This window comes from Nicotiana tomentosiformis, chromosome 4, assembly GCF_000390325.3.
Source record: "Nicotiana tomentosiformis chromosome 4, ASM39032v3, whole genome shotgun sequence".
In the NCBI taxonomy this organism is placed as follows: domain Eukaryota; kingdom Viridiplantae; phylum Streptophyta; class Magnoliopsida; order Solanales; family Solanaceae; genus Nicotiana; species Nicotiana tomentosiformis.
Window position 1 is genome coordinate 88949127 of NC_090815.1, and position 72089 is coordinate 89021215.

Consider the following 72089-nt stretch of genomic DNA (forward strand, 5'->3'; position numbering starts at 1 on the left):
ACCAAACACAATTAAAATGTGGATGAATGATTAAAGGAAGAACAATGACCATTCAAATCATCAAGTCCAAACATGGAATATACAATGAAAATCACAATCGAGGTATCGCCTCGTATTCACATTTTAAAACTTCAATGTCAATCTTTCCTTATACTGCCGCGTGAGCCTTACATTTGAAAATAATTTTTTCGAAATAACTACACGTACTTTAACCCACCTTATGACGTTGTGTGGCTTCACGTAGTTCCCCTATAAATAACAGGCACATAAGTCTCACCTTATACCTCCGCATGCACATTTACCCCAAGCCTTATACCACCAAATGCGCATTAACATCAGATCACAATAACAACTCGCACCACAAGTGACCATATATCAAAATTTGCCAACAATCAACAATATCATTATTTCCAAAACAATAGCCCATGGATCCACCACAACGGGTACAAGAATATCAACAGCAACAATGAATATAAAATGCATAACAAGGAAGATATTTCAACAATAACAATTTTTCCTCAACATGATAATAGCCTTCACAACATCAACACAAACAACTCAACAATGGGATAATGTATAACCATGATATTAAATAAGAATGACTCACAATGGAACAGCTAACGTATAACAATGACTTCAAATAGTGCAAATCAACAAGGAAAGAGATAACATAAATAATAATTTCAAGTAATGATAATCAAGAATGAACGGGATAACACGATCAATAACATCAACTAATGATAATTAACAATGAAGATATCGCATGTAACAATAAAAAAGGCATCAGGTTCAACTAAGGCATGAGAGAAATTTATCAAGTAGGATGTAGAACAAGTTTTAAACATGTCAATTAAGGCATGTATGGATAGACTAACACAAACAAGAATATATTAACTAAGAGAATTTAGAACATGATATGGCCTTTCAACTAAAGAATGGAAAATAGTTTAAGTAGCCTGAACCGACCAAATACCACATACAACCCATATGCCCACTAGTTACCTTGCGTACACGGCTTTCACATAGCACAAATGAATCAATCAATACCAATCATAAGGGGTAGTTCTCTCACACAAAGTTAGGCAAGACACTTACCTCAACTAGGCCAACTCAACACTCTGAAATAGCTTTTCCGCTAAATTCTGCCTTCACACGACTCAAATCTAACAAAAATAACTTAATAACATCAAACAATACAAGAGAAACCAATTACAATAAATAAAGCTATGATATTTATATTTTCTCCAAAAAGTAAACAAAAGTCAACGCTGGGCTTGCCATAGATTCTGAATCCAAACTTACTCGAGCAATGCCCGAACTAATACAAGGTCACACGAATGAAAGCCGATCAATCGGAGTCCGATAGCTCAACCAATTCACCAAAACATCGCTCTTGGATGTTCATAACCCAAGAATCCAACACACAGAAGTTGGGTCCCATATCGCCCGAAATACTCCTCCAAAACTCGTCAAATTCGAGTATGTTGTTCTCCTAATATGGGAGAATGAAACCCCAAAAGGAATTGGGAAATAAATGCCTCTAACTCATTTTCGATTTTTAAAATTTAGGACATAACCCTAGGTCTTGATTTAAAGAATTAAATGGGTTTTCAATTAAAATCAAGTATTAAAGCTTAAACCAAGGGAATGAATCAAAGGTAAATACTTAGGTTATGGTTTAGAACTTACCCCATGAAAGAAACTTGTAGAATATCCTTGAATTATCCCAATTCCAAACTTTCAAGATGCGAATATATTCAACAACATTAATAGCCAAAAAGGTCCAATTGTTCTGTCTCGTTTCTTCTTCCAAACGATACTTCAACTCACTTTTGATGCCTCAAATGGATTCTTCGTGAAATCCTAGTCAAGTTAGGCTTTTGAATTACTCTATTTGACCTTATAATGAAGGAGATATATTGGTTTCAATATTTGTAAATAGTGCAGATTTTTGAATATGAATTCAATGGCGATTTTGTAATTAATCTGAAAATTTGACAACTCAATTCTTAGTAATATGACCATAAATTCCTCATACAATGTCGAAACTTGATGATTTCAGTTTCTATGGTTCCAAAATAATGATACGGATATAATAATTTGGTCGAAACATGAATCAAAAGTTGTTTGCTCAATATTATAACCTTTATGCTCAAATCGACGTCGAAACCGAAAAGAATCACCATACAACTCAAACTTATCCAAAACTCAATGGAATTTAACCAAACTTTGTGGACATCCAAAATCATCATAAAAACTTATTAAAATAATTAAAACCCAATTCCGAGTCCGTTTACCCAAAAGTCAAGCCTTGGTCAACTCTTCCAACTTAAAGCTTCTAAAACGAGAATCATTCTTCCAAATCAATTCTGAACCGCTTGAAAACCTAAACCAGCCATACGCGCAAGTCATAATACATAATATGAAGCTAATAAAAATCTCAAACCACTTAATGAGATGCTAAAGCTCAAAATGACTGATCGGGTCGTGACATTCTCCCACACTTAAATATACGTTTATCCTTGAACGTGCCAGTGTCATTCCAAGGCCATCAAATCTCCATATTCACTCAACATACCCATAACTATGGGTGATCCCACATCACCCCAATCCATATAAGCCCGACAACACCACCTAACAAAGAATCCTTACTTTAACCTTAGCCCATAAACCTTAAAACCCAAATTCCCAACATCTAGAACTCATTATATGACCGGATTCTTGCATCTATACACCATATAACTCTTAACAAGTTGTATCAATCAATTAACATATCTCAAGACATAATCACATGATATACCACATAACTCAAATACTCATAGCAATAATTTCTGAGCCGCAATAACTGCTCAATAATAGACCCGACATCGGTAACAAACCTCATATCAACTAAAACCTTGTTCTGAACCTTCGTACACTACCAATGATGAAAGAAACATACATAAACTCATAACCACCTATCAGATTAACAAGTCATGGAGCTCTCTTGCGTGATAAGAACAATAGCCAAAATCTAAGCTGACTATTGACACAATTCTTGCAAACATACATTAATCAAAACCGATGGCACTCATTTCATCCAGTACAAGCTACTCGACCGACCTATCACACACGTCCTAATTAGATCCATATACCATGCAATCTGCGCACCAACGAACAATAACTCAAATATACCCAATGATGGAAAGAGAATGGAAATGAAGAAACCATCCCATCAGCTCAACATATACCACCACGAAGCGCGATGCTATCAATCCACCACATAAGGGGAAGCATAACACACAAAATAAGATCATATCCTAGCATAACGCCACTGGGATGCATGACCCAATCCAACACCGGTCCACCTGGAATATGTCGAGCCATGATACTCACAATCAACAACCATAAGCATATCAACATCAAACTCATGAAGCGCGTGACAATAACTATGGAGATATGGACATCACTATATACCAGAAACAGGAAGATCATAACCAAGGCACAATCAACCTTTCAACACCCCAATAGCAATCTCGCTTGAATTTCGCTACGATCCCAAACATAACTATATCGGTGTGCAGATAACCAACAGATCACAACCCGTTGCAGCATAAGAGAGTAACACATGAGACATATCAAAACACTAATGTGATCCACCGTAACTGATAACATACCCCTCTACAATAACTATGCTGAATAGATAAATCTAACCGGGTGTAGAACACATATCTGTATTAGACCTACTAGTAGCCTCCAAATCAATTTTGATCCTTCTGAAGTAGATAGATAGTCTCCGAAAAGCGAACAATAACATATCTATACTACATACCATCAGTTGCCAACCTCTTAACATGTCTTCACCGTTCACAACCATGGAAAAATCTACTTCGAGAACCCTCTTAGTCTTCAAATCCCTAGAATACTAGAATCTCCATATCCGATCATAACTACACTACTCAAATAATGACACATTCCTCACATATGGTCAGCTCACGAGAAGTACTTCTATAATTCTTTCATGCCACAAAGCAAAATCTAGACATCAACAGTCGATTAACCGGGCGATTACCGTAATACCAGTCAAGCATCCGCAAGTCAAAACATAGTGCGCCTTCTGGAGTACGCACCCTTCTTAAGTGGTATCAAATAATGCTAAAATTCTTCTAAACATCTAAAATAGTCTATGTTGTCTAGAACTCGTGACCCCATCCAGGAAAAAATTATAACACGCAACATGTTCCTTATGGCGGTAGTAGACATCTAGCTCAAGTTGTGGTCGACACTATCAAGAACTTTTTGAGACCAGTCCGCACATCACCAAGACATCATAACTGAACTTCCCCAACTTAACCAAGTCACGCAAGCCGTTAAACCCAAAAGTATTGCTACAAAACGCTGGTGAAGCATTACCACACCAAAAGACCAGTTACTTTTGGTGTTATGCTGACCCAACACCACCGAGCTGACCCATTTTTTCTAATCCTCCTCCACTTGTTTTCATGTAAACACTTTCACTTATCGTTACACAATGACCATGTCGTCTGAAAACCCATAAATGGTTGTATTTCCCCTAGAGTACCCAACAATGTTGCTATCGAGATACCTACTCTAATGAGACCTTTTGTGAATCTAAAGATGTTTCTCTAACCTTTATGATACTGGGATGTACATTGAACAATGATACTGATATACTGCATGTTCCATCACCATCCCATGAAAATCTCAGATCTTACTCATGTACAACTCCTGGGACATCCTCAACACTACATATATACCTAAGATCCAAGACTGATATGACACTTGCCCATGCAATCTGATCGTCGGTAGTAAACTCTCCTACTTGGAGCGGAGTCATAGGGCACAACATCCGATGATCCATATTACCAACCTTCATAAGCTCGCACATCACCAATCAGATACACGAACGAGTTGAATCCCATACTTGAACAACTCAAGATCCACCAACACGTCCCCGTCCTAAGTTTTGACAATACCACGAGACAATGATCGAGCATTTATGGCCCTGTCGTAGCCCATCCGCTTCATTACAGACTGTTAGAGCATAGCTGATACCAAGAATAAAACATCATATACGAGTGGATGTAAATGAATATAAGATATATGCTTCAAGCTGAATCAATGGCGCATGATAAGAAATGAAAGGAGTGGTTCCTATTAGTTCTGTAGCATCTTAAAGATAAGTCTAGATGTCTCTGTAACGATCCACAAGACTCTACAAACCTTGCTTTTGACTCGTAGCACCTATGAACTTAGAACTCTGATACCAAGTTATCACTACCTCAATTTCCCACCTTAGGATGTCGTGATGGCACCTAGTCTCGAAGACTAGGTAAGCCTAACACATGCTAATTTAATAACATAATTGAACTATTTAATCATTTATCATAAACCATTAAATTACATACATAGCCGCAAGCGGCCAACAGTTATACATCTCCCAAAGCTGGTTGTACGGAGTCATAGGCACAACTATGAAATACTAGAATTTCAAAACACAATACTGTTTTGGATTGCACTTTAACAATAGCATTATGAAGCAAGATGGTGACTTTGAGGCCTGCAATCTTCAAGTAGATATGCCTTGAAGTTTTCTGCCGCGCAGACGTAACTCTCAACAACACAATCAGAATACCTGGATTTGCACAAACATGTGTAGAAGCGTAGCATGAGTACACTACAATGGTACCCAGTAAGTATCAAGTCTAACCTCGGTAGAGTAGTGACAAGGCCAAGTCAAGACACCTACTAAACATATAAACATGTTCAAGATATACATAAGCTAACAATGGAAAGAACATCAATGTAAGAACAACAGCCGAAAAATTATTGATTTACAACCAACAATGAAGTAATTGAAATATAAATGGCAGCAAGTAGTAAACAAGTAATAAAGAAATAACATAATCAGAACACCGATGAGATGTAAATGAACTTAAATAGGGAAAAACGGATGATAACTCAAATAATCAAACTGCTCCCAACGCATGGACTTACAACAAGAATTACCCCGAGGAATCTCACCTCATAAATCACAAGTCATGAACCACAATTTTCAAATCTTACACGTATGGCACCTCGTGCCCACAATAACAATCACCTTCGCACGGCAAAGCCCACGTGCTACCATGTACTTTGTAATCGTGATAAAATATTAATTTAGATGAATTAAAGATATATTTAGACATCATAAAACATAATAACAATCTTTAATAAGTTAAGGTTTAAAATGAAATAATGAGTTTATTTTAGAAATCAATTAAAGTAAAATAATTTACAATTTGTACGAAACAGAGTATACGATGGGTTTAGTTTAGAATACAATAAAATTGAGTAAGTGTCATTTTTAAACATAGCAAAACATATGTCAATTGAACGAATTAAATATAGAATTTGTTAAAGAAAAATATAATAACAATTTTAAGTAAGGTAAATATCTAATAGGGGGATGAGTATAATTTGAAAACCCATTTATAGTGAAAGTGCGATAACCATTTAGAATAATAAGGCATTGAGTGAGATAACAAGTTCTATCTTAAGAGGCACATAGAATAAAGCATGTTAATAATTCTTTTATTTAAATAATTATGTTACCAACAACTCAATAGAATATGATATAGTGACTCCACGCAATTAAATTCACATTGGCAATCAATTCACCAAGTTATAACGGAGGGATAGATTAGTATGTTAAAGAAACACAACAAATCACGTAGAATACATGACTCACACAAGAAACCACAATCGTTCCAACACCAAGATAACAACGAATAACCAAACACAATCGAAATGCGGATGAATGATTGAAGGAAGAACAATGACCATTCAAATCATCAAGTTGTCCCAACATGGAATGTACAATGAAAATCACAACCGAGGTATCGCCTCATATTCACATTTCACAATTTCAATCACAATCTTTCCTTATACTGCCGCGTGCGCCATGCATTTGAAATAGGTTTTGAAAATAATTCTCCTAAAATAGCTATACAGACTTTAGCCCACCTTATGAAGTCGTATGGCTTCACGTGGTTCCCCTACAAATAACACGCACATAAGTCCCACCTTATACCTCCGCATGCACATTAACCCCAAGCCTTATACCACCACATGCGCATTAATATCAGATCATAATAACAACTCACACCACAAGTGCCCATATATCAAAATTTTCCAACAATCAACAATATCATTATTTCCAAATAAATAGCCCATGGATCCACCACAACGGGTACAAGAATGTCAACAACAACAATGAGTGGAAAATGCCCAACAAGGAAGATTTTTCAACAATAACAATTTCCCCTCGACATGATAACGGCCTTCACAACCTCAACACTAACAACTCAAAATAAGATAATGTATAACAACGATATTAAATAATACTGATACACAATGGATGAGATAACGTATAACAATGACTTCAAATAGTGGAAATCAAAAAAGAAAGAGATAACATGAATAATAATTTCAAGTAATGATAATCAAGAATGAATGGGATAACATGAACAATAATTTCAGATAATGATAATTAATAATGAAGAGATAGCACGTAACAATAAAAGAGGCATCAAGATCAACTTAGGCATTAGAAAGTTTATCAAGTAGGATATTTTTAAACAAGTCAATTAAGGCATGTACGGATAGACTAACACAAACATGAATAAAATAACTAAGAGAATTTAGAACATGTTATAGCATGTCAACTAAAGCATGGGAAATAATCTAAGTAGCCTAAACCGGCCAAATACCATGTACCACCCGTCTACTCACTTGTCACCTTGCGTTCACGGCTTTTACAAAGCACAAATGAATCAATCAATAAAAATCCTAAGGGGTAATTCCCTCCCCCCCCCCACACAATGTTAGGCAAGACACTTACCTCAACTAGGCCAACTCAACCCTCTGAAATAGCGTTTACCTAAAACTCGCCTCCATACGGCTCAAATCTAACTAAAAATGACTTAATAACATCACACAATGCAAGAGAAATCACTTACAATAAATAAATCTATGATCTTTACATTTTCTCCAAAACGTCAACAAAAGTCAATGATGGGCTTGCCTTAGATTCCGAATACATAAATTACTCGAGCAAAGACCGAACCAATACAAGCTCACACGAGCGAAATCCGACTCAATCGGAGTCCTATAGCTCAACCAATTCGCCAAACATTGCTCTTGAATGTTCATAACCCAAGAATCTAACACACACTAGTTGGTCCCATATCTTCCGAAATACTCCTCCAAAACTCGTCAAATTCGAGTATGTTGTTCTCCTAATATGGTATATCGAAACCCCAAAAGTAATTGGGAAATAAACGCCTCTAACTCACTTTTGATTTTTAAAATTTAGGATATAACCCTAGGTCTTGATTTAAAGAATTAAATGGGTTTTCAATTAAAATCACATTAAAGCTTAAACCAAGGGAATGAATCAAAGGGAAATACTTAGGTTATGGTTTAGAATTTATCCCATTAAATAAACTTGAAGAACATCCTTGAATTCTCCCAATCCCAAACTTTCAAGATGCGAAAAACTCCAACAACATTAATAGCCAAAAATGCCCAGCTGTTCTATTTCGTTTCTTATGCCAAACAATCCTTAAACTCGCCTTTGATGCCTCAAATGGATTCTTCGTGAAATCCTAGTCAAGTTAGGCTTTTGAATCACTCCATTTGACCTTATAATGAAGGAGATATGTTGGTTTCAATATTTGGAAATAGTGCAAATATTTAGATACGAATTCAATGGCTATTGTGTAATTAATCTAAACAATTTGACAACCCAATTCGTAGTAAAATGACCATAAATTCCCCATACGATATTGAAACGTGATGATTTTAGTTGGTATGGTTCCAAAATTATGATACTGATATAATGATTTGGTCGAAATACGAATCAAAAGTTGTTTGCTCAATATGATAACCTTTATGCTAAAATCGATGTCGAAATCGAAAACAATCCCCATACAACCCAAACTTATCCAATACTCATAGGAATTTAACCAAAATGTGTGGACATGTCCAAAATCATCATACAAACCTATTGGAATAATTAAACCCCGATTCCGAGTTTGTTTACCCAAAAATCAAACTTTGGTCAACTCTTCCAACTTAAACCTTCTAAAACGAGAATTATTCTTCTAAATCAATCCAGAACCACTCAAAAATCTAAACCAACCATGCACGCAAGTCATAATACATAATATAAAGTTACTCAAAGTCTCAAACCATTTAATGGGATGCTAAAGACGACCGGTTGGGTCGTTATAGTAAGTATCAAGACTAACCTTGGTGGAGTAGTGACGAGGAACAATCAAGACACCTACTAGAGTAAAAAATCTATACAAGTATGAGTGTGAAACTAACAGGGAACAATATCAACATAAAGCTAATCATGGTAAAAATAACAAAATAATTCATGCAATAGAAAGCTAGAAGTAACAATTGGTAACAAGGAACAAACAGGTAATAACCTCATATAGTAAGTTGAACACAATTTAAGTCTGGTGAAACCAAGTAAAGGGAAATAAGTAACAACTCAATTCGAAGAACCGCTTTCAAACAAGATTTATTCAAGAATTTCCCCGAGGTACCACACCTCATAATAATAAATCACAGGTCCGAAATCACTTGGCATCTTGTGTCCGCATTATAAATCACAAGCGGACAACTCACGTGCTCTACGGACAACTCACGTTCCAATACCATTAATACCTCATATCTGTACGGACAACTCACCTTCTTAGGGAGTGATAATATCTCATATCCGCGCGGACAATTCGCGTGCTAACAATAACAATAACTCATGACCGCATGGACAATTCATGTGCCAATAGTACAACTCTCACGTAGAAGGAAAGTAAATTAGACTACATGTAAATGATCAATAAACATCAGGATTCATCTTAAACCGATATGAGTGATTAATTACGTGTATGCTTGTGCAAGTGTTCTATCACAACTCGAGTCAACAAGTAAGAGTAGAGACAACAAATGACACATAGGAGACAACACAATAAAACATAAAATGCATAACTCACATAAAGTAGGCGTACCACTGCATAATTATCATCAATAAGAATGCCCCTAGGACATCATAAGTCATCACAAATCATCCCTGACATTGTCTCGCCACGTGCGCAACAACAAAGTAAATGCATGCCTTGTCTCGCTGCACGCCATAATAATATTCCCGCCTTGTCTTGCCACATGTGCAACCCCACATATATATAGTCCTCATTTTCATGCCGCATGTACAAATATCAATAATAACAATAGCACAGTCAACTCACGTGCGAACACCCCGACAATCCTTTCAACAGTATCACGTGTGCCAAAAACATAACAACACAATATAACAACCCGCACTAGATGTTCCCATATGCCGCAATATCTCCTCAAAATAATTTCAATACCACAACCACACATAGTACTCAGATCAACAACACTGAGTGCAACAACAACAACAATAACACGACAGTACAACAAGTACATCAACACAAGAATTACAACACACAAAGAAATGGAAGAACGAGCTCACAATGAAAGACATGACAAGTAACAATGGTTTCAACAAGAATAACTCGACTATGAGAAAGATAGTGCGTAACAACAATTTCAGATAAGAGTAACTCAATAATAAGAGAGATAACATGTAACAATGATTCCCAATAATAATGACTCAACGATAAGATAGACAGCATGTAATAATGATTCCCAATAAGAATGACTCAACGATAAGAGAGATAACATGTAACAATGATTCCAATTAAGAACAACTCAAAAATAAGAGAGAAAACATGTAGCAATGTCTTCAAATAAGGATAAGTCAACAATGGAAGAGATAACAATAACTTCAATTAAGGATAATTAACTACGGAAGAGCTACATGGCAATAAAAGAGGTAACAACTTCAATTAAGGTAAATAAGAGAATATTTTGAAATAAAGGGGTAGAATGAACTAATAAACTTCAAATAAAACATTTTAGGGTAAATTTAGCAATGGAGGATTTAAGATGATAAGGCAACTTCATTTTAATGTACATAAGAACGTAAGAGTCTAAACAGGTCAAATTTCCACATATAAGCCGTGTTCACACTCGTCATCTCGTGTACACGTCTTTCACATAGCTCAAATAGTACAAACAACCAACCCCTACGGGGTAGTTCCCTCACACAACGTTAGGCAAGATACTTACCTCAAAAGCCCCCAGTCAATACTAAAAATAGATTTTCCTTTATAATTAACCCCCGCTCGATACAAATCTAAACCAAAATTGACTTAATAACATCAAATAATGAAAGAGAAATAAATTCCAATGAATAAAGCTACGATCATTACAAAATCTCTCAAAAGTCAACTCGGGGCTCGCACGATCAAAACCCGGGTCCAATAGTAGATTCCGACTACCCATGACCCCACGAGTTCTTGTATGTGATTAGTTTCAAAATCTGAGTACAAATTGACTCTCAAAACTCATAATCTTATTTTTCAAAAACTTGATAAAGTTTCACAAATTTTCTCTTTGATTCACATGATTTTGATGTTAAAATCTAAGATATAGTGATGGAATATGATTAGAAATAAATTAGAATCACTTACCCAAAGTTTGTAAACGAAAATCGATCTTCAAAATTGCCTCATACCGAGTCTAGGGTTCCAAATTTTGAAAATGAGACTAAATATCCAGTCCCTCAACTTTTGTCCAATCGCATGCGTCGCAAATATGACTTAGGGTTTGCAAATGCGAGAAATCAATCGCAAAAAGTGAAGAACCTCACATCCCTGCTTCAATCGAAAATGCGAAAAAAAGCTTGCCCAGCCCCACCTTCGCAAATGCGAACTCAGGGTTCGCGAATGCGAACCTAGCAGACTAAGCCAAAAATCGCAAATTCAATCTCCCACCTTGCATTTGCGAGGCCTGGAACACCTGTTCACACCAGCAACATTAAAACACTCTGAAACGCATTCGAAACTCATCCGAGCCCTCAGGGTTCCAAACCAAATATCAACACAAGTCTAAAAGTATAACATGAACTTTCTCACGTGATCAGAGCATCAAGATAACATGCGAAATCATGAATCGGACCTCAAAATACCCGAATTCAACATGAAACTCAAGAACTTCTAAAAATACACAACCGCTTATCTGATGCCTATCAAATCAACTCGGACTAACGCCAAACTTTGCTGGCAAGTTCCAAATGACCAAACAGACTTATTCAAAGTCTTGAAACAGAAATCCAAATACTATAGCTATGAAGTAAACCTACGGTCAAACTTGTAAAAATTCTAAGCCTTAAAATTGCCAACTTTTGGCAAAATAAGATAAATCAACCTACGGACCTCCGAGGCCGGTTTCGGGAATATGACCAAGTCCAAAATAACGATACAAACCTATTGGGGCCATCAAAACACCACTACGGGGTCATTTTTACAAAAGTTAAACCTTGGACAATATTTTCCACTTAAACTTCTATAGTAAGAATCACTCATTAAAATTTATTCCGAACCATCTGAAAATCAAATCCGACCATGCACGCAAGTCATAATATACAATATATAGCCACTCAAGACCTCAAACTTCGGAATGGAACCTTAAAGCTCAAAACAACCGATCGGGTCATTATATTTTCTTATCCGTTTTACAAGTTTTTATTTCCAGGTTTTTGCACTTTTCTTTCATCGTTGTCCTCAACAGAACCCTCATCTGAGCTATCTTCCCAATAAGCGACCATTTCGTTGGTTGATCCTTTATTATTGCTCTTCTTGGGATGAACTTATTCCTTTTTCTTGTTCCTCTGTTAACCTCTTTCCACTCGATTTCCCACAATGAACAATCCTTGATCATGTGGTCAATCTTTCCACTGGTTACATTTCACTTTGCTCAAAGAGTTCTCAACAACTTGAGTGTCACAACCCAAAATCCAACTAGTCGTGATGGCATCTAACCCAACCCGCTATGTAAGCCAATTTAACAATAATCCAATTTCAAATGAGATTTACTGAGAAAATAATGATGAAATAACTGAACTTTTATACAACAACCCAAGGACTCGTAGTACAAATCATGTTCTTCAAAGATTTAGAGTTTACAAAGATGAAATGAAATAAATACATCATTTATTCTAAATATACATAAACAGATTTATATATCTAAAGCTACCAAGAATAAGAGGCAGTTATAACCGGAATGCAAGTACATCTTCAATGCCAGCTCCCGCCATTGTCACGCCCCAAAATCGAGGAGCGCGACCGACGCTCAACCGAGTGAACACGACCGAGCAAGCCTGTTAGATTCCTTCTACCAAAACTCATTCATGAATAAAGAGAATATATGTTTTCCTTAATTAAACAATAAAGTGGTCATGTCTGCAATTACCAATTTCTTACCATAAGTTTCACCATTTTTAAAGTCTCAAATGGACAAGTAATACAACCACAACATAACATAATTGGTCTTTCCCAACACCAATACACAACCCACACTATGTCTACGGAGCTTCTATAGATAAAGAAGAGTACAATGATAATGCCGGCAATAAGGCCCCAGCTATACCTCAAACAAAATACATAAAGTACAAAAGATTCATGACCCCGGAATGAAGTGGGGCTCACCAAGTCAGCTGGGAAGAAGGTGCAGTGCTATCACTGGCCAATATCTCCTGCTGTGGAACCACCTGCATCTATTGAAAGATGCAGCGCCCCCAGCAAAAGGGACGTTAGAACTGTCGAATAGCACTAGTATGTATAACTAAACACCCTCTCAATAGAATGACAAATAATACAAATAAGATTATCATAATATCAATGAAAGCCTTAATTAACATCAAACCTCAATTTAGGATCAAGACAGTATTCAAATTAATTTCCATATCTCACATTGGGATATTTTTAGTATCGATATACCATTGTCCACAATACCAGTACCATTATTCACCATACCAATACAACTATTCACAATACCATTATTCACAAAACCAGTACCACCGCACTCTTAGCACGGAGTTCGATCACGACCCGATCGGCTAGGCTATCTCAGTAGAGACATCAACCACAATTTCTCTCAATATCAATACCACCATCTTTAACACGGAGTCCGATAATGACCCGATCGGCTAGGCTATCCATTAGGGACATCGACCACAATCACAATTTCAATTATAATTTCCAGCACAATCACCACCATGTGTGCGGCATGGTGTCCGATCACGACCCGACCGGCTAGGCTATCTTATTTGAGACATCAACCTTTTTATATCAATCATCGCATTTCATAATATTCTCACATCTTTTCATTTCATTAGCACTAGTGGCCATAATTATAAGATCATTCTTGGCACGTTGGCCATATTCAGTATTTCATGCTCTCATTATCAATTTCAAATATCATCCTCATCATCAACAACAAACACAATTCAAATCAAAGTGTGTAGTACATATGTGAGAAATTGAGAGTCTAATGCACATAGAGATATTTCACAAAATTTGGCATAGAAGCTTCATTTGAACTTGACTTAAAGTCGAAACATTATTAATGCACAACCCATATTTTAACACATCCTCAATTGGTAACATAACATGAATAGAGGCTTTGGGATGCTTGTTGAACATATATCTTTCAACCCAATCTTACTCGGAATAGCCAATTTCATAATGAATCACTCGGGACTTACATAGTTTACATGAATATCGTGGGATTCAATTCTAAGATAAGAGTTTAGCCAATATACCTCACTTGAGCTTCCTTACACTCTAAATGTTCCGAAATTCTTAACAACTTCAATCTATTGTAGAAATATAACAAATTTAATCAAAATTAGGAAGGTGATCATGGTTCGAGCTCATTTGAGCATTTTATCAAACACCAAGTGTGCATTAAGGTTCCAAGGTCCCTTTTATGGAGAATTCCATCATCCCACAACCCAATCTTTACCATTTTTAGCTCAACAATCTTCCTACACCTTTTGATAACACAGGCATGTAAAATAAACAACTCTCATGCCCAAATATTATCTTTCTAGTTACCCATTATCAGAAAATTTCAAAATTAGGGTTTAGGGTGTAGAATCTTACCTCTAGGATGAAGACCTAGTGAGCTTCCCTTTTTAATCTTCCAAAACTTGAGCAAGAATTGAAGAAAAATTATTGAAGAACGCCTTCTCACTCTAGGGTACACTCTCTCACTCTAAAATATTAGATTATGTCTCAAAAATGGCCCAAAGAGTGTATTTAACAAAATATGGTCGGATTTTAAAAATCCAAAAATGAGCTCCGGAACAAGGTATGCGATCGCATAACCGATATGCGGACCGCATATCGGTCGCATAATTGGTTACAAAATAGCCAAAAGAACTATCTGTGTATGCGGTCACTATGCGGTCCACATAATTGCTATGCGGTCACATAATGCACCGCATAATAGTTATGCGGTCGCAAAGTCGACCGCATAGTTTCTTCCAACTAATCCAATTAACTGCCTCACTCTGCGGCCATTATGTAGTCCGTAGAGTGGTTCTGCGGTCGCATAATGGATCGCATAAATGCACTTTTCCTCAAAACATTTTCCTTTATTTTCCGGTGCATTGTTCAACCCTTAAGTACTTTGAATTTTTTCGGGGTGTTACATTCTCCCCCGCTTAGGATCATTCGTCCTTGAATGAGGGTAAAAATCCGTCATTAGCATCTTATGCAACTCAATTTGTTTCATTCCACATTTGAGCAGCCCAATATTTGACTAACTCCCAAAATATCCAAAATTTTCGCCAAAGTTTCCTTGTATACATATTCCAACGACATAATATAATATAAAACAACACCAAATGTGGCCTCATAAGCAATATATATACAGAAAGGAACACCTTAATGCCAATTGTTTACGTGATATAAAATTCATAAAAAGTAAGTCTTATAAATTCTTTTTCTAGATCATAATTTTAAATACATGGTCATTCAAATAAATAAGGATACTTTTTCTTCATTTCTTCCTCGGCCTCCCAAGTAGCCTCTTCAACCTATTGGTTTCGCCACAACACTTTTACGGAGGCAATTTCATTATTTCTCAATTTTCGGACTTGCCGATCAATAATAGAAACCAGAAACTCTTCGTAAGTCAATTTCTCATTTACCTAAATGGTCTCAACCGGAACAATGAGTGTCAGATCTCCAACTACTTTATTCAACATAGACACATGAAACACCGGGTGTACTAATGAAATCTCAGGTGGTAGCTCAACCTGGTACGCCACCTCCACCGATCCTCTGAATGATTTTGTATGGTCCGACATACCTCAGACTCAATTTCCCTTTCTTACCAAATCGCATTACCCCTTTCATGGGGGAAACTTTCAAGAATACCCAATCATCTTCTTTGAACTCCAAATACCTACGGCGAATATCCGATTAGGATTTCTGACGACTCTGAGCAGTCTTCAACCGCACCTTAATGATTTTAAATTTTCCATGGCCTGATGCACCAGGTCTGGCCCTATCAACTCTGCTTCCACAATTTTGAACCACCCAATGAGAGATCTACATCTCCTACCATATAAAGCCTCGAACGGTGCCATTTGAATGCTAGCGTGATAGCTATTGTTGTAGGCAAATTCTATGAGTGGTAAATGATCATCCCAACTAACTTTGAAGTCTAGAATGCAAGCACGCAACATATCCTCAAGAGTTTGAATAGTCCGCTCTGCCTGCCCGTCAGTCTGCGGTTGAAAGGCTGTAATAAGATTCACCTGAGTACCCAAACCTTGCTGAAATTTCTTCCAAAAATTAGCAGTGGCACATGCCCCCCGATCAGAAATGATGGAAACCGGGGTGCCATGCAACCTGACTATTTCTTTGATATACAGCTAAGCATACTGCTCCATTGTGTCGGTAGACTTAACCGGCAAAAAGTGTGATGACTTCGTGAGCCGATACACAATCACCCAAATTGAGTCAAACTTGCGCGAAGTGCGCGGTAATCCTACCACAAAGTCCAAATTAATCATTTTCCACTTCTACATTGGAATTTCTATGTCTTGTGCCAACCCACCAGGCCTTTGGTGTTCGGCTTTCACTTGCTGAAAATTCGTACATCTTGCCATAAAGTCCGCCACATTCCTCTTCATATCATTCCACCAATAGACTTCCTTAAGATCATGATACATTTTTGTAGAACCTGGATGCACGGAATACCTAGAAGTGTGAGGTTCAGTCATAATTCTTCCCCGAAGACCATCCACATTTGGAACACAGAGTCGACCTTGGTACCTTAGTGTACCATCATTCATGCTACGAAAAAAGGCCATGGTCTTATGTTTATGAATCCCCTCTTTCAATTTCACCAACAATGGATTGTTATATTGCTTCGCTTTCACTTCCACAACAAGCGATGATTCAGCCTTATTTTTCATAATTACACCTCCTTCAATAGAGTCCGCAAGACGAACTCTCAAACTAGCCAATAGGTGAACTTATTTGGCCAATGGCCTTTGATATGCCTCCAAGTTTGCTAAACTACCCATAGATATTCGGCGAAAAGCATCTGCCACAACATTAGCTTTCCCCGGATGGTATAAAATATTAATGTCATAATCCTTATGTAATTCAAGCCATCTTCTCTGCCTCAGATTCAATTCCTTATGTTTGAAAATATATTGAAAGCTCTTATGGTTCGTGAATATATCCACATGGACCCCATATAAATAATGACGCTAAATTTTCAATGCAAATACCACCGCCGCAAGTTCTAAATTATGTGTTGGATAGTTCTTTTCATGATTCTTTAGTTTCCTAGAACCATAAGCTATCACCTTCCCATGTTGCATTAATACACATCCAAGCTCGATTCTTGAAGCATCACAATATACCACAAATCCATCTATACCCTCTGGTAGAGTCAACACCGGTGCCATAGTCAATCGTGCTTTCAGTTCCTGGAAACTCTTTTCACAAGCATCTGACCATTGGAACTTAATTGCCTTCTATGTCAATTTAGTCAATGGAGAGGCAAGAGTAGAAAACATTCTGTAATATCCAGCTAAGCCTAAGAAACTGTGAATCTCTGTTGGAGTTGTAGGCCTCGGCCAATTCTTCACAGCTGAAATTTTCTGAGGATCAACCTTAATTCCCTCACTAGAAACTACATGACCCAATAATATGACTGATTCAAGCAAATACTCACACTTTGAAAACTTTGCATATAACTGGTGCTGATGTAGGGTTTGTAGAACTACCATGAGATGGTCAGCATGGTCCTCCTGACTTCGTGAATATACAAGAATATCGTCAATGAACACTGTCACAAAGGAGTCAAGGAATGGCTTAAAAACGCGATTCATAAGATACATGAAGGCTGCTGGAGCATTTGTTAGCCCAAAAGACATTACTAGAAACTCAAAATGCCCATACCGGGTTCTAAAACTTGTTTTCGGAATATCCCGCTCCCTAATCTTCAATTGGTGATACTCGGATCATAAATCGATTTTGGAGAAGTACCTTGCACCATGCAATTGATCAAACAAGTCATCTATCCTTGGCAGTGGGTACTTATTTTTTATTTCTACCTTATTAAGCTACCGATAGTCAATATACACTCTCAGTGACCCATCTTTCTTTCTTACAAAAAAGACCGGTGCACCCCAAGGCGACACACTTGGCTGGATAAAACCCTTTTCTAACAAATCTCTCAATTGTTCCTTTAGCTCCTTCAGTTCTGTCGGTGCCATTCTGTAGGGTGGAATAGATATAAGATGCGTGTCTGGCATCACATCAATCCCAAAATCAATCTCCCTATCTGGTGGGATCCCAGGGAGTTCATCCGGAAAGACTCCCAGAAATTCATTCACAACAGACACATACTCAAGTGTAGGTTCCTCAATATCTGTGTCCTTAACCCGGACCAAATGGTAAATACATCCCTTGTTGATCATTTTCGTGGCTTTTAGGTAAGAAATAAACCGACCCTTCGGCACTACATCATCACCCTTCCACTTAATAATTGGCTCATTTGGAAATTTCAACCTAACAGTTCTGGTTCGGCAATCAAGCTTGGCAAAACAACAATAAAGCAATACATCCCCATTATCACATCAAAATTGACCATTCTCAATTCAATAAGATCGGCCACAGTCTCCCGACTATGCAACGTAACAACACAATCCCTATAAACCCGCGTGGCTAAAATAGACTCACCAACCAGAGTAGATACAGAGAACGGGCCCAAATCCTTACATTAGGTAGCGGCACCGACTCGCCCGTGCGGCACTTCCAGTTCCCCTTGCTGTAGGCCAGCCTAATTCCTTTCCCAGGATTCCAAGCACGATCATGTTCCTGTTGTTGGGACTCACCCGTAGGCTCGGCCCAACTTGTGCCGCCCCTAAGATGTCTAGGCCTTTAGCCCTAGACATGTTGTGGCACTTCATCTTAGGATCACAATGCATGTGCGCCCTGGGGGATTGGCTTAGGACATATCTTGTCCTTAACCCATGACTGAGCATCTCTCCCACGTGCAGAACCTAATCCTTAAGCTTGACACTCGCCTAGTGCATCCGCCACTAACTCGTGCCTCGCCCGAGTAAGGCATCCTTAAGCCCTTGGCCAATGTCATGTGCGTCTTTCGTGCCATTCCCATGCATAGCCCTCGCAACATGCTTCCATCCCAAATAGTGCAGTGTTACCCACACGAGCACGTTTAGACCAACGGACCCTTGCTTGCATGGTTGAACCCAAGCCATGCTCACAAGTCGACACATGATTCCCCTATGACAGGTGCATCAAGTATCCAATCGGCACGGAGGTCTCCTTCCAACAATCGGCAGCCCACGGGGCTGGCCATCCCACACATCGAGCTTCCAGCGCCTACTTAATGCCGAACGCTATCCCGAAGGCATTGCACTGTCCATAGAGTTTCCCTAACTCATATGGATACCTTCGACACTCATTTGAATCATCTAGGTAGGCCCTTGAAGTTTTCCCCAAGGTAGCTCGTTCTATACGGCTTGGTGGCAACATGTATGGAGGAGGCAGGTCGGAGCTTTCATCACCTATACCTCCCTTATATATGCTTAAAATTAAAAAGCCCAAGTTTCCCGAGTAGACAGTTCTACGTCAGACAATCAGAAGAGCCTTTTCTCACCAGTTCTTGGCCGAAATCACAACTCCAAAGTGTGAGTTGTGACATCCTCCCACACTCATAATGTCATCGTCCCCGATGACACATCATGGCCTATGACATCCCAGAGTCTGCCCCCTCAGGTATGCCTATTTCGGCTCCCTTTGTCCTGTGGGTTGGACTTCCTCGAAGTCCTTTCTCAAAAGGAGTCTTGCCCCATGCACTTCTCCCCCATGTATCTTCCAAGCGTGCCTCTGCACTTTATTGCCTTTTGATGTTCACTTGGAAAGTGCCTCCGCACTTTCACACTCTGGTGTCTCACTTTGTAATTAACCCATACTAGTCAATTACACCATGACCCTCATAGCCTTCATGTCCGTCTGAAGCTTTCCCTTCATAGGTTAGCACATCAATGTGCTCTTTGGTGCGGATCTAGTAGCTCAATCGCTCACATAGCCTTAAAACGCCTCTGGCATAGCTCCCGTAGCATCCCGCTCCCATAGCTTTTCCTTGCCTTCACTACCTAGAAGATGTGTTGGCTTCCGGACTCATAAATTCGCCCATATACCTCTTGCATAGGAGGGATCCTCCCACACTCAATGTGGAGGATACATCTTAGCTCTGTCATCCCACTTGGCATATCAAAGGGTGTAGGAAGATTGTTGAGCTAAAAATGGTAAAGATTACATTGTGGGATGATGGAATTCTCCATAACAAGGACCTTGGAACCTTAATGCACACTTAGTGTTTGATAAAATGCTCAAACGAGTTCAAACCATGATCACCTTCCTAATTTTGATTCAATTTGTTATATTTCTACAATAGATTGAAGTTGCTAAAAATTTCGGAATATTTAGAGTGTAAGGAAGCTCAAGTGAGGTATGTTGGCTAAACTCTTCTCTTAGAATTGAATCCCATGATATTCATATAAATTATATAAGTCCTGAGTGATTCATTAGGAAATTGGCTATTCCGAGTAAGATTGGGTTGAAAATATATGTTCAACAAGCATCCCAAATGCTCTATTCATGTTATGTTACCAATTGAGGATGTGTTAAAATATGGGTTGTGCATTAATAATGTTTCAACTTTAAGTCAAGTTCAAATGAAGGCTATTATGCCAAATTTTGTGAAATATCTCTATGTGCATTAGACTCTAAATTGCTCACATCTGTACTACACACTTTGATTTGAATTGTGTTTGTTGTTGATGATGAGGATGATATTTGAAATTGATAATATGAGCATTAAAAATTGAATATGGCCAACGTGCCAAGAATGATATTATAATTATGGCCACTAGTGCCAATAAAATGAAAAGATATGAAAGTATAATGAAATGCGATGATCGATATAAAAAGGTTGATGTCTCAAATAAGATAGCCTAGCCTGTCGGGTCTTGATCGGACACCATGCCGCACGCATGTTGGTGATTGTTCTGGAAATTGTGATTGTGGTCGATGTCCCTAATGGATAGCCTAGCCGATCGGTTCATGATTGGACTCCGTGTTAAAGACGGTGGTATTGATATTGAGAGAAGTTGTGGTTGATGTCTCTACTGAGATAACCTAGTCAATCGGGTCGTGATCGGACTCCGTGCTAAGAGTGCGGTGGTACTGGTTTTGTGAATAATGGTATTGTGAATAGTTGTATTAGTATGGTGAATAATGGTACTGGTATTGTGGACAATGGTATATCGATACTAAAAATCTCCCAATGTGAGATATGGAAATTAATTTGAACACTGTCTTGATCCTAAATTGAGGTTTGATGTTAATTAAGGCTTTCATTGATATTATGATAATCTTATTTGTATTGTTTGTCATTCTATTGAGAGGGTATTTAGTTATACATACTAATGTTATTCGACGGTACTAACATCCCTTTTGCCGGGGGGACTGCATCTTTCAATGGATGCAGGTCATTCCACGGCAGGAGATATTGGTCAGTGATAGCGATGCACCTTCTTCCCAGCTGACTTGGTGAGCCCCACTTCATTCCGTGGTCATGAATCTTTTATACTTTGTGTATTCTATTTGAGGTATAGCCGGGGCCTTGTTGCCGACATTATCATTGTACACTTCTTTATCTATAGAGGCTTCGTAGACATAGTGTGGGTTGTGTATTGGTGCTGGGAAAGACAAACTATGCTATGTTATGGTTGTATTACTTGTCCATTTGAGACTTTAAAAATGGTGAAACTTATGGTAAGAAATTGGTAATTGCAGACATGACAACTTTATTATTTAATTAAGGAAAACATATATTCTCTTTATTCATAAATGAGTTTGGGTAGAAGGAATTTAGCAGGCTTGCTAGGTCGGGTTCACTCGGTTGAGCGTCGTTCGCGCTCCTCGGTTTTGGGGCATGACAAACATGGTATCAGAGCCTAAGATTTTAAAGTGTCCTAGGATGTCTCGGAGCCATGTCTAGTAGAGTCCTTATTATCGGTGTGTTATCGACCACATCTATAATTAGGATGCTACATGGGCATTTAAGAATAATACCCTTCTTTCATGTTCTTGATCGTGCGATAAAGCTTGTTGTAAGATTGTTCCTCCTTTAACTCCCGAGTTGCTCTAATTTTCAGTACATGGCGCCTAAGAAGAAGGCAAGAACTGGCCAAAGAGCCAATGTCACCCCAGGAGTGACAGTTGATCGTATAATTGATGATGCGGGTGAGCACCCGAGGAGTGATAATATTCCTCCAGTTACTACACTGCCTGACTCTACAACAACTGATAAGACCGCACCGGTCCCTACACCCACTGAAGGTGCAACAGTCCCTCCAACTGATATACCAGTTCCACCTCCAGTTCCAGCTTCCGATTGTGGTGTTTTTGATGTTGATCTTAGGGGAGACATACAGATGTTTGCTCAAATAGTGGCTTCCTAGACCCAGAGCTCAAATGTTGCACCCACTTCTTCAAGTCAGCCAGGGGATTCTACTAGTTCCAGGCTGAACAGGTTTCTCCAGTTGGATCCTCTAGTGCTCACGGGTACTAACCCAGAGGAAGATCCCCAGGATTTCATTGTTGAGATGCACAAGACTCTTAGAGTTATGCGTGCTACTGAAAGAGAGGCAGTGGAATTGGCCTCCTACCACCTGAAAGAAGTGGCATATTCTTGGTTTGAACTATCGGAGGAGTCCCGTGAAGAAGGGAGCCCTCCGGCGAGGTGGGGTGAGTTTGCTGATGCCTTCATTGATCATTTCTTGCCTACCAAGACTAAGGTAGTCCGTGCTGCTGAGTTTGAGAACTTGAGGATATTAATTATTGCATTTATTGGGAAAATTTCTTCTATAAAAATTGGTAAATGGATATATTGGAGGATCGGGTTGCACGCCGCAACAGACATATTAAAAAGTTCATATTGGAGGATTGGGTTACACGCCGCAACAGACTTTTTAGAAGTCAATATTTGGGGGATCTGATTGCACGCCGTAATAGACTTATTTAAAAGTCAATATATATACTTGATTTAAAATAATTATATGAGAGGATTGAAAATGAATATATTGTGGGAGCGGGTTGCATGCCGCAACAGAATTGAATATGAATATATTGTAAGAGCGGGTTGCACGCTGCAATGGAAATTGATGGAAATTATAATTGGTTATGACTGTTGGGTTGGCTTCAATTATTATAAATGAGTTATCTGATTTATTTCTATTATTTATTGTTGTTACTAATATTGCGTACAGGTTAATGTGAGTGACCCGCCTTAGCCTCGTCACTACTTCGTCGAGGTTAGGCTTATCACTTACCAGTACATGGGGTCGGTTGTACTGATACTATACTCTGCACTTCTTGTGTAGATTTCGAAGTTGGTCCCAACGGTGTACCATAGACTTGATCAGATTTCAGCTACTAGAGGAGACTTGAGGTATAACCGCACGGCGTCCGCAGTTTTTGAAGTCCCCACCTACTTTACTTTAGCTGTGTGTTTATTTTCAGACAGTTTTATTTTATTCAGACCCTTATTTGTATTATTCGAGAAGCTCGTGCACTAGTGACAACAATTCTGGGATGGTATTTAGATACCGTTGTTTTTATGGATTATTCACTATATTTTAGACTTTACTTCCACATTTGTTCTTTGTTATTAATAAATTTAAAAATTATTTTCTAAAAAAATAGATAATATTATTCTAACGTTGGCTTGCCTAGCAAGTGAAATGTTAGGCGCCATCACGGTCCGAAGGTGGGAATTTCAGGTCGTGGCAGTTGGTATCAGAGCACTAGGTTACATAGGTCTCACGAGTCACGAGCAAGCTTTGTAGAGTCTGAAGGATCGGTACGGAGACGTCTGTACTTATCTCTCAGAGGCTATGAAGTTTAGGAACAATATCACTTCTTTCTTATTCTGCCATGCGAATTTATTCTATCATCGATGATTGAACCATTCTACTCTTATTCTCTCGCAGATGGTAAGAACACGTAATACCTCTACCGATAGACAGGGGACCAGAACCCCCGGTGGCAACTATGGCCAGGGGTAGAGGTCGAGGCCGAGGTCGTGCTAGAGGCCGAGGTAGAGCTCAGTCCATAGCTCGAGCAGCTGCACCTGTTGAAGAACCTCAGGTGGACCTTCAGGAGGAGGTTCCAGTTCAGAATGTACCAGTTGGACTAGTTCAGGTCCCATAAGGATTCATAGCCACTATAGTGCTTTAGGACGCTCTAGTTCGATTGGTTTGTCTTATGGAGGGCGTGGCCTAGAATGGTACATTTCCAGTGGCACCAGCCATCTCACAGGTTGGGGGAGGAGCACAAACTCGCACTACTCCCACTCCGGAGCAGATGGCTCCCCAGAATCAGGCTCCAGCAACCCCGCCAGTTGGTGTAGTTCAGCCAATTGTTGCGGCAAAGACTGGTGATAGGCCCGCCATGTCTTTTGAGGCCTTATTGAGACTGTATAAGTTTACTAAGCTCTTTCCAGTTCACTTCAGTGGTACACCTTCTGAGGACCCATAGGATTATCTTGAATGCTGCCACGAGCTGCTGTGGAACATTGGTATAGTTGAGACCAATGGGGTTGGTTTTTCTGTATTTCAGATGACGAGTTCCACCAAGAGGTAGTGGAGAGTTTATACATTGACCAGACCAGTTGGATCGCCTGTACTTACCTGGGAACAGTTCTCTCAGCTATTCTTGGAGAAGTTCCTTCCTATCACACTGAGAGAGGAATTCCGCAAGCAATTAGAGCGTCTACAGCAGGGCAGTATGATTGTTACTCAGTATGAGTCCCGTTTTGTGAATTTGGCCCATCATGCTCTCTTTTTACTACCTACTGAAGGAGAGAGAGTGAGGAGTTTTATTGAGGGACTCACTCACCCAATATGGCTTCAGGCCAAGGAGACCGGAAGTGAAATTACTTTTCAGGCGGCTGCTAATGTCGCGAGGAGAATCGAGATGGTTCTTGCACAAGAGAGAGGGCAGAGGTATGATAGGAGGCCTCGTCAGTTCAGCGGTTTCAGTGATGCCTCGTCTGGAGGCAGGGGTAATTTTGGTAGGGGTCATCCTCCCAGACCATTTCATTTAGCACATCATGCATCTCCCGGTGCATCAAGAAATCGCGGTCCTATTATGCATTACTCTGGGCAGCTAGCATTTAGTGCACATTCAGCTCCTATCAGTGCACCATCACTCCAGAGTTACTACAGTGGTTATCCGGCCCATCTGGGTCAGCTTCAACTTTAGCAACCACGACATCAGGATGGGTGTTATGAGTGTGGGAACATTGGTCACATCAGGAGGTATTTCCCCAGATTGGTGAGTAATAGATCTCGGCAGGATTCACGTGCCATCATACCGGCACCGGTTACTTCACCGCCTGCTCAGCCAGCTAGAGGTAGGGGACAGACAGCTAGAGGTGGAGGTCAGGTCAGTAGAGGTGGAGTTCAGGCCATTAGAGGTGGAGGTCAGATCGTTAGAGGTGGAGGCCAGCCAGTTAAAGGCCGTCTCACGGACGCAATTCAGAGTGGTGGGGCCCAGTCCCAATTTTATGCTTTTTCAGCTAGGCCTGAAGCCGAGTCATCTGATGCTATGATCACAGGTATTATTCCAGTTTACCATAGAGATGCTTCAGTTCTATTTGATCGAGGATCTATTTATTCCTACGTGTCCTCCTATTTTGCTTCATATTTGGTTGTGCCTTGTGATTCTCTGAGTGCTTCTATGTGTGTATCTACATCGGTGGGAGACTTTGTTGTAGTAGATCACGTCTATCATTTGTGTGTGGTTACTATTAGTAGTCCTAAGACTAGTGTGGATCTTCTACTTCTTGATATGGTAAATTTTGATTTTATCTTGGGTATGGATTGGTTGTCACCATATCATGCTATATTGGATTGTCATGCCAAGACAGTAACCCTAACCATGCCGGGGTTACCTCTGTTAGAGTGGAAAGGAACTCCTGGCCATTCTGCCAGCAGGGTTATTTCTTACATGAAAGCTCGGCGTATGGTAAAGAAAGGGTGTCTAGCCTATTTGGCTTATATTCGCGATCCCAGTGCGGATGTTCCTTCCATGGACTCAGTACCAGTTGTTAGTTAATTTCCAAAAGTATTTCCTGCAGATTTTCCGGGGATGCAACCCGACAAAGATATTGACTTCTGTATTGATTTGGCTTCGGGCACTCAGCCCATTTCTATTCCACCATACCGTATGGCCCCGCCGGAGTTGAAAGAATTGAAAGAGCAGTTACAAGACTTGCTTGATCAGGTATTCATTAGATCTAATGTCTCGCCCTGGGGTGCACCAGTATTATTTGTAAAGAAGAAAGATGGCCCTATGCGGATGTGTATAGACTATCGGCAGTTGAACAAGGCCACTATAAAAAACAAATATCCGCTGCCAAGAATTGGTGACTTATTTGATCAGCTTCAGGGTGCCAAGGTATTTTTGATGATTGATTTGAGGTCTGGTTACCATCAGTTGAAGATTAGGGCATCTGATGTCCCTAAGACAACTTTTCAAAATCGGTATGGGCATTACGAATTCCTAGTGATGTCATTTGGGTTGACAAATGCCCCAGCAACATTTATGGATTTGATGAGTCGGGTGTTCAAGTCTATTTCGATTCTTTTGTGGTTATATTCATTGATGATAGCTTGATTTACTCCAGCAGTCGAGAGGAGCATGAGAAACATCTACGGAGTGCTTCATACTTTGAAGAATAATCAGTTATATGCCAAGTTTTCAAAAATGTGTATTTTGGTTAGACTCGGTTGCATTTTTGGGGCATGTTATGTCGGCAGAAGGCATAAAGGTGGATCCTAAGAAGATAGAGGCTATTCAGAATTGGCCTAGACCTACTTCAGTTACAGAGATCTGGAGTTTCCTGGGTTTGACAAGTTATTATCATCGGTTCGTGGAAGGATTTTCATCTATAGCAAGCACATTGACCAGACTAACCCAGAAGGGTGTCCCATTCAGATGGTCAGACGAGTGTGAGCTGAGCTTTCAAAAGCTCAAGACCGCTTTGACTACAGCGCCAGTGTTGGTATTACCCACAGGTTCAGGATCGTATACAGTATATTGTTATGCAGCTCACACTGACATGGTGTAGTATTAATGCAAGATGGCAAGGTGATTGCATATGCGTCACGGCAGTTGAAAGTTCACGAGAAGAATTATCAAGTTAATGACTTAGAATTGGCAACCATTGTTCATGCGGTGAAGATTTGGAGGAATTACCTCTACAGTGTCTTGTGTGAGGTATTTACTGATCATCGTAGCCTTCAGTATCTGTTCAAACAAAAGGATCTTAATTTAAGGCAGAGAAGATGGTTGGAGTTATTGAAAGACTATGATATCACCATTTTGTATCACCCCGAAAAGGCCAATGTGGTGGCCGATGCTTTGAGTAGAAAGGTTGTCAGTGTAGGCAGTCTTGCGTATATTCCGGTTGGTAAGAGGCCATTAGCTACAGATGTTTAGACTTTGGCTAATCAGTTCGTGAGGTTAGATGTTTCAGAACCCAGTCGGGTGCTAGCTTGCACAGTCGCTCGGTCTTCTTTATATGAGCGCATCAGAGAGATGCAGTATGATGATCCTCATTTACTTGTCCTTAAGGACACGGTGCGGCACGGTGATGCCAAACAGGTTGTTGTGGTGGAAGATGGAGTTCTGCAAATGCAGAGTCGTATTTGTGTGCATAATGTTGACGGCTTCGTGAATTAATCCTTAAAGAGGCACACAGTTCCAAGTATTCTATTCATCCAGGTACCGCCAAAATGTATCAAGATTTGCGGCAATATTATTGGTGGAGGAGATGAAAAAGAATATAGTTGCATATGTAGCTCGGTGTCTGAATTTTAAGCAAGTTAATTACGAGGATCAGAGACCTGGTGGTTTGCTTCAGAAGTTAGAAATTCTTGAGTGAAAATGGGAGCGTATCACTATGGATTTTGTTGTTGGACTCCCACGGACTCAGAGAAAATTTTATGCAGTTTGGGTCATTGTGGACAGGTTGACCAAGTCAGCACATTTCATTCCAGTGGCAGTTACCTATTCTTCAGAAAGGTTAGCTGAAATTTACATTCATGAGATTTTTCGCCTTCACGGTGTGCCCGTGTCTATTATTTCAGATCGAGGTACGCAGTTTACCTCACATTTCTGGAGGGCTGTACAGCGTGAGTTAGGCACGCGGGTGGAGTTAAATACAACATTTCATCCACAGATAGACGGACAGTCAGAGCGCACTATTCAGATATTGGAAGATATGCTTCGCGCTTGTGTTATAGACTTTGGAGGTTCTTGGGATCATTTCCTGCCACTTGCGGAGTTTGCTTATAACAATAGCTACCAGTCGAGCATTCAGATGGCTCCATATGAAGCATTATACGGAAGGCGATGCCGATCGCCAATTGGTTGGTTTGAACCGGGAGAGGCTCGGTTATTGGGTACCGATTTTGTACAAGATGCCTTAGATAAGGTCAAGATTATTCAGGATCGATTTCGCACAGCTCAGTCTAGGCAAACGAGGTATGCCGACCGTAAAGTTTGAATCGGGGTGTGAACTGTAATTTCAGCGTTGTTTGATGTGATATTAGACCCCGATTAAGTCCATATTATATTACGGGACTTGTTGGTATATTCGGATGGGGTCCCGAGTACCCCGAGTGTGATTCGAATAGAAATCGGAACAAGAATTGTACTTAAGCAAAAATCTGAAATTTGGCATTCTGGTGTAATCGCACCTGCGGATTTTTGATAGCAGGTGCGAGCTCGCAGAAGCGAGCCTTTGATCGCAGATGCGCCCGGGCGTGGCTAGGCAAAAGTCTATAGGTGTGGAAACCTGCACGCACCCGCGCGTCCGCAGAAGCGGACACAATAATCGCAGAAGCGGAGGTTAGCGCAGGTGCACATTTTTCCTCCGCAGGTGCGAGGCCTCGCCTGGCAGCCCCATTTCGCAGATGCGAGATTTTTCTCGCATGAGCGAGCCCAGGCCCCACAGGTGCGGAAATGCCTGGGCAGTGTATATATCGAAGAGTCCAATATTATTTTCACATTTTGGTAGTTTTGAGCTCGGTTAAGGCGAAGTTTTGGGCGATTTTCACGGGAAACATTGGGGTAAGTGTTCCTTATCCTATATTGATTATATTTTATGATTCCATATTCGTTTATATCATGAATCCGCGAATTTATGGAAGAAAAATCAGTTTTTTCTAAAATCTTCTAAAAACGAGAAATTTAGATTTGAAGGTCCATTTTATATCGGAATATGATAATTTTTGTATGGTTGAACTCGTAGCGGAACGGGTGTTCGGATTTCACGAGTTTTTCCCGGATTTTAGACGTGGGTCCCACTGTCGAATATTATAATGAATTTCGAATTCTTATCCGAAAAATTAGTAAATTCATATGGAAATAATTCCTATGATTCGTATTGAGTATATTGAACTGTTAATGAATAGATTTGAAACTGTTGGAGACAAATTTAAAAGTAAAAGTTTTGGTCGAGTAATTGATTGGAATTTGCAAAGCGAGGTAAGTGTTATGTGAATTGCATGTGAACAACGTATAGGCGAGCTGACGAGTGTATATACGTTGTCGAATTAATTGTTTGCATAATTATTTGAAAATCATAAATCATCTAAATAATGAATGAATTATTATATTAATTGTTTCACTCACAATTTCTTGTCAAATATTAATTCTTGAATTTCTGTAATAATTGCTACATGCTTATTTGAATTATGTGCAATAATTGCTACTTGACATCTAGTATATTAAATATTAAACTGTCTATTTTCTCCTTGATTTTCATAATAATTTTCTATTTGTAATTGTTTGTTTCATAATTAAATCGTAATTATTGTATGCTTGTTGTCTTATAATTTTATATTAATTGTTGCATTTATTGGAAAAATTTCTTCTATAAGAATTGGTAAATGGATATATTGGAGGATCGGGTTGTACGCCGCAACAAACTTATTAAAAAGTCCATATTGGAGGATTGGGTTGCACGCCGCAACAGACTTTTTAAAAGTCAATATTTGGGGGATCCGTTTGCACGCCGCAATAGACTTATTTAAAAGTCAATATATATATACTTGATTTAAAATAATTATATGAGAGGATTGAAAATGAATATATTGTGGGAGCGGGTTGCACGCCGTAACAGAATTGAATATGAATGTATTGTAAGAGCGGGTTGCACGCTGCAATGGAAATTGATGGAAATTATAATTGGTTATGACTGTTGGGTTGGCTTCAATTATTATAAATGAGTTATCTGATTTATTTCTATTATTTATTGTTGTTACTAATATTGCGTACAGGTTAATGTGAGTGACCCACCTTAGCCTCGTCACTACTTCGTCGAGGTTAGGCTCAGCACTTACCAGCACATGGGGTCGGTTATACTGATACTATACTCTGCACTTCTTGTGTAGATTTCGGAGTTGGTCCCAGTGGCGTACCATAGACTTGCTCGGATTTCAGCTACTAGAGGAGACTTGAGGTGTAACAGCACGGCGTCCGCAGTTTTTGAAGTCCCCACCTACTTTACTTTACCTGTGTGTTTATTTTCAGACAGCTTTATTTTATTCAGACCCTTATTTGTATTATTCTTGAAGCTCGTGCACTAGTGACAACAATTCTGGGATGGTATTTAGATACCGTTGTTTTTATGGATTATTCACTATATTTTAGACTTTAGTTCCGTATTTGTTCTTTGTTATTAATAAATTTAAAAATTGTTTTAAAAAATAGATAATATTATTCTAACGTTGGCTTGCCTAGCAAGTGAAATATTAGGCGCCATCACAGTCCGAAGGTGGGAATTTCGGGTCGTGACATTCTCCTTAGGTATCCAATATGTCAAAAGTCTAGGAAATAACGTTTTTCCGTGTATTTATACCAAGTAAGTCGGGCCTAGACGAAATCAACTTCTCCTAGCTGAAATAGGAAAACTACTCTGTGAAACGTATACAGGCATGCTGCATGGGGCGACGCGCCATGCGGGGCAGAAGTTGGACAATCCAGAGAGTTGTTTCTGACAGGCAGCAGGAAATTATTCATGCGCGGCGCCCCACACACTGCGGCAATGGGCTTTTCTCAAAGTACGGAATGTTCCTCATTGTTTGATATCCAGATGTGGTTTTCGACCCCCGAACGTGATCCCGACTTAATCCCTTGAGCTTTTACTCAGACTTCAAAGCTCCTAATAGCTCGAACTCATTTCGTAACATCTACATAGCTCAGAATCACTCCTACAAGGCGTAAAACACACAATAAGTGCAGGACACTATCAATTAAAGCTCAAAACGAATAAAGTGCAGTAAATTAGAGTGAAATAAGCGACTAAAACACGAGATTATAGCCTACCATCAACACCCCACACATAAACCATTGCTCGTCCTCGAGCAATCAAATTACACTTCACATTGACACGACCTTTTTAAACAACTCTCATAACTCATCACACCAAGAATATTTAAAACAGATTAAGTACGATACCGTAACATCTTAGCCTCAAGATTTGACTCAAAATCACCACGCACTGTTATAACCCGCTCACTTACTCTAATACAGAGGTCAAAGATATTGCCTTTCCTTTATGAATTAAGTGCCCTCACATAACAATAGAGAGTAGTTCCACACACAATAAAATTTAAGAATAATTAGGAACTTAAGATAGAAAGAATTCGTTCACTCTTAGAAACAACATTCATATGCCACAAATATGCACCATAGGCTTGCCTGTAGTGTACTACTCTACTAATTGAGCTCATTCAGTCAAGGATCAAGTAAGATTTTAATTGATTGTAATGTAGGCTGTGATACATGTAGGATACATTTAGATATAAGAGTGACTACACCTCCCTAAGTATTTTAATACATACAATTCACTGTTCAAAACCCCACACTTATGTCAAACCATAACTCCACCTTCACATCAATATACATTAACTCCCTACTTCTTTATGCACAATTACATCAAGAGTCACCACTATCAAGGAACATTTTTCACATTTATACACTTTTTTTCTTTCTTTCTTTTCTTATTGTAGTTCTTTTTTTTAAAACAATTCACCTTTCGCCTTATTTCATTAGTTCCACTCAAAAACCAAATCCAATCAACCCACACTTCAACTTTTACAAAGTTCCTATCAAATTCAAGTGCTCATGATAGGTAAAAGGTTCAAATAGATGGGCAATTCAAACAAATGGGTAAGGCTTGTTATGTGGTGGCCAAAGAAATATTATTATAGGCTCAAAGGAGTTAACTAAGATACATAACAATTAGGTGGGTAAACATATATCTGGCTCAACAAAGAAATGCCTATATCACTTCCAAGACTGAATAAAATTACTATTTCACTTTGCAAACACACAGGGCAAGTTCTAGACATCAAAATGCAATGCACAGAATAACACAAAAACTCTCTCACACACATGGAATATAACTCACTCAGGATCGGACTCATCAAGACACTCTAGTCAAAGCAGTTAAGCAAAGTTAAGATCATACAATTTAAGGTATTTATACAAGAGTAAAAAACTGAGCCTAAGCATCACAACTAAAGCACTTACCGTTCTCAAGGCATAATAAAGTTAAGAGATATTGCCTTCAATTCAAATCATAGCACAAGGTTTCCTACTCCTAAGAAAAATAAAAACTAACTACACCCAGTTCAATTAAAACCCTTGAAAAAGAACCGCGGCACAAAGAAAAACCAAAGGAGAATTATTACACTACCTAATAAAGGAAAATCTTTATCTTTTTCTTTCGACTTTAATCTCTCAAGAAACCTGTCGAACGATATCCATCGTCGGGAAAAATAAAATATTTTGTCATTTTTTATGGGTTTTTTCAATTTTCCAACTACTACAACTAACAAAACTAACAAATATACATACATACAATTATCCCCCACCCCACACTTTAAGTTGTGGAATGTCTCCATGATACACAATTAAAAAGCATAAGGTAAAGGAAACTTCCCTGAACATCTAGTAAGGGTCTGAGTTGAAGTCGGGATCCATTCCTCGCCTTCGGACTAATGCGCACATCCATGCAGATAGCTTCTTGTCTGCCTTCTTGGGGTGCACCCCACACTTATCTTTCTCACTCATCGCAGCCTTCTCTTTTGAGCCCTTCACTTTCCAATCAACACTTGCAACTGGTTTTTCCTTTTGTGCCCTTTTTTCTACATTCATATCAAAAGTAATTGTCTTCTTATCCACTCTAAGTATGAGTTTCCTCTTGTGTATATCTTATATAGCTCTACCTATTTCTAAGAATGGTCTTCCTAGGATGAGGGGGAACTCCTTGTTCTCCTCCATATTTATCACTATAAAATCTATAGGAAATACGAACTTATCCACTTGAACTAACACAACTTCCAATATCCCCTTGGGTATCAAAGTCGTTTGGTCTGCCAGCTGCAACGATATTGGCACCGACCTTATCTCTCCAATCTCCTTCTCAAGTTTCCTGTAAATAGATAGAGGCAGTAAGTTAATTGAGGCACCAGAATCACATAAAGACTTATCAAAATTTATAGATCCTAAAGAGAAAGTTTAGTAAAACTCCCTGGATCTCCACACTTTTGTGGGAGTTCGTTTTGCAATATCGCGCTGCAATACTCTATAAGCTTGACCACTGAGGTTTCTTTTATCTCCCTCTTCTTTGTCAGGATCTCCTTCAAGAATTTGGCATAAGCTAGCATTTGGGAGAGCACTTATGTGAATGGCAAATTTACATTAACCTATTTCGGCATATCCAAAAATCTCTCAAATTGCTTGTCCAACTTTTCTCTATTTGGATTTTGAGGAAAAGGTAGAGTAGGCATATGCTCGCTCCCATTAGATTCATCCCTTCTCGAAGTTCCCTCCTTTTTTATTTCAGCTCCCTTCTTTCCTTTCTTCTTCTTGTCAATATCATTCTTCAGCTGCTCCCAATTTCCTTTCAGGTACCACCGCCTTTTGGATTGGAGTAGTATTTTTTAACACTTGCCCACATCTTAGAGTTACTCCATACACTGTTTCTTTGGATTCTTTCAGTGTTAGCGGGGAGAGTGCCTGGGACCCTCTCAGACAATAGAGTGGCTAGCTGCCCAACCTATCTTTCCAAGCTTTGAAAACCAGTACCTATTACTTTGATAGCTACTGCATGTTTAGCTGCGCTATGAATTTCCAGCCTCTCATCAGTTTTCATAATGAAGGCCTTCATGAGATCTTCTATGCCAGACTGAATGGGTTGTTGAGACTGAAATTGCTGCCTCTGCAGATTTTGGAATGTTGGAGCTCCTTGTCCTTAGGGTCTAGAATTATTTTGTTGTCATGCATTCGGGGTACCCCCAGGTGAACTCCATGAAATACCGAGGTGCCTCTGACCCATTGCATTGAAATTGTAGTTACCTACAACATTTACTTCCTCAGTTGAGGTTTGACACTCATGAGTAGGATGTCCTCTTCCGCATATATTACAGGCTGCATGAGGCTCACTTTGTATCGAGGCTAAGGTCAGATTCCTTATTTCTTTAGCCATAGCATCAGGCTGTACCTACACAGATGTGTTAGCATCAACCTGGTGAACCCCAGTAGATCTTCTTCTTTCACCACTCTCAGAGGGCTACTGATTTGCATCTTCAGATAACTCATCAAGAATTGTAACTATTTCTTCTACGCGAGCCTCCAGCTGCATTGCTCAATGTTCTACGCGAGCCTCCAGCTGCATTGCTCAATGTTCTATGCGAGGACAGTGTCAATCCATCCCAAAAGTCCTGGAGTTGCATCCAGAGTTCAATTCCGCTATGTTAACACTTTCTAACAATCTCCTTAAACCTCTCCCATGCTTCAAAAATAGTTTCATTCTCTTTCGGGCATAAGTTATGGATTTGTTTTCTAAACTTGCCCGTCTTAGCTGAGGAGAAATATCTATCAAGGAATTTTCTGGTCATCTCCTCCAATGTTATAATTGAACATGCGGGTAAGCTTCTAAGCAACTGTTTTGCAACATCTTTGAGAGAAAAGGAGAAAGCCCTTAGATACACTGCATATTGTGAAACACCATTGTATTGAAAGGTGTTCATAATATCCTCGAAGTCCATTAGATGTGTGTTAGGATCTTCGTTTGGCTTCCCTCTGAAGACACATGAATTCTGAAGAGTGTGAAGCAACCCTTGCTTCAACTCGAAATTGTTAGCTGTAATTGGAGGTGGTCTAACACATGATAAACCTTGATTGTAGACCGGTATAGCATAATTTCCAAGTGGTCTTCCAGGCGTGGGAGCTATATTTTCGAACTGGTCTGCACCAAAGGGTTGATTATGAGAAATTATACGACCCCTCTCTTCTTCGTAGATAATCTGTGCATCTCTAATAGTTGCTGCTTCAACATCCCGTGCAGCTTGTTCTCTTTGTTGGGTTTCTTCTCTCGCAGCCAAATCCACCATTGTCCAACCTTTTCTGTTGTCTCGGTGAGATTTCTTTCCTTCCTCAGCTGTCGCAGTTGTTTTTCAATTTCTGGCTCGTATGGTAGCACTTTCTTAGCATAAGTTAGAGTCGTGCGCCAATCTTAACCTGTAACCTGCGCACAATCAAAGAACACCAAACGTAAAAAGAGAATAATAAAATAAAAATAAAAGAAAAATTTCTTAATTAGCACTACAAACTATTTCAAACACTATTGATTGTCAATCCCCGGCAATGGCGCCAAAATTTGACGAGCGCAAAACACCACTTTAATTATGCTTACTAGTCAAATATAGTATAGTATAATATCGTATCCACATGGATTGGATTTAAACAGTATTTTCTTAGATTCTAGATTGATTGCTATCTAGGAGAATCAACAATTGATGTTTTTATGATGAATAACTAAAATTAACTAAGAATCTAAAGCTATTGACTAGTGACAATCGAAACAAGGGTAAGCAAGGAAGTTATAAATAGAAGAAAATAGGGTTTTGATAGGATAGGTGCAAGATAATTGTTTGGGATCTAACCCTAGATAATTCACTCCTAATGTTCAAGTGAGTCTCTCGGATTCACTCAATTATTAGTTCAAACATTCAGCAAGAACTCCTCTCTCGATTAAGTTTTAACCTCTAAAGATGAACCAATTTAAGCACGTGAAGATATGCAAGAATGCGTAGTGGATTGATCTTTAGGAGAACCTCTCTCTATTATCCTCATAACTAGCTTTAATCAATGATTCAACTAGCCTCTTTCAAAGAATTAATGAACTCAACCAACAATATAATTCAAACATATCACAAACTATGCCTCTCTCTATTACATGAACAAGTGAATATATATGCAACAATTAAATCATCCAAAAATGCTTCAATACATAAAACAAGAGTTATAATCCACAAACAATCATCAATACATCAAATCCATCAAACCCTAAAGAGAACTACTCCATAGATGTGGATAAATTCATCACACATATGTTTAAAGTAAAGGAAAACATAAAACGATCGAAACTCGGGTCTTAAGTGAGGATTGGATGATGAAATCCTTGTGCTTTTGCTTCTCCAACTCCTCCTTAGGTCTCCAATATGTAAAAAGTCTAGGAAATAACATTTTTCATGTATTTATACCAAGTAAAAATTGCACAGGCGCGCCACATGGGGCGACGCTCCATGCAGGACATTAGTGGGGAAATCCAGAGAGTCATTTTTGACAGGCAGCATGAAATTGTACACGCGCGGCGCCCCACGCGCTGCCCCATGGGCTGCAGCAGTAGGGTTTTCTCAGAGTATAGAATTTTACTTGCTTTTTGATATCCAAATGTGGTTACTGACCCCCGAACGCGATCCCGACCTAATCCCTTGGGCTTTTACTCAAACTTCAAAGCTCCAAATAGCTCGAATTCATTCTGTAACATCTACACAGCTCAGAATCACTCTTACATGATATAAAACACACAATAAGTGCAAAACACTATCAATTAAAGCTCAAACCTAATAAAGTGTAGTAAATTAGAGTGCAATAAGCGATTAAAACACGAGACTATAGCCTACCATCAATATGATTACATGATGATTTTCTGAAGAAGGTCTCATGCATGCTCTGCTTTTAGAAAGCATGAAGGAACACCAGAGACTTGATATTACCTCTTTGGGCCTAGGGTTTCAAGATTCAGAGGTTTGAATTTTGTGATTGCAAAGGGAATTCGCCGTAGGATTCATGGACTTCAGGAGGCAAGAGGTGATTTCAGGTTCCGATCTGAAAGATCGTAATAGAGCTCAGGCGATTTGAGATTTCATCTTTGGGTCTAGGGTTAATCTTTGAGTTTTTGAATTTGTGTGATGAAATGGGAATGAAATCGGCGAGATTCACGGATTTAGAAGGCAAGGAAGATGAAGTCTCTGATCGATTTGTGACCTTGCACTAATTTGTGAAGGTTTGTGTCGGATTGAGCCCGTGAAATTGAGTGAAAAGAGAGGGGAAAGGGAAAGAGAGGCGGCCAGGTCTTTGAGTGAAATGATTAGGGTTTGGGGAGGGAGTTTGGTTGTCTCTGAGTTAAGATAGAGGGATGCAATAGGAGCCGTTGGATCTGTTGATCAACGACTTTGATAATTAAGAATTTAGAAATAATTTAGATGGGGAAAGTTGGTGACCGTTAGATGATAGGGTTTGGACGACTGAGATTAGGTTTCTGGGGGACGGGTGTTTAAATTAAAAGAGAAAGTAGAGAATAAGTGTGAGCCGTTGATCATATGGATCAACAAATCAGATGTGGGTGTGTTTGTTCTGTGAGTTGAGAGTGAGGATGACATGGTGTGTTGCGATTGGTGTAGATGGGGTGGCATGGATTGCCAAAGTGAATAGATGGGGGCCGTTTGGGTTGGATAATTCCAGACTGGGCCTTGTATTTGGGATAAAAATCATTTAAAAGATATCCAATTTGCATTGGATTCAAGAATAGCAATTGTGGACTTTTTGGTCTTTAATCCCTTTTGAAATTAAGTTAAATAAACTTAATAATTTTCAATAAAATATAATAAAAAATTATAATTGTTAAATACTACTAATTATTGTAATTAATTGATTATTTGTAAAAATAATTCACTAGGACATTAATTTTGAATTATTGAAATGGTAAACTAATTCACTATTTTAAGAAGTAATTTATTGAATTAATTAAAGAACTTACGTATAGAAATTACTTTAATAATCCAAAAATAGGAAGCAATGCCCACCACTAGGTTGGCTGTCCCCATAGCGTTGTAATTCGGTCTGCTGCTAAGAAAACATTCCACGCTGTGATGGTTGTTCCTGCAAAACAAATGAAATACACGGATGCCAATATATTGTAATACAAAATATATTATGATGCGACGTAAATGATGCAGGAATTATGATGCCCAGCTGCCGACGAGCCTTATTTGGGATTGAGATGATGGGATACTTGATCTTGACTCGATTTGTTAGTCGGGCTGTGTACCATTCCACAAATGTCAGAGCATTTGAAAATTGTCTCCGCTTGTTGGAAAAGCTTGATTGGTAAAGTGCGTCTCCACTTGTTGGGAGATCTTTGCACTACGAAATATCTCCGCTTGTTGAGAGAGCTTGAATTGTAAAGAGCACCTCCACTTGTTGGGAGAGCTTTGTACTGAAATATAAAGTATTGTCCATTCGGGAGTGATTGATAAAAATCATAATCATATATAAAGCTGCATGTCAAAACGTCAAAACATTCAAAGTAATAGTTAAGGAAACGAAAGCATGCCCAAGATATACTCTTGACTACGAAGCTAGGTTTTGGCCATCGATTGGCAGGACATTGGTAACGTGGTTTACGATTGTCTGTCTCGGTGTCCATGATTGACGGAGCGGTGTTGCAAATTTCTTTTGCTAGCAAAGTTTGTAGTTTGCTATATACAAGGCTCCAGTTGGCGAAGCCGACATTCGATTTGTACATGGCGCTCCAATTTGATTGAGCGGATGGTTTTCTATATACAGGACTTTGATTGGTGAAGCCAACATGCGATTTGTTCAGGGTGCTCCGATTGATTGAGCAGGCGGTTTGCTTTATACAAGTCCTCTATTGGTGAAATCAATGGTTCATTTTGTACAAGATGCTCCGATTAGGTGAGCAGATGATTTTCTATGTACAAATTTCCGTGTCAGATGTCTAATTCCGAGGCACCGGCAGAGGATTCAAGAGTTAGCTTTAGCTATACTAGAATATTTTAAGTAAAAACAAGGAGAGATAATCTTAGGCAAGTTGTGGATCCATCATCTGCCTCAGTGTGTTCCTAGAGCTTCCCTTTTCCCTGTTGACCATGCACTCAAAGAAAACTTCTTAGTGAGGGAGGGGGAGGGAGTTGGTTTGTGCCGACCATAGTGTGGGTTTTCCCTAGCCTTTGACATGATTGCGCAACAAAGTTCGGTAGGTGGAACAAGTTACTGTATACACACATATATATATTTTTAGAAAGAAAATTGAAAATATTTGTTTCTTTTAAGGCAAATGTCGTCGTTCCGGATTATGACATGTTACGAAAGGTTATCCACATGCGAATCTATTCCTTTGAGAATTTTGTCCTGTTGATGTCGATCTTCCGTGACGTCTCAGACAACGCGACTACTTGCTGTTGTGACTTTGTCAAAATTAGAACTAATGCATTACAAAGGCTTTCCCAAGGTTATGACCGAACCCTTACAGGTTGACTACGTATCCAAAACGAAATCAGGTCTGAGCGTAGTTTGTGGGATGATGATAAAATACGATGAAAATGCCCGAGCCTGACTCAGGCAGCTTATATATCCAAAACAGAATCAGGTCGGAGCATAGTTCGATTACAACAAATGCAAAATGATGAGACTAAGAATGAAAATGGTTGAGTCTGACTCAGACAGCCTACGTATCCTAGTAGAATCCTACGTATTGCCTACGTATTCCCACAGAAGATGACTGAATCCGATGAGGATTGCCTACGTATTCCTTTCTAAGGAAATCAAGTCGGCGTAGTTCCTGAACAACATACAAAAGTGATATTTTGTTTTTCTATTACAAAAGAAAGGGGAGAGAAACCGAACCCTACGTGGGTTTCCTACGTATCCTTCCGTGGGAAGTCAGGTTGAACGTAGTTCTGTTACATCAAAAACCCTAACTCTATTTGTCTTCATGAATAGTATCTCTTGATTGCATCTGGGTTGATAGGCTTCGTTGTAACTCTTCCATCTATTTCTTCCAGGATTAGAGCTCTACCATACAGTGCTCGGTGAACCACGTAAGGACCTTGCCAGTTTGGTGCAAACTTTCCTTTGGCTTATTCTTGATGGGGAAAGATTTTCTTCAGAACTAATTGCCCCGGTGTGAATTGACAAGGCTTCACCCTTTTATTAAATGCACTGGACATCCTGTTCTAATATAGCTATCCATGGTACATTGTTTCCATTCTTTTCTCATCAAAGATCATGATTTGTTCTTGCCTGACCTGTATCGACTCTACGTCATCTAATTTTGCTTCTTGAATGACTCTTAAGGACTTTATCTAGACTTTTGTGGGTATCACCGCTTCAATGCCGTATACCAACATGTATGACGTTGCCCCAGTGGATGATCTCATGGTAGTATGATAACCTAATAAAGTGAAGGGTGGCTTTTTGTGCCATTGTCTGTGATTGTCCACTATCTTTCGCAGAATCCTCTTGATATTTTTGTTGGCTGCCTTGACTGCCCCATTTATTTGCGGTCTGTAGGCTGTGGAATTGCGGTGGATGATTCTGACCTTCTCACAGATTTCTTATCACGAGGTCGCTATTGAGCTTAGAGGCGTTGTCAGTGATGATGGACTCTGGTATTCCAAATATGCAGACAATGTTGTTTCAGACAAAATCTTCCAGTCCATTCTTTGTGACGACCTTGTAAGTAGATGCCTCGACCTATTTGGTGAAATGGTCGATGGCTACCAAGATGAAATGATGTCCGTTTGATGTTGCGGGCTCTATGGGTTCAATCACGTCCATGCCCCAGGCAGCAAACGATCAAGGTCAACCCATTACCTTTAACTCATTTGGTGGAACCCGGATGAAATTTTCGTGAATCTGACACTGGTGACACTTCTGCACGTAGCAGATACTTTTGCTTTCCATAGTCATCCAAAAGTATCCAACTCTAAAAGTTTTCTTGGCTAATATGAACCCGTTCATGTGGGGTCCATACGTCCGTGCATGTATTTCTTTCAACCGTCTGGTCGCTTTAACAGCGTCCACACATCTCAGCAAACCTAAGTCTGGGGTTCGCCTATACATGACTTCCTTGTTGAGGAAAAAATGGTTTGCTAACCTTCTGAGGGCCCGCACCATTAGTAGTATTCTCCGAGTATTCTTCATTCACATGGAAGCAATAGGCATGTTGATCCCTGATTTGTACCTCGATTGGGTCGATGTAATTCTTATCTGGATGCTAAGTTCGCAAGGGCGTCAACGAACTCAGCTCCTTCACGCAGTGCAGGTATGCTAGTATCTTGACATTCTTGGTGGACCATTCTCCTTGGACTTGGTTTATCAGCAAATCAAAATCTCCTATGATAAAAAATCCTTTGATGTTCATGTCGACTGCCATTCTGACTCCAAGGATGCATGCCTCGTATTCAGCCATATTATTGGTACAAGGGAATCTTATCTTTGCCGATACTAGATAGTGTTGTCCAGATTTCGAAATCAGGATCGCCCCAATTCCGACTCCTTTAAAGTTTGCTCTTTCATCGAAAAACATTCTCCATCCAGGGTATGATTCTGCAATATCCTCCCCGGCAAATAGTACTTCTTCATTAGGAAAATACGTGGTAAGCGGTTCATAATATGCATCCATTGGGTTCTCGGCGAGGTGGTCGGATAAAGCTTACCCTTTGATATCCTTTTGTGTTATGTACACAAGGTCGAATTTGTTGAGGTAAAATTTCCATTTAGCTAGCTTTCTGGTAGGCATTGGCTTCTAAAAAATGTACTTGAGCGGGTCGAGCCGAGATATCAGATGCGTAGTGTATGCCAAAATGTAATGCCTTAGCTTCTGAGAAATCCAAGTCAAAGCACAACAAATGCGTTCTATCCGGGTATACTTGTCCTCACATGGTTTGAACTTCTTGCTTAAGTAGTAGATGTGTTGCTCTTTTCCCCGGTTTTGTCATGCTGCCCCAACACACAGCCAAAGGCATTGTCCAAGACTGACAAACAGAGCAATAATGGTTTTCTTAGTTCAGGGGGAACCAATACTGGCGGGTTTGAAAGATATTCTTTGAATCTGTCAAAGGCTTTCTGGCACTTCTTAGTCCATTTCGTGGCCGCATCCTTCTTTAGCAGCTTGAAAATGGGTTCACAGATTACCGTGGACTGAGCTTTGAAGCGACTGATTTAATTCAATCTTCCCAGGACACTCATGATGTCTTTCTTGCTCTTTGGTGGTGGTAATTCCTGGATGGCCTTGATTTTTGATGGATTCAATTCTATCCCCTTCCTGCTTACGATGAAACCTAATAGTTTCCCAGTGGGGACTCCAAATGCACACTTTGTTGGGTTCAACTTCAAACTATACCTTCGCAGGCATTCAAAAAATTTCCTTGAGTCGTCCAAGTGCTCTTAACTCCTTTGAGATTTTATGATAACGTCATCCACATACACTTTAATCTCCTTATGAATCATGTCGTGAAAGAGGGTCATCATGGTCCTCATGTAGTTGGAGCTGGTGTTCTTGAGATCGAACTGCATAACTTTATAACAATAGGCTCGCCAAAATGTGGTGAAAGATGTCTTCTCTGCGTCTTCCTCGTGCATTAAGATTTGGTGGTTTCCAGTGAAGCAATCCATAAACGACTGCAGTTCACACTTCGCACGATTGTCGATGAGGATGTGGATATTTGGCAGGGGGAATAGTCCTTTGGACTAGCTTTGTTGAGATCTCGATAGTCCACACATATTCTGATCTTTCCGTCCTTCTTGGGTACTGGGACGATGTTTGCCCACCAGCTTGGATAGTTGGTGACCATCACTACATTTGCTTCTATCTGTTTAGTCACTTTTTCCTTTACCCTCAAACTTAAATTAGGTTTTAACTTCCAGGGCTTTTGCTTGACCGGCGGTCTGGTAGGGTCAGTGGGTAGTCGATGCGAGACAATGTCGGTGCTTAATCCTAGCATGTCATCATAGGGCCATGCAAACGCATCGACATACTGTCGGAGGAGCTCAATCATTTTTTTCTTCTACTCTGCTTCTAGGTGAATGTTGAACCTAGTTTCTTTAACATCTTCTTCGGTTCCAAGATTGACCACTTCCGTTTCATCGAGATTGGGATTCTTCTGACTCTCTAGTTTCTCAATATCCTGCGGGAGATTGTATGGCATCATACTCTCATCATTTTTCTTGTAATCCGGGTCATTGCGCTCAGCGGTTTTGTTACATGTCATAATCGTGGAAAGCAGTTTTTTATTGGTTTGATTACTAAAAAGAAAAACTAAGTATCAATAAAGCAGTAAAACAAAGTTGTGATATTTAAGAAAATGATTCTTTTATTTCATCAACAGGGGAACATCTTAAGCGTTCACAATAGGCAAATGACAAAAAGGTATAGACACGGTACATGCCTCAATTAACCGTGCTCTTTTCAAAAGAAAACATTTATAGTTCCATACTACCAAGACTCCCGGCAAACCAAAGATGGACTGGCTGTCCAATTCTGCAGCTCTTCGCCTGGTTCCACATTCCTGATAGTCGGTGTCTTGATGTCACTTCCTTCATAGCATTCTGGTGTCTTCGATGATATCATCTTTAGGTGTTGAACTCTGTCCCGGACTTGCAATATGAGCTAACACAACAACCTTTTTCCCTTTTAGAGGCTGATATCCTATGCCAACTCTTCCTTTCTGCCCATTATATTCAATTGGCTCTGTGATTCCATCTGACTTGGCTCCCAACCCTATTCCTGGCTTGTATCGGTATTTTATCATCTCCCTCACAGCCATCTTGGATCTATACGGTTATTGCATTCCCAAATTTTGTTCAGTATTATCCATCTCAGTAGTCTGCATGATTTCCACAACATGGAAGGCAACTCTGTCCAGTCCTTCAATGAATGGAACAACATACTCCAGATAGGTGGAGTGATCCCACTTTCCGTGAACCACGATCTCTTGGCATCCCTACTCAAATTTTATGCATTGGTGTAAAGTAGACGACACGTCTCATGCTATATGTTTCTAGGGCCTGCCCAACAGTAAATTGTAGGAACAGGAGATATCCATCACATGGAACAACACCGGAAAATCGACTGGCCCGATTTGCAAAGCTAGATAAATTTATATGATAACATCCTTTTGTGAACCATCAAAGGCTCTCACCCTTACGCGACATTCCTTAACTTTTCTCAAATGAATTCCTAACTCTTGCAGGGTGGAGAGCGCACAAATGTTGACTCCTGATCCTCCATCGACCAGCACCCGTGACACCAATTTGTTCCTGCATTTGATAGTGATGTGAAGAGCCTTGTTGTTACTTGCATTTTCAACATGAATTTTGTCTCTTCTGAAAGTGATCATGTTTGCTTCGACTATTTTCCCAATTGTCGCGGCCAACACCTCGCTAGTTATGTTACTTGGTACACTTACCCCACTTAGTACTTTCAACAAAGAATCCTTATGACTGTCAGAGCTCATTAATAGATCCATGATAGATATATGTGTTGGAGATTTTGTCAACTACTCTTCCACAGAATACTCTTCCAATACTCGGCGGCTTCTAGGTCTGTTATATTCCTCCTTGGAATTTGTTCTCTCCCCGGGTTTCCTTGATTGACATCTTCAGGGGCGTAGCATCTCCCATACCTAGTGATATCATGGGCTGCGACATAGTCTGTCATTTTAGCCTTTCCTTTTTGCTGGTACGTTCAAGGGACGGTTTTGTACTCATGATCTTTTTCGTCCTGAGTAGCATCGGCAAGTTATTGCGGATAGGTTTGAACTGTCACTGTAGGCCTTAGTTGTACTGTAATGATTGGAGCCTTTTGAGGAGGGATCCTTGTGGCTTCTGCATTCCCTATAGTGATAATGTTTCCCTTAAGGTCATATTCTTTGTCTAATGTGATCATGTTAGCTCCATGCTTTCGATGATTTGGACGTGGGTTGCGATTCACATTAGGTGGTTCCAGAGTGAATTGAATGGCTCTGCTCTTGATCAAGATTTTAATTTCATTTTTCAACTTGAAACAGTCTTCAGTATCGTGCCAGGGCACATTGGAATGATATACACATCTTTTGGTGGCATCAAAATATTTGAAGGGATGCTCAGGAACCCTTCCCTAGATTGGGTGTATAAATCCTTCTCTTCTCAACCTTTTGAACAGTTGGGTAAGAGGCTTAGGAATCGGGGTATAAGTTCTAGGACCCCTCTCTTCAATGTTGGGACGAGGGCGTGGTACATAAACAGGTTGGTTCTGATAAGTAGTGGTTGGGACATGAGCATATGGTCGTTGTCAATTTTGGTTGTTGTTGGCTCGAGGAGGATTGTATTATGGTTGATGGTGGTAATATGACTGGGTATTATAGACTGGAGCATAAGTGCGTGGTGGTGAGTGGTTGTTTGTGGAATAAGAGGTGTTTCCATGAGGTGGTTTGGTTTGGTAGTTAGGGACGACTCCTGAGACCTCCTCTTTCTTCTTCTTTTCTCTACTGATTGACCCTGACTGGATGGCCTTGCTAGCCGCTTGCAGTGCTGCCATGGATTGTACTTTACCAAACTTTATGCCCTCTTCTAAGAAATCTCCCATCTTGACCAGCTGGGGAACTTTTGACACATCATTCCCATCGTCTTTTCAAAGTATGTTCCTTCCTAAGCTCTGATGAAATACTTGGTTAGCTCACTGTCATCAAGCGGAGGTTGCACCCTGGCAGCCTCCGACCTCCACCGTCGTGCATATTCTTGAAATGACTCGGATGATTTTTTTTCCAGGTTCACCAGTGCGAACCGATCAGGAGTGATCTTTGTATTGAATAGAAGACTATTCATGAAGTACTCAATCATATATTGCCAAGTTCTCCAATTTTGCGGGTCCTGTCGGGTATACAAGGCGAGTGCTTCTCCCGTCAAACTTCTTATGAATAATTTCATCCCTCACTTATCGTTTCTTCCTACTCCAACCAACTTGTCACATTAAGCCCTCAAATGTGCGTGAGCGTCCCCTGTCCCATCGAAGATATCGAACTTTGGAGGTTTGTACCCTGTTGGCATATCCAAATCTGGATGAATACACAAGTCCTTATAGTCCAAACGTTCACTTCCTTGGGCAACTTGGAGAGTCTTTATTTGACTTCTCAACATTTGCAACTGCTCAGATACTGACTCTTCTTCCTTACGCATAGCTGTTCTCTCCATCTCGGCGTATTGATCAATCTCATAAGGCACCCTGGCCATGGCAAGTGCTGTAAAGGTAGGTTCAGAAATGACAAATATAGGGGGAACGTACCGCTCATGGGTGGCGGCATGTGCCACAGGTATGTACTGGTTAGTGGTGAAAGTGATTTAGTCACGAGGAGGGGTAGTTGCATTAGTGGTAATAGGCGGGTTCTATGATGTCTGAGTGTATTGTGGCACATAAGGAGTTTGAATAGGGGGATTTGGTGGGTTAACAGAGGTTACTGAAGGTATGACTTGAGTAGTGGTAGTTGAAGTTGGGGTTTTGTTGTTTTGGCATGATATGGAAGGAAAGTGATCTGGAAGTGAGTCCAAAGAAGGGAATCTAGGTGGCTGAGGAAGTGTTGTCAGGGCCTAGTGCGCCATTTCTCTGATATGCTGTACCTCTTCCTTTAAGGACTCCATTTACTTGTACATCATGGCCACGCGTTCATCATTCCTAATGTTGTCTTTTTTCCCCGATCGCCGCGGGCTGTCGGCTATGACCAGAGCATGTTCAGTTGGGTCTTCTACGGTTGACATCTTTCCCTTTGACCTTAGATTGTATGGTGGTTCCGCTAGTTTTGTTCAACACAAATCAACTTTCTATTCTTTTCTTTTTGGGGATAATAATAAGGCAAAGGAAAATAAGAAGAAAGAAAAGAAAAGGAGCAAGAGTAAGTTTCTTCATTTATCCGAGAAGGAAATCACACAAAGCAGATAATTCGTGCATTAGAACAAGCGCGTTCCTAGAATTTGCGGGGACCTCTCATTGCCGGAGGTAGGCCTAGTTCGTGGATATTTGACAGACATTTAGACTTGACACATTTAGATCTAAAGCAATCTATTTTCATTTATAATTTGGACTAATACAAGTGGGAACAAGGGTTACATCATTGTTTCATAGAACTGCATAGGCTTGGACAACTCGCTTTTCTGGAAAGAAAAAACTAGGGATGAAGGTACAAAGTGGGTAAAGAGAGGGAAATCAACCAATTCTAATATCCATCCCCTGAGTCGTTTCATGTGACCTTCTCTTCTTCTGGCTCCTCTTCCGGATCCTCCTCCGGGTCTTCTACAAACTCCTCCTCATCATCGCTAAATTTAGACTCCTCCCCCGGATCTTCTTCTGGCTCTATGCTTGACTCTATCTGGATGCACTCCACTACCCGATCATCATCTTCAACAGGTGGCAACATATGGTCAATGGATCCTGGGACCACCTGGCGATGCATTAATGTGGTCACAAGATAATCCGGGAGGATATCATGATAAATTTGCAAGGCAACCACTGCGTCCTCTAACCAGGCTATACCCTCTCTGCTTGGGAGGGTCAGTTCTTCTTCTTCATTAATCCAGACGTAATACTCTGGAGTACACCATGAGTTTTGACCCATAGTCATTGTCACCAGGTCATTCCACTCTTCTTGTAATCTTTTAATCTTGGGAATTACATCTGGCCATTGTACTCATCCTCATACAGTGTCGTCCTTGTCCACAGAGACATATCTTGGACCATCCCAAATTGTCTAAGGACCCGCAGGGGTGAGTATGGCTGAATGCCTTCCAGTCCGATCAACTCAATGAAATACTTCTGAGGAGTCCTCAAGATTGCCCTTCCACCTAACCAAGAGAGTTTCCAGTTGATCCATTCTCCTGTCAGATTGGTCAGTGTCTCCCTCCATTCTTCTTGCCCATGTGGGGAGATCCAATGTCTCATTCTTTCATTGTGGCTGCGGATCATATTGCTGACACCCACAAATAATCGATGGTGGCCTCTCGCTGGAAGAAGTGTTCAATAGTGCAAATCTGAATCTGCATGTTACAACCCTTAAATAAAGCGTAACCTCGTGCACATGCGGACAAAGATCTCAGTATCTCAGCTAACACCATCGGTACCAAAGTAGCTTGAAGATTGTCGTGGAAGGTTGCCAGGACCACTAGTAGCAGGTTGATATTGATACGGCCCCTTTACCATGGAAAGAACAATAATCCCAACAGTGCCATTGCGAAAGCCATAGGCCTGAGACTCCCCCATGTCGCATGGTCACATTGAAACTCTTCTGAATACCATTCGTAGCTTTTATGGTGCCCAAACATGTCGAACATATGGTCGAGGCTCACCCATCCGTCCTCGATACTTCTGAGGCTTCTGCTACTGGTAAGTACTGGAGCATCCAAAAACCGATAACCGGGCATAGTAACTGGAAATACTGGCTTTCTTCTGTTGAACAGCAACTCCGAGAAACTTGTGACTTCTTCCAATGTCGGTACAAGCTCACAGTCGGCAAATTTGAACACCACCTTGACTGGATCCCAAAATTCTATCAATAGGCGAGTGATTACCCTATCAGTTTATGTTGTGCTCCCATTATGATGCTAATTTTAGTGATGTTTTTTTTTGTTGATTTCCATTTTCTGAGGTGGGTAAAAGAAAGATATTTGGGTAAGTGTTTGCTTCGGATCGTTAAGTGTCTTGTCATGTTTGTTTGTCTTTCTACAGAAATTATGTCGTTGGGTACATGACCCGTTGACATCAAGGTGGCTTCCTAATTATGTGTCGGTACCAAGGACCGACTCACCTAAGGTTTATGCAGTATGGCCTATTTTACTAGAGTAGAGTGTTTCCTACTTTTGAATTGGACTAAAAGTTGCGAGAAGTTATGTCAATTGACCTAACAAAGCCATTCTTTGAAACTAAAGAGTTTTGAAAAGAACGTTCGGAGGGGTGTAAAAGACAACCCTCGTGTGGAATTGTGTGGGATAGTGTACGGCCAAGACTCGATTGAAAGACATGTGATGGCCGTGTATATAAAGCAGTAACAAACAAGGGTGTGGCGACAATAAGCTTGGTGATCATAAAGAGCAAATAATTATAAAGAGCAAATAAAGCATGTAATTGCAATTTCAATTATGATCAAAGCAACGTATAAATAAATCTAGAAGACAAATTAGTCTAAGTCTGCTAAGGTCAAAACCTAAGTGTGTATCCCTAGCAGAGTCGCCATGTTGTTGCACCATATTTTGAACTAGTCTAGACAAGATCCAACTTATGGTTTCTTTGTTATTGACGAAAAAGAGTCGCCAACTAATATTTAAAGTTATACTAGGGTACCTGTTTAACTACTAAGTTATGTTCATTACAGGTCTGCAAACCGGTGAGATTATGGGTAAGGGCTTTTGTTCTTCTAAGGGGAAGGTGTTAGACACCCCTTAAAATCTACCTGAGGTAGCTCCATAGGACTTAAAATAATTTTAAGGACTCGGTTATTTATACCATGCTTAATTATCACTAAGGCATGACTTGCTATATACTAAAGGGAATATGTATGTGTAAGACTTAAAAAAGGTATGGGATTATAAAATTATTATTGGAGGCTAAGAGAGTTTTGATAGTAATTTATATTTTAAAGCTTGAATTAATAAGTCATGAAAGTCAGTACTTTGAATAATAGATACTAGAGTAATCTTAAGAGTTGTTTGTAAGAAAGATGGTTTTCAAATGTACCCTGGTTCTTTCAAAAAATCTGAAAAAGCGAGTCTTTGGAAAATCATTTGAGACTGTCTATTACTGATTTTTTATGAAAATCTGATTTCATTCCTTGTTAGTAAAAATCAATGATTATTTCCTAATTTTCTTTGGAAAGCGAGCTGCCATTCTGATTAAGGACATGAGCTTCAAAAATCTTTAAGAAAAAAAGTGAGTGTGCAATATGAAAAGTTATAATTAACAGGAGGCGAAGATTAATTACTAGCTATTCTTTTAAAGTCCTATATTAATTAAGGTTTGTCTAAGTTTCATGTGATACTAGAGCATGGAAGTAAAGTACATAATCCAATATATGAGTGTTAATACATGATTATGTAAATGCGATATGACAGCAAAGGCAATAAGCGAAAAATAATTAAGGCAATAAACTAAGCTATGGAAATAATGGGAACTAATGAAGGAGTAAGGGACAAGACTAGACTCTGAAGATTGGGCCTTAATAAGATAGGCCCAGCAATTTGAGAGGTTTGGCTAAGGCAAGACTGGCCTCTTCAGAGATGCAGCTAGGCTGGTTTGGGCCTGAGTTCCTTAGGAATTCAACAGGCCCAAATGTGTACATGTTCAAAAGAATAAAAGAGGGTCATTAGAAACGTTCCCACATTCTCAGCATATTCAAATACACATGACAAATATACAGATAAATAATTAAAACAAGAAACTAATCAATACTGTGGGAAATTATATTAATGTGGTGGCTTTACTTAGCAAATAATCTACATTGAAAACCTTTCATTTTCATTAAACATTAAACCCCTAAAGAACTAAATGTGTCAATAAAATAAGGGTTAAGGAGGAAACCCCACTCAAGGTCGATGCCCCCCTTTGGATCCCCCGACACTTCAAAGTTTCCAAGGGACTCAAGGCCCAGGGCAATGCTTGTGCCGGGAGGGTAGCCCAATCTAGAGTCAATCCCCACTCTCAAATACCCTTAAACACTAACAACCTATTTTTGTTACAGGTTTGAATGCCAATGGGTCCTTTCCAATGCAAGTTAAATGCTAAAGCATTACCTACCACAAAATATACTTTCCTTCCTAACATAAGAACATATAGTCTATACTAAATTACCATACAAACATGTATTCATATGAATTCTAAAGATCTAATTCTGAAACTCATACATGTGAACATCAAAAACATCCCAAACATGTTACAACCGTCCAAATTTAGAGTAAGGCAATACTCCAAATAAAGGTAAAGCTATACACCAACAACCCAACATATATAGAGGTTTCAAAGGTATTTATGGCATGATCAATTTTCTCAGTAGGACCACTAACATACAGACTATAACAAGGAATTCTTAAGGATCATGCTCCTAATGGCATTAACTTCAAGTAAAATCAAGTTCAGATAGTATCAGCAAAGATCCTTATGAGACTTTAGGGATTAGACTTGGTTTTAAAATTATCAAGAGAGAAAAGACTAGGAATCCTTACATGTTTTGAGAGTTGGATCAAGTAAAATTATATAGACAAGAGATAAGCATTACATCAGGACAAGTTTTAACTCAAACTTAATTCTAAGTTAGCACATAGATACAAAGATGATCATGCTTATTTTTTACAAGTTATCACTTAACTAGGGAAGAGTGACTGGATTCTTTAAAAGATAAAGATGTATGCAAGTCCTTTCAAAGATGCATGATGACTCTAAAGGTAAAAGATAGGATGTATAATACTAAATAAGCATGCTGCTGGGGGTGTTGACTAATCAAGAAAACAATTAAGTTCAGTTTATCCAATTATGAGTCTTTATAACAGAGAGAAAAGAATAGAATCCTAATCATATTATGAGAAAATATGGATTATCCTTAACAATGTGTACAATATGATTACAGAGTTAAGAAAATAGGGGTTTAGTTCAAATTATATCATGTTATCAGAAGCAACAAGCAAATAAGCAAAAGAAAGACCATAGCAACAACACTCTAACAGTCTTAAATAAAGGAGGTTGCATATGAACACTTAGAATTTTTGCCCAAGGTTTAAAGGGATAGAGATATAAACCGAAACATCTTAAGGCTCATTCAATCATTGTTATCAGAATATAGGTTCAACTTCAAAATCTCACAAGAAACAAAGGTGCAACATGCAAGGAACGATAATGCAACAGACAAGGATAAAGGTTACCGCATGTCAACAAAGCTTATAAGGTTCATGTGAACATGAACATATAACAACTTAAACATGTAGACTGTTGGAACTCAGGAAATAAGATCAACAAGAATCTATTATGGTTTAATCCACCATCATTTAAAGACTCATAGCATGACAACTAATCACAAGTAGTCCTTAAACTAACCGAGCAGAAATATTAATATACTAAACACATTACAACGATTGCAATGTACACAACCTAACTTGGCATACTTGTATCATTCAAAGAAAAGAACAAAAGGGAAAAGTGAGAGAGGTGCTGACCTTTTTGAGAGCAGCAGACCAAACGAAAACTCCTTTAATCTTTTTAAGATCCTAGAACACTCAAGTTTAGACCAGTGATAGTACTCAGCAAAAAGGAAAAAGGAAAACAGTGAGATACCAAAGGCTAAACTTCTCAGTGTTTTTTGTGTGTGTATCTCTTCAGTGTTAGATTGTTGGTTCGTGATTATCTCTTGTTAAGTGAGAGCATTGAAAGCCCTTTTTTATAGTGGCATTCAATGCCTTAGGGTCTTAGGATTCAAACTAAGATAGTGGAAGATGACTCACGATAATGATGATAGAAAATCGAGTGAATATTAGAAGACGGGGAGGGGGGGATTCAGTATTGAGTTTACCTGAGTGGAGGGTAATTGGTTCTTGAAACTTTAAATCAAGGGACAAACCCTAAAAACTAGAGGTCATTGGGTTTGACTTCTAGGTATAGGATTCCGTGATGATTTTTTGAGGAAGGTTCCATGCATGCTCCGATTTGACAAAGCAATAAGGTACATCAGACACTTGATATTGCGTCTATGGGTCTAGGGTTTCAATATTCAGAGGTTTGAATTTTGTGATTGAAAAGGGAATTTGCAGCAGGATTCACGGACTTCAGGAGGCAAGAGGTGATTTTAGGCTCCGATCTGAAAGATCATAACAGAGCTCGGGCGATTTGAGCTTGCATCTTTGGGTCTAGGGTTAAGCTTTGGGGTTTCGAATTTGTGTGATGAAATGGGAATGAAATTGGAGAGATTCACGGATTTAGAAAGCAAAAGAGATGAAGTCTCTGATCGATTTGTGACCTTGCACTAATTTGTGAAGGTTTGTGTCAGACTGAGTCCGTGAAGTTGAGAGAAAAGAGAGGGGAAAGGGAAATAGAGGCGGGCAGGTCTTTGAGTGAAATGATTAGGGTTTGGGGAGGGAGTTTGGTCGTCTCTGAGTTAATATAGGGAGATGGAATGGGAGCCGTTTTTTGATCAACGACTCTGATAATTTTGATAATTAAGAATTTATAAATGATTTGATTGGGGAAAATTGATGGTCATTATATGATAGGGTTTGGACGGTTGAGATTAGGTCTCTGAGGGATGGGTGTTTAAATTAAAAGAGAAAGTAGAGAATAAGCGTGAGCAGTTGATCATATGGATCAACGACTCAGATGTCTGTGTGTTTGTTCTTTGAGTTGAGAGTGAGGATGATATGATGTGTTGCGATTGGTGTAGATGGGGTGGCATGGATTACCAAAGTGGAGAGATGGGGGCCATTTTGGTTGGGTAATTCCGGACTGTGCCTTGTATTTGGGCTAAAAATCATTTAAACGATAGCCACTTTGCATTGGATTCAAGAATTGCAATTGTGTCCCTTTTGGTCTTTATCCCTTTTGAAATTAAGTTAAATAAACTTAATAATTTTTAATAAAATTTAATAAAAATTTTAATTGTTAAATACTACTATTTATTGTAATTAATTGATTATTTGTAAAAAATACTTCACTAGGACATTAATTTTGAATTATTGAAATGGAAAACTAATTAACTATTTTAAGAAGTAATTTATTGAATTAGTTATAGAACTTACGTATAGAAATTATTGTAAAAATAACTTCTCTTCTTTTCTTTTCTTTTCTTCTTATTGAGCCGAAGTTCTTTCGGAAACAACCTCTCTACTCCTTGGGTAGGGGTAAGATCTGCGTATACACTACCCTCCCCAAACCCTACTAGTGGAATTTTACTTGGTCGTTGTTGTTGTTGCTGTTGTATATAAATTATTTTAATAATCCTAAAATAGTTAATATAATTTATAACTACATAATACTAATACCAAATGATTAATTTTGAAACTAATACTGAATTAATTTGTAGAAATAGGTATTCATTACTGAAAACTACTTTGAAAACATTATTGCAAATTATTAAGTATAAATAAATGAATTTTAAAAGGGAGGTTCAAAATTGGCCGTCAACAGTTGCTATTGATTGAGTTAGTGTTATTTAGCCTTGTTTATACTTTTAAGGTAGAATTGATGATTCAAATATTGATTCATGCCTATTTTGAATTTGTTCTTACTTGAGAAAGAGGAATTTAGTCTAGGAAAACTTAGCTAACAAAAAATTGAACAAGTTGAGTTATTGATTAGTTTAATTAAAGAATTTGAACTAGAGATAGGGATTATCTAACTTGGACTCATTCTCAATTGCATTTATAGTTACCCATTTGGACTTGAGAGAGATGAATTAAACATAATCACTCCTTAACCGAGAAGTATTGAGTGAGTACTTGAGTATTGAGAGTCATAATAACTCTGATCTACCAAACAAGTATAAATCTACTCTACTCATTAGGTTTATACCTAGGTTATAGTTAAAACCCTAGGCTTTTCTCTATTTTATAAAACTTCAATAACATTTCGATTATTACTTGTTTGCTAGCTTAGTCAAAGTCCTTAGTAGTTTATTTGATAAGATTGATACACATTTTTGTGTGGAAGTTAAATTTAGTTATTTTGAGTTTCTATCATAAGTATTTACCTTAATACTCAATTTAAACTCCATGTGGATTCGACCCTGACTCGCGTTAGGTTTTATTATTGTAGCAACTATTTCATATTCCTTTAATTGGGATGTGAATGGGACGTAATCAATTTTTAGCGTCGTTGCCGAGGAGTTTACGGTGTTAGCTAGATACTTGAGTTTGTCTCTTCAGTATCTTCTTTTACTTTCGTGATTTTAACTTGTTGAAGTGATTTTAGGTTTCAAATAGCGAACAATGAACTTGGACATATGCCATTGGGAGAGGTGGATGGCGAATTGGAACAACTTGATGAAATACCACAAGTTCCACAACAAAACCGCTGAGGTCGTGGGCAATAAGACAATATGCCTCCACCTCCACCTCCACCACCACCACATCCACAAGCGGCACAACATCGGATTTTTCCCCATGAGTGGGCAACTTTGAAATTACCAATGTGATGCTCACTTTGCTTGAGCAATGGGGTTATTTCACTGGGGCGCTGAATAAAAATGCTTACAAGCATTTAAAAGGTTTTGTGGATACGTGTTGGGGAAGAAAACTAATAAATAGTTTGGAAGATGCATTGAAGTTAAGGCTTTTTTCCCTTCTCACTAAGGGGTAAGGCTTTGGATTGGTTGGAATGCTTGCCTAATCATTCTATTCATACATGACATGAATTGACGGCAAAGTTTATTTCAAAGTTCTCTCCCTCTCAGGCATATGGAAACTTTTCGGGATGAAATATTGACTTTCTAGCAAGAGCCCAATGAACCTTTGCATAAAATTTGGGAGCGGTACAAGACTATGGTGAAGGATTGTCCAAAAACGATATGACCGACAATATGATCCAACAAACTTTCGACTGTGGTATTAATACCAGAATCAATGTGTGGTTAATAAATTAGCCGGGGGCAATTTCATGACAGTACCTTATGTGGGGGCATGTGAGATTCTTGATGAGATGGCGGAAACTTCTTCGGCTTGGTAATCTCAAGCCAATATTACACAAGGTAATCCCAACATGATTCACTTCATAAATAATTACAAGATCATGGGCAAGAAATTGCATAATTGACAACCACAATGGCTTAACTCGCTAAGGCTCAACTTCATCAAACTCAAGCTGCTAAGAAAGTTCATGCTATGGAGGGGGTAAGTGTTTTAGCCAACAAAAAGTGGACTAAAGGTCCCCAATTTTAACCCCGAGAGGAGACTTATGCACAACATGATGGAGGTTACGATCAAGATAAATCTTATCAAGAGCAAGAAGAAGAGGTACTGTTATGACCAAATACACACGCAAGTATACGCGGTCATCAAGTAATAAAGTAGTGAGTAGAGTATCGTTCCCACAGAGACTTATGATTAACTTTTGACTGATTCAAACTAAACAACTTATTTGTTCAAGAGATTTTCATAAAATATGTCGATGATTAATTAACTACCAAAGAAACCATCAAGCAGTTAAATTACTAGAGATCGACTAAAACACGTAGGCAATTTCGAAATAAATTCAGTAGAAGAGGATATTCCAGGGTCATAGGCTAGCTAACAATCTTATTGCGTTCTTGGCTTAAACTGACTAATTGATTTATTTGGTTTGTTGATTGACATTGTTAATGTTACTCGTAAGAATCTGTCGAGTACTTACTCTCCTATTCAAGCTAACCTATATGTCTATGGAATTAAGACTAACAAGAACGCATTTACACTTCTTGTATTTCAACCAAGCAAGACAATTAGGTATATTTCTATCCTAATTGCGAATCCGTTTACCGATTCCCTGTTCAAGAACTTGCTCTATTTAATGCTATATGCAATCTATAATTCCCACTATCGAGTTCAACTCAAGATTCGTAGATAGTATTTTATTGTTTGCTATGCAGCAAAATAATTAAGAACATAATTAAATAAATAACCCAATATGATAAAATCAACTCATCAAACGTCAACATTCATGTAACACCCATGACCCCAAGATAATAAGGTTCTTAGCCACTCATATTCATAAAAATTATCAAAATAATGTTTTCAAATATAAAATCTATGAATACTAGAAGAAGAATGGAAGAACTAATCAAATCCGTGCTCTCGAGTGTTTTGTACTTTTATTCCTCTCAAAGTAGCGCGCCCCTTTCCAAAATAGGTTTAGGTTTGATTTTATATGAGTTGGGGGCGTCTTGGGGTAGAAATAATCGAGTACCGGGCGAAATAGGATAAATTCTCATCACCAGCGCCCAGGGTAGCATTGGGTGCTAGCCCTGGCGCTGGGTTTTTTAGAGTTCTGTTTTGTGCGCCACAGGTAGCACCCCACGCTGCATGTGGCGCTACACCGTGCACTTTTCCCTTTTCTTCCCATATTTGCTTTAATTCGCGCACCTTGGTCCCAAATTGCCTCCGGATGATTCCTACACATAGTATAGAAATACAACAAATTAGCAAAAATTATTATATTACACATCCAAAATAAACGAGACATGAGCAAAATGCGAGGCAATATACATAAAAATATGCATACTTTAATTTGAATATCATCACCCCACACTTAGACTCTTTCCCGTCCTCGAACAATGGAATTATATCAAAACCCCAAAACGTCCATCTCACTAAGAAAGAGCAATTCAAATTTAATTCAATGACCTTTTGACTATGGTCAATACCGGCAATCAAGCATGAACACACAAATTTCACATTCTTCACATTTTTAAACAAGCCCAAGTATACACAATGCGATTCAACCAACTTAAACAACTATCCACAACCACTCTACCTCAAGAGTCCACTTGTTACCACTAAGCACCCTCAACTTGCGCACTTACCAACAAGAGAAGTTTACAATATTACCAATACGTCAGGAGACAAAGTGCCCTTACCACACGTAAAAGGGTGAATATAGAAGTAGCCCATACGTTCAAATATGCCATTGAACATAAATTAAGGACATACATAATTGAACAAAATTCTCTCTCACACACAAAGAATTTCATGTGCATCCCGTGGTCGTACCATAAGCTTTCCCATAATGTACATCTCTACTAATCTAAGCTAGCCAAATATAGAATCCATTAGTACTTTAAGGTTGTAATGTAGGCTAAGGAACGGGTAGGATAACTTTAGAATTAGTGACTAACCCTCCCAAGCACTTTAATACACTAAACTGAAGAATCAAGCACTTTTCTTCCCAACCAATTCACTCACCACAAACCGTACTTAATCTAGCCCTTTCTTCAATTAAGCACTCTACATCTCCACTAGCACGCATTATTGTTTTTACTAGCATGCATTATTAAGATTAGGATTTTTTTTATATCAACATTATTTGTCTCTTTTTTTTTCCTACACACACTCCATACATTAAGGCTCATCGGCTAGTGGTATTTTTCATGACATTAGTGCACCTTATGAGCCTTTCCATGGTTCCACTCGAAAGCCACTTCCCAAATATCTCACCTTACTTCCTTTAGCGCCTAAGTTCCTTCGGAGGTAAAGGTTCAACAATCTCAAATTAAAATACAATAGGATACAGCTAGTAGTATGGGGGCCTAGGAAAAAGTATAAAGGCTCAAAGGGGCTAGCAACGGAAAATTCTTTATTTGTGAGTGACAAGAACCTCTAAGATCAAGCAAGAAACGTCTATGTCATCTCCTAGACTAGCACAACTTAATGATTTCTCTTCGATTAACATACGGGGCAAGTTCTAGACTACACAGGATAGCACAGAATGCCACGAATCCTTACACACACATTGCACATAACACTGAGCTTTTAAATCGAACTTTAATCCCTCAAGAAAATTTTCCAACAGATTAATCATCGGGAAAAGTCCGAGCTTTTTCTGATGTTTCTTTGTTTTTTTTTTCTTTACTTCTACTACTAGCTAATTAGACTATGTGAGTTCTAAACTAAGCTAAACAAATAAAAATAATTATATAATTACAAGTCAGGAAGTATTTCTCCCCACCCCACACTTAAATAATGCATAGTCCCCGATGCATAAACAAATTAAAAACAAAGTAAGGTGGAAGGAAAGAGTTCGTTGCTAGTCGGATTCCTTCTCCTCAGAATGCCCACCAACCGCAGCTCCGGGCTCATCATCATCATCTGCTCCTAGGGGCACCAAAGCCATGGTCCCCGTTTCTTCATCATCAATCTCATCCTCATTATCGGATCCTTTGTAAGTGTTCTCATCCTTAGACGGGTGAACAGGACTACCTGGTGCAATTCCCAACATCTCCTTGAAAGAACTAGAGAGATCATTGATTAGATGCATACGCTCCTCATCCGACACCCTTAGCCTGCTCATTATCACATTGAGGGAACTATAAAGATACCTGTTGAAGTTTGCGTCCCTCTTATTCCTCTCAACCTGGCTTAGATTTGACGTAGACTCCAACAAGGATGCAATGTCTAGAAATGCCTTTGGTGCCTCCGCCACCTCATCATAGCCAGGGTACTCTGGTACCCCCACGGGAGAGCATGTACTGCGTTAGGAGGTTAATAAAGAAGAACTTTTTGATCTTTCACTCAAAACGGGTGCAGGCCATCTCCCCTAGCATGATCTCACCCACATTGATGGGTCTCCCAATCATCAGAAAAAATACCACACACTCGAGCTCGAGTGCATTCACTGTTGTGCTCAACGGGCATCCATCTAGCTTGCATGAAGTTTTGCCATACCTTGGTAGTTTTGTTGAAGTCGAAGTGGATCAACTCAAGGTGGGAATCTCCTTTAGTCAGTGTCCACTTTGTATTAGAATCAATACCACAAAGAGTGTGACGTATTGCCTAGTAGCTTGGGCATTTGACAAACTTTTGTAGCCTCCATGGGTTAGGGCTATCAACTCCAAAAATTTCGAACAAGGACCGTCTATCCATTGGTATCTCCTTTCCACGAACCCATGACATGAACAAGTCCCCATTCCAATTGGCATATAGTTCTCACACCCTGCATAAATTTACATAGCCCGGGAACTCCATGAGCTTGACCATCTTCGTTTCTACTAACCGAGCAAGCACATCCGGGAAATGCTTTTCCAGAGCTTTCACATTAATCCCTATTTCAGAGACGTTCCGCCTATATGGCACAAAGTCCCTATGCCATTGGATGGCATCATCATGAACTAGATCCAAATGAGTCCTTGGTCCTGATGGTGCCTTCTTCAACCCGCTAGCAACCTACTTTCCATTAGCTTGACGGGAAGAACCTTCACCTTGCTTATGTTTTTTGCGATAGGGAGCAGTAGTGGAGGACTTTCCCCACTCTTTTTCCTTTGGCAGCACTGTCACGAGCCATAGCAACCTACTGACAATAAACATGAATGTGAGAATGAATTAAGAAATTCGACAAGGCCATTGTGAGAGGCAAAGATGACCCCACACGTAAAACCGAAGGCTACACATAAGCTACTCACAATAGTGGTTCAAAGTGCACAAAAGTTGCACCACAAGGTGATGGGTAATCAAGACTTCCCCATGCCACTCAAGTCAAGTAGTCGAAAGTGGCCATGACTTAGCCGTAGTGCAAGAAAGCAATCCTTGTGACCAAAATACTATAATTAGTATAATACACTAACTACTTCTAACAAGAGGCTACAAGATACATTCCACATGATACTAGGCATGGGTAGTGTGATTATGGTAGGGTGACACGGAACACGAGCTTTGGATTAAGTAAAACCACCTCCAAACATCCCACACTTTATCCAACATCATATATAACTACACTCGGCTACTCATACTTCGCCGGTGTTCAATTAACTCTTTCAAGAATTTTAGCAAACACATTGTGGGCATCAATTTTGTTTCTCTTTTTGCAGCAATGGTGGACCAAGGTGTCCCTCCCAATTTTAAATGAAGTAGAGGTAATTGTAGTTTACTACTTCATATACAACATCACAACCATTGTTTGCAACCATTTTCGTGCACATAAGGGACCTCCACCATAACAACATAACATGTAAAAGAGACCTAGGGAAGTGGGGGTCGTTTGAGAAGGGGGGGCATTACCACACTAGAAATTACTACAATACAAGAAAAGAGATAAAAAGAGATCATACCTTGGAGTTGGAGATGAAAACAAGCAAGCAACAATGGAGAATTAGAGAGAGGGAGAAAGAACGAGAGATAGAGGCGGGCAGAGGCGTGTGTTTAAGAGTAACAGGGATAGTGAAAGTGCAGTTTTGGGTTAGAGTTATTTTAATTTAGATGGGGGTTTGGGTTATTGGGTATGGGTTAGTATTTGAGTGTAAGTAGGTAGTTGGGTAGGGTTAATGGGTGTTGGGTCGAAGGAAAACGAAAAAGAAAGAAAATATATATATTACCTTACTTTGTGACACCCATCCCAGCGCGCCACGCAAAGCCTGGGGCTGGGGGCTGTGATCTATTCTGGAAAGTGCGCCCCAGGCAGCGTGGGGCGCTGGCCTGGGGGCTATTTGGCCGAAACTTGTTTTTTTTTTTAAAACATCCCTCTACTCGAACACTTAATACATAGATTATACACACCCCCACACCATGCCTGCCTTTGATTTATATACCACAAAGAAAACAAAAAACTCTAGTCTACTCTGACTAAAAAAAACAAAATCTAAGCTACGAAAGCATTAAAAATTGGGTAGCCTCCCAACAAGCACCTGATTTAACGTCGCGGCATGATGCAACACGTTTATCAAGTATCGTCCAAGTACATCGAAGTCTTGGGACGTGCAATGTCACCACCCCAATAATATTTTACTCTCTTCCCATATACTAAGAAGGTACCACTTGAACTCGTGTCACGCAATTTCACCGCTTCATAAGTCTTCACACTAACCACTTCCAAAGGGACCGCCCATCGAGACTTAAGCTTTTCGGGGAAAAGCTTCAACCTCGAATTAAACAAGAGAACTTCATGACATGACTCAAACTTGCGATGTTGGATGTGCTTATCATGGGACCTCTTGGTCTCTTCTTTATACAATTTTCCATTTTCGTACGCGTACAATCAAAACTTATCAAGCTCGTTGAGCTGTAACAACCTCTTCTCGCCGGCTAAGTCCATATCCATATTTAGCTTTTTAGTTGTCCAATAGGCTTTGTGTTCAAGATCGACGAGCAAGTGGAACATCTTCCCATAAACTAACTTATACAGAGAGGTTCCTATGGGGGTCTTGTATGTTGTTTGATACACCCATAATGCATCGTCAAGCTTTCCAGCCTAGTCCTTCCTATTTTCCACTTACCGTTTTCTCTAGAATTTGCTTCCCTCCTATGTTTGACATTTCTACTTGACCACTCTTTTGTGGATGATAGGCGGTGGTAACCTTGTACTTAACTCCATACTTTTCTAGAACGTTGTTGGAAGCTTGTTACCTGGCTTAGCTTTGACGTAGACTCCGGCAAGGATGTAATGTCTAGAAATGCCTTTGGTGCCTCCACCACCTCATAATAGCCAGGGTACTCCGGTACCCCCACGGGAGAGCATGTACTGCGGTAGGAGGTTAACAAAGAAGAACCTTTTGATCTTTCACCCAAAACTGGTGCGGCCATCTCCCCTAGAATGATCTCACCCACGTTGATGGGTCGCCCAATAATCAGAAAAAATATCACACACACTCGAGATCGAGTGCATTCACTGTTGTGCTCAACGGGCATCCATCTAGCCTTCATGAAGTTTTTCCATACCTTGGCAGTCTTGTTGAAGTCGAAGTGGATCATCTCAAGGTGGGCATCTTCTTTAGTAAGTGTCCACTTCGCATTAGAATCAACACCACAAAGAGTGTGATGTACGGCATGGTAGCTTGGGCATTTGACAAACCTTTGTAGCCTCCATGGGTTAGACTATCAACTCTAAATATTTTGCACAAGGACCGTATATCCATTGGTATCCCCTTTCCGCGAACCCATGACATGAACAAGTCGCCATTCCAATTGGCATAAAGTTCTCGCACCATGCTCAAATTTGCATGGCCCAGGCACTCTATGAGCTTATCCATCTTCATTTCTACCAACCGAGCAAGCACATCAAGGAAATTCTTTTTCAGAGCTTTCACATTAATCCCATTTCGGAGACGTACCGCCCATATGGCACAAAGTCCCTATGTCATTGGATGGAATCATCATGAACTATATCCAAATGAGTCTTTGGTCCCAATGGTGCCTTCTTCGACCCGCTAGCAACCTGCTTTCCATTAGCTTGCCGGGAAAAACCTTCACCTTGCTTATTTTTTTTGGGATGGGGAGCAGTAGTGGAGGACTTTCCCACTCCTTTTCCTTTGGCGGCACTGTCACGAGCCATAGCATCCTACACACGATAAAAATGAATGTGAGAATGAATCAAAAAATTCGCCAAGGTCATTGTTAGAGGCAAAGATGACCCCATACTTAAAACCGAAGGCTACAGATAAGATACAATAATGGTTCAAAGTGCACAAACGTTGCACCATAAGGTGATGGGTACTCAAGACTTCCCCATGCCACACAAGTCAAGTAGTTAAAAGTGGCCATGAATTAGCCGTAGTAAAAGAAATCAATCATTGAGGCCAAAATACTACAACTAGTGAAATACACTAACTACTTTTAACAAGAGGCTACAAGATACATCCCACATGATACTAGGTGTGGGTAGTGTAATTATGGTAGGGTGACATGGAACACAAGTTTCGGATTAGGTAAAACCACCCCAAACACCGCACACTTTTCCCAACATCATATATAACTACACTCGGCTGCTCATACTTCGCTGATATTCAATTCACTCTTTCAAGCATTTTAGCAAACACATTGTAGGCATAAATTTTTTTTCTCTTTTTTCAACAATGGTGGAACAAGGTGGCCCTCCCAATTTTAAATGAAGTAGAGGTAATTGTAGTTTACTACTTCATATACAACATCACAACAATTTTTTTCAACCATTTTCATGTACATAAGGGCCCCCCACCATAACAACATAACATGTAAAAGAGACCTAGGGAAGTGGGGGTCATTTGAGAAGGGGGAGGGGCTATTACCACACTAAAAATTACTACAATACAAGAAAAGAGAGAAAAAGAGAACATACCTTGGAGTTGGAGATGAAAATAGGCAAGCAACAATGGAGAATTAGAGAGAGGGAGAAAGAACGAAAAATAGAGGCGGGCAAAGGGGTGTGTTTGAGAGTAACATGGATAGAGAAAATGCAGTTTTGGGTTAGAGTTATTTTAATTTGGATGGGGGTTTGGGTTATTGGGTATGTGTTAGTATGTGAGTATAGGTGGGTAGTTGGGTAGGGTTAATGGGTGTTGGGTCGAAATAAAATGAAAAAGAAAGAAAACAATATATATTACCTTACCTAGTGACACCCATCCCAGCGCGCCACGCTAAGCCTGGCGCTGGGGGCTGCGATGATTCTGGAAAGTGCGCCGGCCTGGCCTGGGGGCTATTTTGCCGAAACTTGTTTTTTTTTAAATACATCCCTCTACTCAAACACTTAATACTTACATTATACACACCCCACACCATGCCCGCCTATGAGTTCTATAGCACAAAGAAAACAAAAATATCTAGTCTACTCTAACTAAAAAAACAAAAATCTAAGCTAGGAAAGCTTTAAAAATTGGGTTGCCTCCCAACAAGCACCTGATTTAACGTCGTGGCACGACGCAACACGTTTATCAAGTATCGTCCAAGTCCACTGAGGTCTTATGACGTGTAACGTCACCACCCCAATAATATTTTACTCTCTGCCCATTTACCAAGAAGGTACCACTTGAACTCGTGTCACGCAATATCACTGCTTCATAAGGCTTCACACTAACCACTTCCAAAGGGACCGCCCATCGAGACTTAATCTTTTCGGGGAAAAGCTTCAACCTCGAATTAAACAAGAGAACTTCATGACATGGCTCAAACTCGGGATGTTGGATGTGCTTATAATGGGACCTCTTGGTCTTTTCTTTATACAATTTTCCATTTTCGTATGTGTGCAATCAAAACTCATCAAGCTCGTTGAGTTGTAACAATCAATTCTCGCCGTCTAAGTCCATATCCATATTTAGCTTTTTAGTCGCCCAATAGGCTTTATGTTCAAGATCAACGGGCAAGTGGAATGTCTTCCCATAAACTAACTTATACTGAAAGGTTCCTATAGGGGTCTTGTATGCATTTCGATACGCCCATAATGCGTCGTCAAGCTTTCCAGCCCAGTCCTTCCTATTTTCCACTTACCGTTTTCTCTAGAATTTGCTTCCCCTCTCTGTTTGACATTTCTACTTGACCACTCATTTGTGGATGATAGGCGGTGCCAAACTTGTGCTTAACTCCATACTTTGCTAGAACGTTATTGAATAGCTTGTTACAGAAGTGAGTTCCTCCGTCAGTTATCAGAACCCTTGGTGTCCCAAAGCGTGTGAAGATGTGCTCTATTACAAAGTTTACCACTACCTTTACGTCATTAGCAGGAAGAGTAATGGCCTCCACCCACTTAGACAAATAGTCGACCGCCAGCAAGATGTATCTGTGACCATTAGAGTATGGGAACAGTCCCGTGAAATCAATCCTAAACATCAAAGAGCTCCACTGCCAGTATATTTTGCAAAGGCATCTCGTGCTTCTGCGTGATTGTTCCGGTTGTTTGGCACTTGTCATACTTTTTAACAAAGGTGTGTGCATCCTTAAGTAATGTTGGCCAATAGAAACCCGATTGCAGCACTTTTTGGCAGTTCTATCGCCACCTTGATGACCTCCATATGGAGAAGCATGGCAGTCATGCAATATTGCAGTCATCTCCTCCTCAGGAACACACCTTTGTACCAACTGATCTGCGCACTACGTTTATAGGAATGGCTCATCCCACAAGTAGAGCCTCATATCATGTAGAAATCTGTTTCTATATCGGGTTTCAACTCTGGTGGCATCACCCCACTTGCAATGAAATTCACGTAGTATGCATACCACGGTGATGCACTCAAGGTAACGACCAATAACTGCTCATCTGGAAAGGTTTCCTTGATCGAACCCCCACCCTCCCCCAGCTACATGGTTCCAATTTTTTAATCTGGACAAGTGATCAGCCACTTGATTCTCTGTTCTTTTTTTTATCTAAGTCAAATTCTTGCAAGAGGAGAACCCATCGAATCAGCCTTGGCTTGGTATCTCTCTTTTCAAACAAATACCTTATAGCTGAGTGATCTGTGTAGACGATGACTTTGGTTCCCACTGGATAGGATCTAAACTTGTCAAATACCCACAACACTGCAAGCATTTCTTTTTCACAGTGTAGTTCATCTGGCTGAATTCAGAGTTTTGCTCGCGTAATAAATAGAGTGGAAACTTTATCCCTCTTTTTCCCCAAAACAGCTGCGATTGCGATGTCACCCGCATCTCACATCAACTCAAATAGTAGAGACCAATATGGGGCAATGATAATTGGCGCAGTCACCAATCATTTCTTCGGCTCCTCAAATGCTTTCAGACAAGCATCATCAAATTTGAAGGGGATATATTTCTCAAGAAGCCTGCATTGAGGAGAAGAAATTTTTAAAAAATCTTTAATGAAATGACAATAAAAACCTGCATGGTCTAAGAAACTACGAATGCCCTTCATGGATGTCGGTGGGGATAATTTTTCAATCCCCTCCACCTTTGCCTTGTCTGCCTGCAAACTATTTTTGGACACCTTGTCCCCCAAGACTATACCTTCTCGTACCATAAAATGTCGCTTCTCCCAGTTTAGCACCAAGTTTGTCTCTTCACACCTAGCAAGTACTTTATCAAGGTTCATCAAACAATTATCAAAAGAGTACCCAAACACAGAAAAGTCATCCATGAACACTTCTACAAGTCTTTCAACCATGTCAGTAAAAATAGCCATCATATACCTTTGAAAAGTCGCAGGTGCATTACAGAGACCAAAGGGAATTCTCTTGAACGAATACATGCCATATGGACATATAAATGTAGTATTCTCTTAGTCCTCTGGGGTTATAGCAATATGATTATACACTAAATAGCCATATAGGAAACAATAGTATTCTTGTCCAGCTAATCTATTAAGCATTTGGTCAAAAAAGGGGAGGGGAAAATGGTCCTTGTGGGTGGCATTATTTAATTTTCTATAATCTATGCAAATCCTCTACCCAGTCACAGTTCTTATGGGAATCAAGTCATTATTTTCATTAACCACTACCGTCATCCCCCCTTCTTAGGCACACATTAGACTAGGCTTACCTATTTTTCTATCACGGATTGGAAATAAAATATCTGCATCAAGCCACTTAATAACTTCTTTTCTTACCACCTCTTTCATGATTGGATTTAAGCGGCATTGGTGCTCTACACATGGCTTGCATCCTTCCTCCATGAGGATTTTATGGATGCAGAAGACCGGACGAATGCCTCTAATTTCAAAAGAAAAATAATAGGTAAAGTGTCAGAACCACCCAAATGAGCATATTGAAGGTGATGAGGCAAGGTTGTAAGTTCCAATTTTGGAGCCTCTTCAATCGACGGCTTTAGTGGAGATTTAGGGGCTCAAATGGGTTTAATCCCTACATGTATACACATGGTGCATCTAGTATATGCATCATCTCCTCAACCTTGTCATCAATCTCCAAGCTATAAAACAATATGAGTGCTTTCTCTAGAGAATCGTCTAGGTATACACTCGGGTCTAAAATTTGCTCATCCACCTCCCCAACAGATATCATAAAGAGCTCCTCATAATGGAGGGGAAGTTGGATTGCCTTGCAAACATTGAAAACTACTTCCTCATTGTCAACCTTTATAATAATTTTTTCCTCTCTCATTTTAATAATTGCATCACCTGTAGCCAAGAGAGTTCGTCCCAATATGATTGGAACTTGTCCATCAACCTCATAATCTAGGATAATGAAGTTTGTTGGGAAGATGAATTTCCCAATCTTCAGCAACACAACTTTAATCACTCCTTCCGGGTAAGCTATGGATTTATCAGCTAGTTGCAATGTCACAATGGTTAGTCTTGGAGCTCCCAGACCCAATTGCTTGAAGAAGGATAAGGGCATCAGATTTATGCTTTTCCCCAAATCACAAAGAGCACGAACCTCATCAATATTACCAATCCTCACAGGGATGGTGAAGCTGCCAGGGTCATTAAGCTTTGGAAGAATCTTGTTTTGGACCCTCGAAGTACACTCCTTAGTAAGTGCGACTTTCTCGAATTCAGTCAATCTCCTCTTGTGAGCCACTATGATGTACGTAGCATATTTTGAAATTTTGCGAAGTACATCCACCATTGGAATATTTAATTGAACATGGCTCAACATAGAGAGAAATTTGTTGAATATACGTTCATCATTCTTCTTCTGTAATATTTAGGGGAAAGGTGGTGGTGGCTTTAAGCATTCACTGGCTATGAACTTGCATCATCTTTCTTTGACTCGTATGTTGCCTTAGGAATCAACTCCCCCTCAGGTATAGGCTTATCTCTTCTCTTCTTTGGAGTTTCTCCTAATTCCATCTCGTTTCTAAGTATGATTGAATTAACTTAAGGGTTATTCTCTGTATCACTGGGAAGAGCGCCTACAGGCCTAGTATTTTGATTTGATGCTAACTGCCCCATTTGCCTCTCAAGACTTCAGAAATCAGTCTTGCGTTGTTTTATTGTCAAGAAACAACTTCTTAAATAGGTCAATCATACTCTCCTCTTTTTGCTGGGGTGGCTTTTGAGGTTGATTAAAATTTCTTTAGGGCCTATAATGATTTTGAGATGTCTGATTTCCACCCCATGAGAAGTTAGGATGATTCTTCCAATTTGGGTTGTAAGTGTTCCTATATTATGCATGCTGATTTATCTTACCTCTGCTTTGTTATCCTACATTATAGATGGATTGTGGATTCATGGGACATATGTCACTAATATGACTATCACCACAAAATTCACAGTAAATAGAAATATGTTGCACATGTTGCATCTATTATGTTTGGTGCATTGTCACTCTATTCATCTGATTTGCTAATTTTGCTATATCTACTCTCATGGCTGAGAAGTCATCAAGCTTAATTATACCAGTTGCCTTATGTTTAAGTGTTCTTCGTGTTTCCCCATCTCATTGCCAATTATTATCATTAACAGTAAAATTGTTTAGCAGGAGTTGGATTTCAATATACGGTCTTGCCATGCAACTACCCCCACAAGCTGAGTCAAGATTCATCTTTGATGTCTCGTCCAACCCATCAACGAAAGTGTGACCCAATACTTCATTAGTCTCGCAGTGATGTGGGTAGTCTCTAAGTAACTTCTTGTATCTTTCCCCAGCATGACGAAGAGTCTTGCCATCCCGTTGTTGGAACCCAAGAATCTGGCTCCTCAACGACTTTGTCTTCTTAGTGGGAAAAAACTTGATCAAGAATTTCCTTGCTAGATCATCTCAAGTACGGATCGAGTTTGCAAGGCTTCTTTTGGAGCCATTCTTTAGCTTCCCCTAGAAGTGAAAAGGGGAACAATGTTAGCCTTGTGTAGTCCTTGAAACGTTCGGATAATTATAAGTATCTGTAATTTTCATGAAGTTTTGAATGTGCCGCTGTGGGTCTTAATGAGATAGACCCACATACTGCCATATGGAATGAATAAGATGTACCATGTACTGTTTGAGATCAAAGTGACCTGTGATATGAGGCTTCACAATAGCCTGAGTCATATTAGCAAGATTGGGCCTTGCGGCTTCTTTCACCGGACGCTATTCATTACCTGCCATCTCTAGTGGTTGTGGTTGAACTACAATGTCAAACTCTCTTTTTGTTCTAGTTCTAGCTTAGAATTCTCTCCTCACACTGTGAAGTGTTCATTTAATTTCAAGATCAAGAGGAAGGAGGTTGTTTGCGCTTCTACTCCTACACATTCAAGAGAAGTGCCTGTGTTAACACAAATAAGGCAAAATGAAAATTAAAACTTGAAGAAATAACTACTAACAACTTAACTCATACAAGTAGCTAGTTTTTAAGTCCTAGACAACGGTGCCAAAAACTTGTTGCGACCAAATATACACGCAAGTATACGTGGTCGTGAAGTAATAAAGTAGTGAGTAGAGTATCGTTCCTACGGATACTTATGATTAACTTTTGACTGATTCAAACTCAAAAACTTATCTGCTCAAGAGACTTTTCACAAAATATGTCGGTAATTAATTAACTACCAAAGAAACTATCAAGCAGTTAAATAACTAGAGATCGACTAAAACACGTAGGCAATTTAGGAATAAATTCAGTAGGAGAGGATATTTCAGGGTCATAGGCTAGCTAACAACCTTGTTGCTTTCTTGGCTTAAAATGACTAATTGATTTATCAAGTTTGTTGATTGACATGGTTAATGTTACTCGTAAGAATCTGTCGAGTTCTTACTCACCTATTCAAACTAACTTAATACCTATATGTCTATGGAATTAAGACTAACAATAATGCATTTACATTTCCTGTATTTCAACCAAGCAAGACAATTAGGTATATTTTATTCCTAATTGCGAATCTATTTCCCTATGCCCGGATTCAAGAACTTCCTGTATTTAATCCTATATGCAATCTAGAATTCCCATTTTCGAGTTCAACTCTAGATTCATAGATAGTATTTCACTGTTAGCTACGTAGCAAAATAATTAAGAACAAAATTAAATAAACAACCCAATATGACAAAATCAACTAGTCAATTTAAACTCCAAACGTCAACATTCAAGTAGCACCCATGACCCCAGAATAATAAGGTTCTTAGCCACTCATTTTCATAAAAATTATCAAAGTAATTTTTTCAAACATAAAATCTATGAATACTAGAAGAATAATGGAAGAACAAATCAAATCCGTGCTCTCGAGTGTTTTGTACTTTTGTTCCTCTCTCAAAGTAGCATCCCCCTTGCCAAAATAGGTTTAGGTTTGTTTTTATATGAGTCGGGGGTGTCTTGGGGTTGAAATAACTGAGTCCCGTGCGAAATAGGACAATTTCACGTCACCAGCGCCCAGGGTAGCATGGAGCGCTAGCCATGGAGCTCTGTTTCTGAGAGTTCTGTTTTGTGTGCCACATGTAGCGCCCCACACTACCTATGGTGCTACACTGTGCACTTTCCCCTTTTCTTCCCATTTTCACTTCAATTCGCGCACCTTCGTCCCAAATTGCCTCCGGATGATTCCTACATATAGAAATACCACAAATTAGCACAAATCATTATATTACACATCCGAAATCTATGACACATGAGAAAAATGCAAGGCAATATACATAAAATATGCATACTTTAAGCCGAATATCAGGTATAATTTTTGAAAATTTACCAATGGCAACGGAGAAATTTTCAAGGTTCCAATCAAAATCAATGGAGTTCTTACACCAACCAAGTCAATTGGGGTTCTAGAAATGAAGGGAATTGGCATAAGAACAATAACAACCAAGGGAACTAGGGAGATAACAACCAAGGAAATTGGGGAAACAATAATAATCATGCAAATCGAAATTTAGGTTTTCAAAAACCCCCCAATGTACCAACGACCAAACAACCCACCTCCCTACCCATCTTACGGTTCATGTTCTTCAAGAAATGAAATAGTTCTTATCGAGAACATGTTCAAGCAAATAATGAAAAAGAATTAAGATTCGGATCCCCAACTTGCCTCACATACCATATCAATCCACGAATCTTGTAGTTCAAATAGGGAAAATCTCACAA

At 39.4% G+C, this 72089-nt stretch overlaps 1 protein-coding gene and 1 pseudogene across 1 annotated transcript; one reads left to right on the forward strand and one right to left on the reverse strand.

The window, feature by feature from the left end:
- Positions 1 to 35377: 35377 nt before the first annotated feature.
- Positions 35378 to 35476, forward strand: LOC117276562 (small nucleolar RNA R71; annotated as a pseudogene).
- A 32469-nt stretch (positions 35477 to 67945) lies between these two features.
- Positions 67946 to 68671, reverse strand: LOC138910100 (uncharacterized). The gene has a single exon (XM_070201324.1). It carries the CDS (start codon positions 68669 to 68671, stop codon positions 67946 to 67948), a length of 726 nt encoding a protein of 241 aa, XP_070057425.1.
- Positions 68672 to 72089: the final 3418 nt, after the last annotated feature.

Excerpts from the sequence above, each read along its gene's own strand:
- LOC138910100 (XM_070201324.1), bottom strand. The coding sequence starts at position 68,671 with ATGGTGGATGTACTTCGCAAAATTTCAAAATATGCTACGTACATCATA.